Here is a 60,948-nt window from a genome sequence, read left to right on the forward strand (position 1 = left end):
CCTGATACCTCACAAAAATTCCTCAGAAAATTCTTGAGGATTCCACTATGAGTCAAATCTGCTCAACTGAAAATCACCAAATCATCTATAAAAAAAAATGTGAGAGGTTCAGCCCTGTACGAGATAATCGAATGGGACTCCACTCCCCTGAGGAAATACCCGCATGAAAACTATAACCCAACCATTCCATACAAGAGCAAAGAGAGATGGTGACAAAGGACATCCTTACCGAATACCCCTAACCGACCTAAACTTTTAAGTTGGAACACCATTCCATAAAACCTGCATAAAGGAATAGGAAATAGCATTCATAATTACTTTAACCAAGTAAGAAGGGATACCTGCTACATTGAGAGAAGCTTCCACGAAATCCTATCTAACTCTATCATAAGCCTTCTCCAAATCAATTTTGATAGCCATCCACTGAATTTTCTTCTTGGATCTCATTAAATGCAACACTTCCTGAGCGATGATGATGTTATCGATAAGGCTTCTCCCTGCAATGAAGCCTGCTTGTTCTTAGCCAATGATCTTCGGGAAGATACTATTGAATCTATAAATAGGCCAATTTGCTCGGGCCCGAAGAAGAAACCAAAATACAAAAAAAATACAATAAATAAAACAATCCATTAATTAAAAAGTCCTTTTTACAGTCCAAAACCTCAAATTAATACATGACCCTAGACCCAATAACTAAAACCCCACGGCCCAAAGGCTGACCCAATACTCGAATTGAGCCCAAACGGCCCAAATGCTAAACAAATTCGCCAAACCCTAGCCCTATCAGTAGATGCACCGCAACCATTCGACCTCCACCGCCCCGGTACGCTCCAGCATTTTAGCAGTCACTCGCACGCTTGTACGCCAACTCCCGTACCTGAACGCCAGCACGTCTCGTACCTGCAAAAGGGACGAACACAGCAGCAAATACAAACACACAGCAAAACAGACAAAAAACAACGGAAAATTTTGTATTTTTGCTTTATTTTCTACCATTTTACCCCTTCAGCTATAAAGCCAAGGGATTTCATCAGTTGTAAGGTTACGAACGAAGATACACATATTGAATACAAAGAATAGGCTACCTACATTCGAAGGTGATTTTTCGGTTTAGATTTGCGGGGCATTCCCTTTTTTTTCGATTGTTCTTTGTTTTGTATCCTTTTTTACTCGAAAGTAAATAAAGTGAAGAGGAAGAGACTTACCTTCGCGTACGAGCCATCGGAGACCTCATCCTTTTCGCTGAAATCGAAATCGGGGATGGGATTTTGGGGCCTAAATCGACAAATACCACGCTAGAGTAAATGGACGAGCAAAAATGGGTCACCGAAGGTCATCATCCATCGTCACAGTGATGAAATGATGGCCGAACGGCGCAGAACCCTTGGGTTCCCCTCTCGCCATTGTTTTGACTAAAATATCTAGGGTTTTCAGGGGCTTTGTCCTCTTTTATTCGGCGATGTGAAACGGTGCCGTTTAAGGCATGGTGTGTAGCTTGAAACGACACTGTTTAGATAGCCTGACCTGATCTGTTCCCTGGTGCCCCGATGACCCGCGCGTTTTGGCTGTGAAGGTTTATTTACAATGTCGGTCCCTCCCCTTTCGCGCTGTGTTCAAATTAGTCGATATTTGCGTTCTTTTTCTTTGAAATTAGTTCGTCAATTTATGCGCATTTGCATTTAAGTCTGCGCTTGTGTGCTGAGTTTCAGGGGCCTGGAATATTTCCAGTTTAGGTCCTTCGACATTTGTGCGCATCACGTATTGCCCTTTATTATTATTTATGCCTTCAAGTTATCCCTTTTGTTTTTGTTTGATTCTAATTTAATCCTTTTAGTTCCCAGTTTTTTTTTATTTGTTACTTATTTATATTTTTTAACTGCCTTGATGATTGCTTTTTTATTGTAATTTTTATATATATAATATCATCGTCACATTTTACGTATTTTGTACAATTTTTTACACATTGTCATATATTATGTATACATATATATACACTTTATAATGAGTTAACATTATCCCATGTACGTGCATCTATGTGTAATTATACATATATATATCTATTTATTTTCTTTTAAATTTGTTTGTTTAAAACGCTCTTTTATATAGATATACATATATATTATAATAAAGTTAACGTATTTGCATGCATATAATGATTTTAACTTTATCCATGTATTTTGGTATATATATTTTTGTTATTCTAACGTGTTTTGTATGTACGTTTTGCATAAAGTTTAAATTATTTTTATACTTACTTATATTAGTACACATATTTTATATATATTTCTAAATCTATATATTTTTATACCTATAGTTTTCTTGCATATATATAAGTATGTTCTTAAGTATATTATATAATTTATAATAAAATTAATTTAGCCCTATGCACATTATCATTTCTAGACAAATTTGCATGTACTCTCTTTTAAATTTATATGTATACATATCTATACACGTATTACTTTAATAGTTTTTTTAATTTTAAAATACTTTTTGCTTTATAATTTATTAAATATTCTCTATATATATATGTGAAATTATTTTTAGGAACTCCACCTTTGTAATTATAAAATTATTATTTTTGAGTAGATCTATATATTGCTTAGGTGTTTGTGTAGTCTATTATTTTAAACGTCTTGATATAAAGATATGTATAATTTTAGACTTTTAAAATTTATATATATCTTATTATCAATCTCATGTTTTTTTCTTACAATAAACTTACATGTACATATTTTTATAAATCTGTTTTGTGTGTTATGTCTTGTCATATATCTTCATTATTATTCTTTTATATTATATATATTGTTTAAATCATCATGTAGTTTGTCAACTTTTAAATGTACTTGTGTTTAAAATATTTCACATGCAATTTGATTCAAACTTTCATTCTGTAATGTCTATTTCAAAAAAACTATATATCTAGCCCTAGTTTTTTATATACAAATTTGTCAACCTACATTTTATGTGCCCATTCATTCGTCGTTACTTTAAAATAGTTTTATACCATACTATTTCTTCGATTTGCATTTTGTTTGTGTATCTAATAGTAATCATTTTATTATGTCATGTATGTTATCGTTGCATATTATTTATTCATTGTTTCATATTGTCATGTTAATTATTCTCCATGCATGGTTGAAATTGAGTTATATTTCCAAACTAGTTATGCTTAATCATTTAAGCTCTTGTAGTTGATTAAATAAATTGTATTATCTTCATTTTTCCATTGTCGTATTTTTATGCGTACACATATTACCCCATTCATCGCTTTCCATTTGATTTTCGAAATGTGGTTTTATAAAATCCAAATTTTATGATTAATTTCGTCTTATTTCAAATCAAATTAATGTGTTTTAAACTAGTTTCACAACTATTAAGAATCCTTTAAAACGAAGGCGATATTCGATATTTGGTAATTCGTGGAATCGTGCCCTAACGTGTTGAGTTGTAATTTCTCGTTTGCTCAAAGTAATCGAAGGTCCCTTTAAAATTTTATCCATGTCTTTTAAAAATCCCTTAAAAGAAGGTGATGTGCGATTATTGGCAATTGGCAGAAACGTGCCCTAACGTGCTGGGTTGCGACTTCTTGTTTGTTTAAAATAATCAAATTTCCCTTCAAAATTTCACTCATGTCTTCTAAAAATCCCTTAAAACGAAGGCAATACTCGGTGTTTGACAATTCGGGAATCATGCCCTATCGTGCTGGGTTATGATTTCTCATTTGCTCAAAACAATCGAATATTCCTTTAGGTTTTCACTCGTGTTTTAAGAAAACCCTTTAAAACAAAGGCGATGTTCGATGTTTGGAAATTCGAGGGCCGTGCCCTACTGTGCTGGGTTTCGGTTTTTCGTTGGACCAAATAGTTGGGCATCCTTTGTAATTTTCAAATTATAAACTTTTGGACGTCGAAACAAGAAGATTTTGGCAACCGACTCGGGTTACTCAAATGTTATTAAAATAGAACCACATTTCAAAAACATTTTTTTATTTAGACATAAGGACAGTATCTAATCGATTTGATACCAATTTTGGGCGTAGTGAGGGTGCTAATCCTTCCTCATACAATAATCACATTCGAATCCTTGAATCGAGCCGCCTTTGTGATGGAATCCTCAGGAAGAGAGTCACCATCCTCAAAACTGCTTGCTTTAGAAATCGAAGAAGGCGAGAGCATTTTTTTTTTTTTTATGACTATGACAGCCCAAATTAATTTGATATTTACATAATATATTTTAATAGATATATATATATATATATATATATATATTCAAATTCAAGAATCGCATAGATATACAAATTAATCTATTATTATTATTGTATAATTTAAAAATTAGATGTCATGTTTCAATTTAAGATATATTATCTTCATAATTTATCATGATTTGTCGGTTTTTATTCAAAGTACTAAAATTAATATTAATGTACTTTGTGTCGTAACTTTATTGTATTTATAATAAAAGACAAATATAATCACAAAATTATTTTGTATTGTAAATATTGTGTGTATAGAAAAGACAGAGATGAGACATTATTATAACGCAGAAGAGCAAGTAATTCAATTTTGGTAGATTTCCTACATTAGTGACTAAATTTCTAAAACTTACATTGTTTGGGGAATAGAATACTATTTTCCTTATTCATTGAATGGTAGATTATTTATTTATTTGGTTGAATATTTATTTAATGAAATTATCATTATTTCCTATTATTTGTCTTTCTGGAATAGCCATTCTTTAGTAAAAAAATTTTTCTAATTTAATGCTTTAAAATTTGAACTTAAAAACATAAAAATAAAATATTTGAAATATTTTAATATAATTTAATATAATTTAATATGAAATATTTAATTTCAAAATATAATTTAAAATAAAATATTTTAATATAATTATATTAAAACTATTATTAAAATATGATTAAATTATTTTTATTTTTATTAAAGTATTTTTAATAATAATCCTATTAAAAGTTTAATAACAACAACAATAATAATAATATTAGTAATCTACTTAAAAAATTCATTAAGAGTATTCGGTCATTTAAGTTTTTTCTTATGTTATTATGACATCATTTTATTCAACCAAACACAATAATACTATTATAGTTTTATTCCATTCTATTCAACTAAACAGTTGAATTATCGATTATAACTCTATTACATTATAATTTTATTTCATTATAGCAAATCAAACGTAATGTTATTGTTTTAGATGAAACTTTTACTCAAAGAAATTAAAACCTACTAGGAGTAAAAAAATACTAAGCATGTCTTGCCGCTTAGTGGGGGCAAAACTCGGTTCTTCTCAAAAAATTAATTTTTTTTTAATTTTGATTTGTTTGAGTTATTAAGCTTTTTTAAATTAATTTAAATAAGTAATTTGGTTTTTTGAATTGAATCAAGTTGAAATTTACAGTTCGAATAATATATTAGTATAAATATCCCTTTAGTCCCTATCAATTTTGAAAATGAATAATTTGATCTTTCTCAACAAAAATATAAAAGAAAAATAAAAATTCAAAATTTTAAAAATATTTAAATAAAATTTCCAAATTTTCATTTTTTAATCTATAAAATTAAAAATTCTAAAGAATATAAAAATTTTAAATTTGTTTTAAAATTCCAAAATAATCATTTTGAAGACTTAAACAAATAAATTACAAATTTCAGTTTATCATATTAAAGTATTTTTTTCTTATTTTACTTTGACTTGATATAAAAGATTTCAAATTGAGTTAGAATAATAAGTAAAACTCATCAATTTAATTAACTCAAAATTTTTAATTCCATCTAATGAAATAATCACACTTATTGCCACTTACAGTCGATAAATGGCTAATGCCCAAAGTACTGCATAGTGAATTATTAACATTACTATTTTAATACAAGAAAAATAAATAAGATCACTTTTGTTAAGTAATTGAATCAAATGACGTAAGATTTTTAGTCCAAATTTTGTAAGTCCAAACAAATCTAAGATAATATGGTGTTTTACTTTAGTATTTGATGGATGTACCGGATTAAAGATTGATCATTATAAATTTATTCTCCTTCTATTTATTAAGGTTACTCAAACACACATAAAAAAAATTATACCCTCCATTGTTTAGAGTTTATGTAATAAAGGAAAAAGGTCAAGAGGGAAATGTCATTTTACCAGGGTATTCTTCTTCATCAAACCCAATAGCCAACTCCAATTCCGTAGTAGATAATCTTTAAACTTGTGAAAATCCTATCATTCTAAAGATCTTACTATCTTTGTTTGTGCAATATTAGAGTTTGGTTTGCATAATATTAATATCATAAAGATTTTGCATGTGGTATCATGAGCTTAAGTAAAGAATATATGATTTTCCATTACAATTATTCTTTATGATAATGTTTACGTGGTTTCAAGAAACTTACGACCATGAAGTATATTAGAATATACCCCATTCCTTGCCCATACCTTGGAAAGGTCAAAGTTATGGGTACCAAATATTTATTTAGTGTTGGGCATGGGATAATAGCAATTTTTGGTCCCAAATTGTATAGGGACTTTGCAAGGTGGCCCTTGAACCTCAACTATAAATAGGCCTAACCTTTGCTCATTCTAATCATCCCACATTTGCCATTCTCTACTTAAGGCATTGTTCTCTCTCCCTATTTGTAAAGTTTCACTTGTATTTTGGAGTGAAATATATTTGGTAGTGCTCGAGGACGTAGGCAAGATTTGCCGAACCTCGTTAAATTCTGGTGTTCTTTACTATTTATTTTTCATATTTTGTGAATGTGATTGTAGTGATTTATTGTGCTATTAAATTACAATAGAGGGATATTCTGGCTAGAAAAGACTTGGTACTTAAGTGATCCTCGTGATTCACCTCTCTTTCCTGGGAATTGAACTTAGTGTGATTTTTTAGTACAATAATTTTACTCTTTCACACGCTTCCGCGCAACAATTGGTGTCAGAGTCAGATTCGTACTTGGGGAATACGACCATTTACGACACTATTCACGTATACAACACTATTCATGTATACGGTACTGTTTACGTATACAGTAGTTGGGATTGAGGAGAAAAATGGCAGCAGCATCGTCATCAGCAAGGACTACTGTGACAAATACAAAATTTGAAGTAGAGAAATTAGACGGTACCAATAATTTTGGTATGTGGCAATGTGAGATCCTGGATGTCTTATGTCAGCAAGAGCTAGATATAACCCTTGAAGAAAAACCTGACAAGATGGATGACAAGGAGTGGGCCAAGATCAATAGACAAGCGTGTGGTACAATCCGCATATATTTGGCCAAAGAGCAGAAGTACTCTGTCATGAGGGAGACATCAGTGAAGAAGTTATGGGACACATTGGAAGAAAAGTTTCTAACGAAAAGTCTTGAGAATAGGCTTTATATGAAAAAGAAACTTTATCGATTCACGTATGCACCCGGTATGTCGATGAATGACCATGTGAACTCATTCAATAAAATTTTAACAGACTTGCTAAATTTGGATGAGAAATTTGAAGATGAAGACAAGGCATTATTGTTGTTGAATTCCCTTCCTGATGAATATGATCATCTTACCACCACATTGCTTCATGGGAAGGACACGATCACATTTCATGCAGTCTGTAGTGCGTTGTATAGATCTGAGACTTGAAAGAAAGATAAAAGAGATCACAGAGATACAACTGTAGAAGTCTTAATAGTAAGAGGTCGTTCACACAGTAGCAAATCTGGTAGAAGGGGAAAGTCCAAAGGGAGACCCGCTAAAGATGAATGTGCCTTTTGTCATGAAAAAGGGCATTGGAAAAAGAATTGTCCTAAGCTACAAAAGGGCAAAGCTATTTCTAATGCATGTGTAGCGGAGCATGATGAGGAGTCAGACTTTAGCTTGGTTGGCATGGCAATGGTATGTCAAACGGATGAGTGGATTTTGGATTCAGGATGTACTTACCATATGTGTCCTAATAAGGACTGGTTTTCTAGTCTTAAAGAGCTAGAAGGTGGAATTGTTCTTATGGGCAATGATAGTGCTTGTAAGACAATGGGAGTGGGTACAGTCCAATTGAAGAATCACGATGGCTCAATCCAAGTCTTGACAGATGTTCGCTACGTACCTAGCCTGAAGAAAAATCTTATCTCATTAGGGGCCCTAGAATCTAAAGGGCTCACAATCACTTTGAGAAATGGATTACTAAAGGTAGTAGCTGGGAAAATGACGGTGATAAAAGGCACAAGAAGAAATAACTTGTACTTTTTAAATGGAAGTACAGTTATTGGATCAACATCAACAGTTTCTACAAAAGATGTAGATTCAAAGGCTACCAGATTATGGCATATGCGATTGGGACATGCTGCTGAAAAAGCTTTGCAGATATTGGCGAAGCAAGGCTTGTTGAAAGGTGCAAATTCTAGCAAAATGGAATTCTGTGAACATTGTGTTCTGGGCAAGCAGAAGAGGGTAAAATTTGGTCCAAAGAATTCACAATCGAAAGGAATTCGGACTACATTCACAAGTGATGTGGGGACCTACCAAAGTGGCTTCTTTGGGAGGTATGCACTATTTTGTTATTTTGTTGATGATTATTCAAGAAAAGTATAGGTGTATCTAATGAAAAGAAAAAGTGAAGTTTTGGATGCATTTCTGAAATGGAAGAAGATGGTGGAGACTCAGACTGGTCGAAAGGTCAAACGACTTCGATCAGATAATGGTACTGAGTACAAAAACGATTCATTTCTACAAGTATTCCAAGATGAGGGCATTGTGCGACACTTCACTGTTCGAGATACACCACAGCAGAATGGGGTGGCAGAACGCATGAATCGAACTATACTGGAGAAAGTTCGATGTATGTTGTCCAATGCTGGATTGGGCAAGGAATTTTGGGCTAAGGCAGTTATATATGCGTGCCATCTAATTAATCGTTTGCCATCAGCTGTAATAAATGGAAAAACTCCTATGGAGATGTGGACTGGTAAATCTGCTACTGATTATGATTATTTACATGTATTTGGTTCCACTACATATTATCATGTAAAAGAATCTAAGTTAGACCCAAGAGCAAAGAAAGCATTATTCTTGGGTATAACTGATGGAGTAAAAGGATATCGTCTCTGGTGTCCTGATACAAGGAAGATTGTTTTCAGTAGAGATGTGACTTTTGATGAATCAACCATGTTAAAGAATAAGGATTCACAAAAGGATGACAAAACCAGTAGTACTTTGCAGCAGGTGGAGCTTGAAAAGGTTAACGATGATCCAGCTAATATCGGAGGGACAAATGATGAAGAGGTTCCTACCCAAAACCTCTACAGCAACAAGATTCAATTGCATATAGGAGGCCAAGAAAAGAGATTCGTAAGCCTGCTCGCTTTGATGATATAGTGGCCTATGCACTTCCAATTTCAGATGATGATGTTCCTTCTACTTACACAAAAGCAATAAGTAACCCTGATGGTGTAAAGTGGAAGCAAGCAATGAATGAAGAAATGCAGTCTCTTCATAAAAATAGGACCTGGGAGTTGGTGATACTGCCCAAGGGAAAGAAGGAAATTGGATGCAAATGGGTAGATGCAAAGAAGGAAGGATTTCCTGGTAAAAATGAAATTCGATACAAGGCTAGATTGGTAGCAAAGGGTTACGCTCGAAAGAAGGAATAGACTACAATGAAGTGTTTTCTCGGTTGTGAAGCATTCGTCTATTTGGATTTTGCTAGCCTTGGTTGCTAATATGATCTTGAACTAGTTCACTTGATGTAAAGACCGCGTTTTACACGGTGATTTGGAAGAGGAAATCTATATGACTCGCGGATGGATTCAAGGTTCTTTGGAAAAGAAAATTGGGTTTGCAAACCGACAAAGTCGCTTTATGGATTGAAGCAATCTTCGAGGCAGTGGTACAAGCGATTTGATCAGTTCATGAAAGGGCAAAGGTACACAAGAAGTAAATTTGATCATTGCGTGTATTTTCAGAAGCTACAAGAAGGAACTTTCATATACTTGATCTTATATGTTGATGATATGCTAATAGCATCTAAGAGTAAAGTTGAGATTGAAATATTGAAGACTCAACTCAATCTCGAGTTTGAGATGAAAGATCTAGGAGAAGCTAAAAGGATTCTCGGCATGAAAATATGGAGAGATAGAACTCATGATAGAGTTAGCTTGACTCAGAAGCAGCATTTGAAAAAGGTACTACAGCAGTTTGGCATGAACGAGCAGACAAAACCTGTAAGTACCCCGTTGGCTTCTCATTTCAAACTTTCTGCACAACTATCTCCTTCGACGAATACGGAACGAGAATACATGTTACAAGTTCCGTATTCTAATGCAGTAGGTAGCTTGATGTATGCAATGGTGTGTACAAGACCCGACATTTCACAGGCAGTTAGTATAGTGAGCAGGTATATGCATAATCCTGAAAAAGGGCATTGGCAAGCTGTGAAATGGATTCTACGGTATATTCAGAAGACCGTGGATGTTGGATTACTGTTCAAGTAGGATAATACACTTGGTAAAGGTGTTATTGAGTACGTTGATTCTGACTATGCCGGTGATTTGGACAAGGGAAGATCAACCACCAGTTATGTGTTTACACTTGCTGGAGGACCAATAAGTTGGAAGTCTACATTACAGTCTACAGTTGCATTGTCAACCACAGAAGCCGAGTACATGGCTGTAACAGAGGCTGTAAATGAGGCTATTTGGTTACAAGGTATGGCTAAAACCTTGGGGTTGGTTTAGGAGCATATTAACGTGTATTGTGATAGTCAAAGTGCTATTCATTTAGCAAAGAATCAAGTCTATCATGTACGTACAAAGCATATCGACTTACGATTCCATTTTGTGCAGAAAATTATTGAAGAAGGGAAAATTTGTCTTCAGAAGATCAAGACTGCAGATAATCCTGCAGATATGATGACCAAGGTAGTAACAGCAACCAAGTTCGAACATTGTTTGAACTTGATCAATATCCTGCAAGTTTAACAGTTGAAGAAGGCACTATCAAGTATTGTTGTCAAAGACAGAAAGAATTTTGTGAAGATAAGATTATCCTAATCAAATCTTCAAGGTGGAGATTATTAAAATATACCCCATTCCTTGCCCATACCTTGGAAAGGTCAAAGTTATGGGCACCAAATATTTATTTTGTGTTGGGCATGGGATAATAGCAATTTTTAGTCCCAAATTGTATAGGGACTTTGCAAGGTGGCCCTTAAACCTCAACTATAAATAGGCCTAACCTTTGCTCATTCTAATCATCCCACATTTGCCATTCTCTACTTAAGGCATTGTTCTCTCTCCCTATTTGTAAAGTTTCACTTGTATTTTGGAGTGAAATATATTTGTTAGTGCTCGAGGACGTAGGCAAGATTTGCCGACCCTCGTTAAATTCTGGTGTTCTTTACTATTTATTTTTCATATTTTGTGAATGTGATTGTAGTGATTTATTGTGCTATTAAATTACGATAGAGGGATATTCTGGCTAGGAAAGACTTGGTACTTAAGTGATCCTCGTGATTCACCTCTCTTTCCTGGGAATTGAACTTAGTGTGATTTTTTAGTACAATAATTTTACTCTTTCACACGCTTCTGCGCAACAAAGTATGATAGGGTGAAGGGAATGGAAAAACATATCATCGAGATAACTAATATTGTAACAAGACTAAAGACCTTAGGGATGATGGTAGATAACTCCTCCTTAGTGCAGTTCATATTAAATTTACTACCTTCGAATTATGAATCATTTCAAATTAACTACAAAACTATTAAAAATAAATGAAATGTTAATAAATTGACTATTAAGCTCGTTGAAGAAGAAACAATATTAAAGATTCAAAGAGCTTAAGGTGAAAATCAACAAGTTCAAAGAAAAGCAAATTACGCCAATCAATATCTACAGTGAACGGAAAAAGAAAAGAACAAAGGAAATATAAGTGTCACTTCTATAAAAACGTAAGATTTTCATTGTCAAAAATGTCAACTTCACCTATAACATGAAAACATAATGACAAATATAATCGCGAAATTTTTTGTAGTGTGGATATTGTGTGTATAGAAAAAGACAGATGAGACAACATTAACGAGCAAGTAATTCAATTTTGGTAGACTACGTACATTCGCAACTAAATATCTAAAAGTTATTGTTTTAGATCATTGGAAGTTTTTATTCAAAGCAATTAAAACCTACTAGAAGCAGTAAAAAAAAAACTGAGCATGTCTTGCCGCTTAGTGTGGGCAAAATTCAGTTGAACTTAAAAAAATTAATTTTTAATTTAAGTTATTAAGTTTTTTCGTGTTAATTCGAATAAGTAATTTTATTTTTTGAATTTGAGTTAAGTTGAATTTTACAATTCGAATAACATATTAGTGTAAATATTTCTTTTGTCTTTATCAATTTTGAAAATGAGTAAATTGGTCTCTACCAACCAAAATTACAAAAGAAAAATTAAAATAATTTTCAAAATTTTAAAATATTTAAAAACAATTCCATATTTTCATTTTTTAATTATAAAATTAAAAATTCTAAAGAATATAAAAAATTTTATTTTTTTAAATTCCTAAATAATCATTTTGATGACATAAACAAGTAAATTACCAATTCAATATCATATTAAAGTATTTTTTCTCTTATTTTTCTTTTGTTGAAACCATTTTTTGAAAAAGTGTCAACTTTTTATTTTGAAAATGGAAACGGAGTCGTCACCAATTCTTTTTATTTAGATATGATCGGATCACCTAATAATTCAATTATTTTACAAATATTTAAATTTATTAAAATGATGATTTTTGGTTTTTATTTAGATATGATCGGATCACCTAATAATTCAATTATTTTACAAATATTTAAATTTATTAAAATGATGATTTTTGGTCTACAAAATCCAGTAAACGGGTTCGGGAGTCAGTTACTCACGAGGAAGGGTTAGCACCCTCGATACACACAAAATTGGTACCTAATTGATTGATTAATGTCTTAGTGTCGAAAATTGAGAACTTTGAAGAGATTTAAAATACGATCCTTTGTTAAAAAATTTATTTAACTGAAAATTTTTTGAGAAAAATGGCATATTTCACGTTAATCGAGGAAAAGAATTATGTCCCGTAAGTTAGGACACAATGTCTTAAACCCTCGAAATGAGAATAAACCTCGAAAATTTTTTTGTATTTTGAAAGAAATTTGACTATCTCGGTTTTAGAAAGAAATCATATTCCGTAAGTTAGAATACGATCTTTTCTTAATTCCCGAGAACATTAAAATTTTTAAAAACGCTTACTTAGTTTGGATTTATCGAGAAAATCAAAGCCCCATAAGTTAGAGTACGACCTCCCGAATCTTAAAACACGAATTATTAAAAAACAATATTTTTTTTAAAATGTATCGGGTAAAAATGTAATACGAATTGATAGTAAAATGTAAAAATAAATTGTTATGTCAAACTGTAAAAATAAATTGCTATGTCAATATGAGTGATGAATAACAATAGATGCATTAATATGAATGACAATAATAAAACAAAAATAGAGTAAAATAAACAAAACCAATAAGCTAGTAAAAAGAAAAATAATAAATAAAACTAAAAGAGTAAATAAATAAGCCAATAAAATTTTAATATATAAAAATAAACAAGAAATAATAATAATAATAATAATAATAATAATAATAATAATAATAATAATAATAATTATAATAATAATAATAATAGTAAATACAATAATAACAATAGTAATAATAATAATAGAAAATAATAGTAATAGTAAAATAATAATAATAGTAATAATAAATTAATTAATTTTAATAATAAAATAGTAAAATAAAAAACGCTAAATTGATTTAAAACAAAAATTTGATGCAAATCCGAAATAAATATAAAAGGGAAGGGTTAAATTGTAACGCGCGCATACAAGGAGGGATCAAATGGGCAATATTATCTGCGTTGTGAAACGTGCAAATCTGATGTGGACCAAAATGAAATAAACGTGAAAGTTATGGGGCAAAATTACAAAACCAAAAGAAATTAATAGTATTTAATTGAAAAAGGGTGGAAAAGCCAAGGGACTCGTCACATAAATAACCCAAAATTGCAAAAACACGTGGATCCCCTTGGTGCGGGTCGGGTCGGCTCGAGTAGGCCCTAAACGGCGTCGTTTTGGCGTTTGGGTCCCTAGCACAAAACGACGTCGTTTTGCTTCTATATTTAAATAAAAAAAAGTTTTAAAATTCATTTTCACTCTTCCTTCTCAAAAAAAAAAAAAAGCATAAAACTCTCTCAACTCCCTCACCTCTTTTCAGAATCTAGCCGAACTCTGGCCGCCGTCCACGGTGGCCGAAGAGAAAAAAAAAAGTATTTTTTTTTCTATTTAATCCCCAACCCCAAAAATACTATCTTTCATTGGAGATAGCGGCTTCTTTTTCCCCCATGATGGCGTAAAAGCAAAAAGGTAATATTCGGCCCCTTTTTTTTAAACTTTTTTGTGTTTATTTTTAAAAATAAAAAAATAGAATGGTCAAGATAAAAAAAGAAAAGAGAAAACGTATCAAATAACCACCTTTAAAATTTTTCTTCTGTTTTGATTACTCTCTGTATATTCGTAAAAAAAAATATACATTGTGTTCATGGTTTTTTTATAGCCAAAAAAGAAAAAATACAAAGTTTTTCTTTTTTCTTTGTTTGCTATCATGTTCTTTTTTGCTTGGTTTGTAGGTACGGAGGGGGTTGGACGTGCTACAGAGGCACGTGGGTGCGATGGAGGCATGAGCCGCGGCAACAACTGCTAGAGTATTTTTTTTGCTGAAAATTGGCTTAATTTTGGGCTGTTTGGGCTCTAGGTTTAGGTTTAGGTTTATTTTGGGCCTGTTTGGATTTAGTTGTTTTAGGCCTGGTGTAATGGACATTTAGACTGTTAATTTGGGTTTTTTTTTTTTTTTATTTTGGTTTTGGTGTGGGCCTGGGCAAATTGGGTCTGTTACAGCTAGCCTTCTTTTCTTATTGTCATGTAACAGGAATGTAACAAAGACTATAAAAGGGCCAATTTTGCCTAGACCTACTGAGTCTCGGTGCTTCTTTTCTTCTTCTTCAAGTAACCTCGTTCCAATCCACTGCATCTTCAGAGGTATAAGAATTGGTGCTTCGATACGCTCTAATGTAATTTTAGAGAAAAGAGTTTTGTAGCTTCGATCTACTCCGCTGAAACTTCAAGGAGATAAGAATTGGTAATTTCAACTTGCCCCATTGTTGAGGGAAATAAGGTTTGTGTATTTTTATCCTGCTCTACTGCAACTTCAGAGAGATAAGGATTGTGGCTTCGATCTGCTCCAATGTAATTTCAGGGAGAAGAGATATGTAGCTTCGATCTACTCCGCTGGAACTTCAAAGAGGTAAGAATTGGTAATTTCAACCTGCTCCACTGCAACTTCAAGGAGATAAGGTTTGTGTATTTTTATCCTGCTCTACTGTAACTTCAGAGAGATAAGAATTGTGGCTTCTATCTACTCCAATGTAATTTCAGGGAGAAGAGATTTGTAGCTTCGATCTACTCCGCTAGAACTTCAAGGAGGTAAGAACTGGTAATTTCAACTTGCTCCACTACAACTTCAGGGAGATAAGGTTTGCGGCTTGTAGCTTCCATATGTTCCGCTGCAACTTTAGGAAAATAAGATTCGTTGTCTTTAGTCTGCTCTGCTGCAACTTTAGGGAGATAAGGATGGTGGCTTAAATCTGCTCTATTGCAACTTCAGAAAGATAAGATTTACCATAATTTGTAGCTTTAATCTATTCCACAGCAATGTCAGGAAAGCAAGATTCACTGTCTTCAGTCTGCTCCGTTGCAACTTCAGGAAGATAAGACCGATGGCTTTGATATGCTCCACTATAAGTTCAGGAAGATAATATCTGCCATTTTCGATCTACTCCATTGCAACTTTAAGGAGATAAGATCTACGACTTCAATCTGTTCCACTGCTACTTCAGGTATATGAGATTTGTGGATTCACCGAACTTGTTACACCATCCTCTAGGGGGGAAGGTCAGTAGAATCGATTTTATAGGCCTATAGTTATGCCCAATGATTAGGATGCTATGATTAGAATGAATCAAATGCTCCTAACTAGATGTACAGAATGATATTTGCAAAATGTCATGAGAATGATCCATTTTTAATATTTGGGTTGTCATTGCTCGTTGTTCATTAAGGTTATATCACTGATGTGTTATCCTGCCTTCTTTGCTCAGCTGGTATCTTTGACAGAAAATTCAAAGAAATAATCACCATTTGCTCAGTTGGTTTGCTCCACTGCAACTTCAGAGAGATAAAATTTGTGGTTTCTTTCATCCACCCTACTGCAACTCAAGGCTATAGGATTTGTATCACCTTCAATCCATCCCACTGCAACTCAGGGATATGGGATTTGTATCATCTTCAATTCATCCCACTGCAACTCAGGGGTACAGGATTTGTATCTTCTTCAATCCATTGATCTGGGTAACATGACCAAATGTGTATACAGGAATGTAAAATGTCACTTTTTTAGAATGATCCCATTTTAATACTTGGGTTGCTTGTTATTCGTTGAGGTTGTATCACCGACACAATATCTTGTCTCTTCGTTCAACTGATATTTTTGATAGAAAATTCGAAGAGATAGTAACAATTTAGACTCCTCTTTCTCAAACATTTCCAACCCTTAGGTTTGGTGAGTTCTAAACAATAATCCTATTTCAGGTTCTTGTACTATTTAGAAGCCTCTAAAGTAATATGCATAACTTCTTTTGTGAAAGTTTTATTAGTCCATTAATCATTATTTCAATGCAAAATACTTGAAAAAGATCATAATAATGGACAAAAAGGAAATTGATTAGGAGCATAGCTCAAAATGAATAGATTAATCAAAGATAGCAAATGCAATAAGAAGGAAATTAACTCGAAATGAATAAGTTAATCAAAAATAGCAAATATAATAAGAAGGAAATTGATTGGGAGCGTAGCTCAAAACGAATACAGTAATCAAGGATAGCAAATTCAATATGGGTAAGATGAAAACTAGGTGCCCCAGATATCACAGCCTGGGCTTCTCTGTACAAACTTCTTGAGGATCATTTTGAGCTTGACATATGTTTAGGAGAAGGTTCTTGCCATCCATCTCGGTTAAAATCAATGTTTTTTCAGAGAAGGCCCTCTTTACCACATAAGGTCCTTCCTAATTCAGCATCCACTTTCCTCTGAAGTTCTTTTGTATATGAAAGATCTTTTTCAAAACTAAGTTCTTCTCATGGAATTCTCTGGGGCAAGCCTTCTAGCCATAAACTCGCATCATTCGTTTTTGATACATTTGACCATGATGGATACTTTCAAACTCTTTTCTTCAATCAGGTTCACTTGATTATATTGAAACTGGACACATTCTGCTTCATCCAATTCTTGACTCATCGAAGCTTGGAGAGAAGGAATCTCGACTTCAATGGGCAAAAACCGCTTCCATTCCATAAACTAATGAGAAAGGTATTGCCCCAGTAAAGATCTTGGCTGACGTTCGATAAGCATAGAGGGTAAATGGTGACTTCTTATGCCAATATTTACAAGTCTCGTCATTTTCCCCACAATCTTTTTTTTTGTTTTTTATATATTTTTTTTGTTTTTTTTTTTGCTACCTCTGCTGCACCATTCATTTTGGGGTGATATGGTGTCTGATCTTGAACAGACTGCAAACTTTTGATATCGTGCTGTTGTGCATTGTTAGATATGATCCTTTCTAGCGGTCCTTGTAGGCATATGATCTCCCTCTTTTTTTTTTTAGAATTTGATGACTGTTGACTTTGTAACATTGGCATATGAAGTGACTTTCACCCATTTAGTGAAGTAATCGACGACCACAAAGATAACAGTGTCTACTAAAAGCTTTTGACGAGATCGGGCCCACAACATCCATGTCCCACATAGAGAAAGTCTATGAAGAAATGAATGAGGCACATGAATCTTGTCTATATAAATTTGGCATCTACGACATAACTGATGCGATCCTTTTCCATGGTAGACCAGCAGTACCCGAACTTTATAATTTGTCTGGCTATTGTAAAACCATTAGCATGTGTTCCTCAGACACCCTTATGGACCTCTTCTAAGATTTTCTTAGCCTTAACAGCATCCATACATTTTAGTAGCCCAGGCGTATCTTGATACGATCGTGTGAAAACATCTTTGAATTCTTAAAATAACTCAATGACGTCTTATTTTGTCTTTGTAGTGATATAGGCTCCGATCTTCACCTCTTTCTCTTCTCCTAGGCTCGCAATATCCATTAACCCTTTGTAAGTTAAAATCTGTTTCTCATCTTGTTCTACCATCCTTAGCAAATCAAGAGATAGGCTACAATCTCTATCATTTTCAAAATCCTGAGATCCCTCTAAGCACATATCTTGTTCAAAAGGAGATTCTGGGTCAGTAGCAGCGTCGCTCATGTCGTTCATATCTGGAGACCTATCGTAAGTACGAAGGAATATTTCAAAGAATAAATGAATCTAAGAATAATTGTTTGTATGGTATGATCATGAATGAAGAATAAAAGAATATTTGAAAGAAAGTCCAAAGAACAAAAGTATCTAAGAATAATTGTTTGTAAAGAATAAAAGAATATTTGCTCAAAATGATAGTAAAGATGCATTTTATTAAAATAAAGATATTGGATACAAGTCTATTTCACAACAGGATTCTTATTGCTTTCGGGCTTAAAGCAACAAACGTGTTTTGAATATTACTCTAAATTGGCTCTAAGAAATATAGGGATCTCTTCCACAGTCCCATTGTTCAAAACACTCCCAAGTACGTAAAGGAAAATGCTTGGAAAATTCTATTCCCCAGTTCCTTCTTCGGGTACAGCGTTAATGTTCAGATTTTCCAACATTCCTTTAAGGTTTTTGACCTCTTCAAAGAATTCCAACTCTTTGTTATCCATTAGACTTTGCAACAAAGCTTTGAATTCGACACACTCTTAGATTTCATGACCTTCTTCCGTGTGGAACTCACAGTAGCTCCTCATCCCTTTGGGTATCTTCTTCGAGTCCTAAATGATTAATCTCATGTCTATCATTTACTTCAAAACCCATTTTAGTGAATTTTTTACTTCTGCAACATTGGTTTTGGTTCTCTTTCCTCCATTCTTAATTATCGCATTTACCCCTTGATCTGAATGAATGGGTAACGGATTTCCTGCTACATGAGGTCCCGATGGATCATCGAATTTCATGATGCTCATCTTAATGAACCTATCGATTAAGTTTTTAAACATGGTGCAGTTCTCAATTGAGTGTCTTATTATTCCCGCATGGTATTCGCATTGAACATTCGCATCATACCATTTCGGGAATGGAGGTTGCAAGGGTTCCAAGTAAAACGGAGATACCACATGTGCGTCAAACAAATTCTGATACAGTTCTCTATATGTTATAAGGATGGGTGTGAACTGGAGCCTTACTCTATTTGGCCTCGAATTGGATTCTTGCATTGGATGGCCTTGGTAGCTAGTGGTTATAGTCTTTGGCTGGCCAACAGTAACCGATTTGGAATACCCTTTATTATATATGCTCAAGTTATTCACTTTATTTTCTTTATTCTTTGGGGTTAATCTTTTGACGCTTTCTCCCGCATCTATCTTCTCACTTCTTATTGTGTTTTTAATCATCTCGCCAAACATTACTATATTTGAGAAGCTCTTCGTAGCATTTCCTAACATATGGTTAATGAATGGAGCCTTCAGAGTGTTAATGAAAAGCATCGTAGTTTCTTTCTCCAGAAGAGGTGGCTGGACTTGCGTTGCCACCTCTCTTCATCTTTGGGCATATTGTCTGAAGCTCTCATTTTACTTCTTCTTCATGTTCTACAATGTGATTCTGTCAGGTGTCATGTCTACTACATGACTATATTGCTTCATAAAAGCTTGTGCTAAGTCTTTCCCTGAATTGATTTTAACATGACTCAGTTGGTTATACCATCTGGCAGCTGACCCGATCAGACTGTCTTGGAAGCAGTAGATTAACAATTGATCATTATTGACGTATCCTATCATCCTTCGACAGAAAATAGTGATGTGAGCTTCTAGACAACTAGTCTCATTATACTTTTCAAATTCTGGAGTCTTGAATTTTGGCGAGAATACTAAATCTGAGACCAAACTCAGATCCTTGGCGTCAACCCCGCAATGGTAATCAGCATTCTCCATTGCTTTAAGTTTTTCTTCCAACCACACCTATACCTATCTTTAAGTTGTTTTGGCAGTTCCACCCTTAATTTTTCTATTTCTGCTATTTCGTCTAGATCAGGAACTATAGGATTGGTTGGATTGTCCCATGGATTGGAACTTGAGCCTGTTGAGTAGTTTATTGGTGCTGAGGTACCGGTCTGATATTGTTGGGGTCTGATAGTAACGAGTGCCCTTTTTAGATGCACGTCTGGTTGGGCTTGGGTGCTTGTCGGGATAAAGCCTGGAGGATAGGCAGGGTTTTCATTATCGTTCATCAAGTTAACTGCAGTGCTCTTCCCTTTTTCGCGTTCTCTAGCCAGCAATTGTGCCAACTGGCTTATCATACTATTTTGGGATTCTTGCATTTGTTCCTTCATGTCTTGTTGGATTCTAGCTAATTGCTCTTACATCTGTGCTTGTAATTGATCTTGTATATCTCTTTGCATTTGTTCTAATCTTTCCAATCTTTGATCCATTGCATTGGTTTTGCGGCGGTTACTGTAGCGATATTTAGTTGGTAAACTCTCGTTGGTTTCCAGATTACTGAAATGATTTTTTTTTAATTAAGGTCTTTTTGTGAAAATCTAATACATGTGATGAAATGTAATACAGACGCATATGATGAATGAAAAAAGAAAGAGAGGCGTTAATTCTGAACTCAATTCTATTAGAATAACTTTTCTAGAAAACAAATCTCTTTACATAAAGCGGAAACATATACGGCATTACCCTTATACTCTAGGCAAAAACATCGATCCCTTTCTTCATATCCAGATGTTAAGATCAAATCTCGCGAACTTTTCAATGGATGCCTCTACTAGCTCCTTTTTGCTTGATCAGGGCTACGACCCATTGCTCACTCGTCCCCAGGAGGCTTATTGGCTTCTTTAAGAAAATCGAGACGTTAACGGCTTTCGAATAGTCTTTGTCAACTTGAATCCTCAAGCAATAAAGAAAAGTCGTGTATTCCTCCGTCAGACTATCACCCTTCTCTCGTTGCGTTTTCTCGAACCATATTTGGATAGCCGTATTGTATTCCACTTTATTAAGAAATCAATTTTTCATGACAAGCTCTCTATTTAGTAACTAAACGTGAATCAACACCTCCTTTCTATGATGATGCAATACAATGCAACCATAAACAAAGCACGTCAGTACAGAATAAATAAACAACAAATAGAGCACCTATTCGGGTAACTATTAGGGTTTGATATGGCTCTACCAAGGGCGGGCTCTTATAGATCACTACATGTGGTTCAGTTCTAAAGAAAAGGTACCTGAACCAGCAGATCCCTCGATCTTCACCTATTATAGGTTTATACAGATCGAGTTCAGTTCAGGGGAATACATTTCCCTATGGCTATACGAAGATGAAAATCTCACGAAGACATAGGTACGGATGTATCTCAGAAGCGATCCACTATCCTATACGGAGGTGAAAACCTCACGAAGGACTAGCTTCTCACTCCCAGTTAAAAGGGTGATCGAACGATCATGCAATGCAATATGCAAAAACATCTAAAGACTCGAACCAATAAAGCAAATATATTAAGATCAAGATCAAAAAAAGACGGATGAAATGCGATGATAGGATTGTATTTTAAGTCAATATATCAATTTTTGACCAATAAGACAAGAATTAATCAAATCGCAGCATGACTCTCTTATTTGTCCCCAGCAGAGTCGCCAAGCTGTGAAACCATTTTTTTGAAAAAGGGTCGACTTTTTATTTTGAAAATGGAAACGGGAGTCGCCACCAATCTTTTTTATTTAGGTGTGATCGGATCACCTAGTAATTCAATCATTTTAACAAAAATTTAAATTTATTACAACAATGATTTTTGGTCTACAAAATCCATAAAACGGGTTCGGGAGCCAGTTACACACGAGGAAGGGTTAGCACCCTCGATACGCCCAAAATTGGTACCTAATTGATTAATTAATGTCTTAGTGTCGAAAATTGAGAACTTTGAAGAGATTTAAAATACGATCCCTTGTTAAAAAATTATTTAACTGAAAATTTTCTAAGCAAAAGGGCGTATTTCACGTTAATCGAGGAAAAGAATAATGTCCCGTAAATTAGGACACAATGTCTTAAACCCTCGAAATGAGAATAAACCCCGAAAATTTTGTTTATTTTGAAAGAAATTTGACTGTCTCGATTTTAGAAAGAAATCATATTCCGTAAGTTAGAATAAGGTCTTTTCTTAATTCCCGAGAACATTAAAAATTTTAAAAACGCTTACTTGATTTGGATTTATCGAGAAAACCGAAGCCCCGTAAGTTAGGGTACGACCTCTCGAATCTTAAAACACGAATTATTTAAAAAATTTAAATGTATAAGGTAAAAATGTAATACTAATTGGTAATAAAATGTAAAAATAATTTGTGATGTCAATATGCGTGATGAATAACAATAGATGCATTAATATGAATGATAATAATAAAACAAAAATAGAGTAAAATAAACAAAACCAATAAGTTGGTCAAAAGAAAATAATAAATAAAACTAAAAGAGTAAATAAATAAGCCAATAAAATTTTAATATATAAAAAATAAACAAGAAATAATAATAGTAAAAAATAATAATAATAATAATGATAGTAATAATAATAGTAATAATAGAAAATAATAGTAATAGTAAAAATAACAATAATAGTAATAATAAATTAATAAATTTAAATAATAAAATAGCAAAATAAATAAATAAAAATGGCTAAATTGAATTTAAAACATAAATTCGGGGCAAATTCGAAATAAATATAAAAGGGAAGGGTTAAATTGTAACGCGCGCATACAAGGAGGGATCAAATGGGCAATATTCCTTGCCTTGGAAAACGTGCAAATCTAATGTGGACCAAAATGAAATAAACGCGAAAGTTATAGAGCAAAATTACAAAACCAAAAGAAATGAATAGTATTTAATTGAAAAAAGGTATCAGCCAATTTCATTCTTTTAACTAACTGAGGAAGAATTTGCAAATTGATAAAACCCGGCGGGCGAATTTTCCATTTCCAAGGAAACCGGCTTTGATCCTTTATTAGAAAAATTCCTAATTCTCCCTTTGGGGCTTCCATTCTTGAATAAAGTTCTTGTCTCGGTAATTCAAATGTGGGAGAAGGTTTTTTACTAATGAATCGATATTCAAAATCATTCCATTATGGATTCCTTTCTCGATCAAAGCATCAGATTTCTAAATTCTCGTGCATAAATGACCCAAAAATTGCAAAAACACGCGGATCCCCTCGGTGCGGGTCGGGTCGGCTCTGGTAGGCCCTAAATGGCGTCGTTTTGGCGCTTGGGTCCTTAGCTCAAAACGGCGTTGTTTTGCTTCTATATTTAAATTTTAAAAAAAAGTTTTAAAATTCATTTTCACTCTTCCTTCTAAAAAAAAAAGCATAAAACTCTCTCAACTCCCTCACCCCTTTTTAGAATCCGGCTGAACTCTAGTCGCCAGACCACCATGGCGGCCATCATTCACCGGCAATGGCGCAGCCGTCCATGGTGGCTGGAGAGAAAAAAAGTTTTTTTTGGCTTTTTAATCCCCAACCCCGAAAATACTATCTTTGATCTGAGGTAGCAGCCTTCTTTTCCCCCACGACGGCGTAAACGCAAAAAGGTAATATTCGGCCCCTTTTTTTAATTTTTTTGTGTTTATTTTTAAAAAGAAAAAAAATAGAATAGTCAAGATAAAAAAAAAGAAAAGAGAAAACGTATCAAATAACCACCTTTAAAATTTTTCTTCTGTTTTGATTGCTCTCTGTATATTCGTAAAAAAAAAAATGCATTGTGTTCATGGCTTTTTTATAGCCGAAAAAGAAAAAAAATACAAAATTTTTCTTTTTTCTTTGTTTGCTGTCGTGTTTTTTTTTTTTTTGCTTGGTTTGCAGGGACGAAGGAGGTTGGACATGCTACGGAGGTACGTGGGTGCGGTGGAGGCACGAGCGGCGGTAGCAACTGCTAGGGTTTATTTTTTGCTAAAAATTGGCTTAATTTTGAGCTGTTTGGGCTCTAGGGTTAGGTTTATTTTGGGCCTGTTTGGATTTAGTTCTTTTAGGCCTGGTGTAATAGACATTTGGACTGTTAATTTGGGTTTGATTTTATTATTTTGTTTTTTATTTTGGTTTTGGTATGGCACCGGGAAAATTGGGCCTGTTACAGCTTTGAAAGAGTTTTCAAATACATATAGTTTCAAATTTATGTGCTCTAACATGAAATTAATTATATTGTAACAAGATTGTAATTTGACATGTTTAATTTTTTAAATATTTAACTTGAACAATTTCACTCAATTCAACTCGAAATTCATTTTACTCAACTTGATTCAAAAAAAAGTTCAAATTGAGTTAGGATGATAAATTAGAACCCTCAACTCAATTAACTCAATTTTTTTTCACTCGATCCGGTTGAATGCTCACCCCTATTGCCACTTATAGTCGACTAATGGCTAATGCCCAAAGTACTGCATAGTCAATTTTTAACATTATTATTTTAATACAAAAAAATGAACAAGATCACTTTTGTAATTGAATCAAATGATGTAAGGTTTTTAGTCCAAATTTTGTGAATCCAAACAAGTTTAAAATAATGTGGCTCAATTTAAAGGGATTAAGTGTTTTACTTTAGTAGAAGTTAATCTTATTTGTTTATTCAGTTACTTGATGAATGTACCGGATTAAAGATTGATCATTATAAATTGATCATCCTTCTACCTATTAAGGTTACACAAACACACATAAAAGAATTATACCCTCCATCGCTTAGGGTTTGTGTAATAAGGGAAAAAGGTCAAGAGGGAAAAATCATTTTATCAAGGTATTCTTTTTCATCAAACCCAATAGCCAACTCCAATTTCGTAGTAGGTAATCCTTAAACTTGTGAAAATCCTATCATTCTAAAGATCCTACTATCATTGTTTGTGCAATATTAGAGTTTTGGTTTGCATAATATTAATATCATAAAAATTTTACATGTGGTATCATGAGCTTGGCTAAAGAATATATGATTTTCCATTACAATTATTCTTTATGATAATGTTTATGTGGTTCTAAGAAACTTACGACCATGAAATATGATAGGTCGAGGGGAATGCAAGAACATATCATCGAGAAAACTAATATTGCATCAAGGCTAAAGACCCTAGGGATGATGGTGGATGACTCCTTCTTAGTGCAGTTCATATTGAACTCACTACCTCCGAATTATGGATCATTTCAAATTAACTATAATACTATTAAAAATAAGTGGGATGTTAATGAATTGGCAATTAAGTTCATTCAAGAGGAAATAATATTAAAGATTCAAAGAAGTGTTTCCATCAACCTTGTGGGTCAAAGAGTTGGCAAAGGACTTAAGGTGCAAACCAACAAGTTCAAGGGAAAGCAAATCACGTCAATCAATATCTACAATGGCAAGAAAAAAAAAGACCAAATGGAATAGAAGTGTCACTTCTGTAAGAATGTAAGACATTGTCAAAAAAGATTGCCAAAAATGTAAAGTTTGGTTCGAAAAAGAAAGGTAGACTTTATGCTTGTCACATCTCTGGGAAATCCAAGAATTAGGCATGTAGTGGTGAAATAATCTATTTGAGGAAATGTAATCCGCCCAATTATTTCTTTTGACGTATATCAGTGAGCGTATAGTAGCCTCCGTGTTAATACGTGAAGATTCTATTTTAGGTTATTTTGCTATTTTAATAGAAAGATTTTGTTAAGTGACAAGGTAATTATGGTACGAGTTACCACCAAATGTATAGTATTCCTTGTTTGTCTAAAGTACTGTGCTAGTTGGATTGTAAAGAGACTTGGTTAGGAACCAATTAGATTTATTGGTCTAAAACCCATTATGAAGGATTTTCATTTATGTTTCTCTCTGATATTGTAGACCAATAAGAAGGACAGATTCTGAAATTCATGACACTTGTTAATTTCCACTAAGCTGGAATAGGTTATATATATCCGAGAAGGGTTCTGGAAAGGAGGTTCATCTTTCTTACTCTCTAATTATTTTTCTTAAGTCTAATTGTATCCCTTCCTCCTTAAGCTTGAAGTTAAGGTTCTTAGTTTAACCAGTGGTCATTCCATCTCCGGGTAAGTATTATAGTTCTACGTGTTAAGTTTTGAAAGAGTAAGTCTATAAGAGGTATATGAATAACAAGTCACAAGTACAAAGCTTTGCATGGGGGTTATCTACGATTGTGATGTTAAGTCATTTATTTGTATAAGGATGGTAATAATGAATCTATGTTCTGTAAGTAGTTGTTGTTGTTGGTTCAAGAAAGATGTTTGAGTCTCAAGCTTCAAACTACAGTAAGTGAGTAACAGGTGAGTTTTTATTCTGAATCTTGCATGTGAACTGTTTAAGCAGAAATATATATATAATTTATGATATTTCTAATAATTGATAAGTGTTGGAGCATAGATTATATATGTATGCAAGTAAAGTCTGATACGAAAAGTATGAATCAATTAGGAATGCGAACAAATTTGGATAAGCAAATGTTGAGTAAATGTCCCTCTATGATGCCTCTAGTAGTGCAATTATATTGCTAACCAGACTGGTAGATCATGATATGAAAACAAGAGTAATACTATGAAGTTGAGACCCATGGCATCGTTTAATATGAAAACATTTATGGTGTAGCCTCCGGTAAAATGAAGATTGGACTGGCGGATCACGATACAAGAAAGTGTGTAAGTCTATATGGCTGAACACCAATGGCATAATATGATATGATGATGTGAATATTCATGGTGTTGCCTTCAATAATGTATAAATCGAATTGACAAATCATGATACATGAAATTTATGTATAAGTCCATAGGGAGAAAACCATGGCACCTTCTATGAAAGCCCATCGGGATAGTAAACATCTAATTTTGTACGTTGCCCTTGTGGCGTACTCTATTAAGTTTGTATGGTAGAATGTGATTATCCGCCTTTATGGTAAGTTTTGGATAAATTCTAAGTGTTTTATGATAGATATTGCTATGATAAGGTTATAATACGTCCGAAGTTAATTTGGTTGAATTAGATTTTTGATATAATCGAATAAGTTTTAAGAGAAGTTTTTGAAAAGAAGTGCGAATCTGTATATTCAAAAAATGGTATTCGCCATGGCAATCTGTCAATTTTGTATATGGGCGTGTTTGTAGTTATGAAAGATATAAGAAACTGTCAATATGAGTTCATTTGTGTTATATAGTACCGAAATATGAGTATCTGGTATCCATCACATCTAAATAGTATTATGTCTTACTCTAGAATCTTATAGAATCTGAATTGTTTGTCATCTTGGGTAGATTTGTATTTTGTAACAAAAAAATGGGTAATTATTTTGAATTATTTGGATAATTCATTATTTTGAATTAGACAAAGAAACTGCCAGCAAACAATATTTGTAAATAGTTGTTCTGAAATAAGTGTATGTGTAAAGAGATGGCCTATATGAAATGGGATCTGAAGATATATTCTTTTGAAAAATAATTTTATGGTTTTAAGAGAATGAAAGATTAATGAAATATCTGAGAGGATATTGAGTCAGTTGGTAGTTAAGAAAGAACTGGTACACTAAGAATATGGTAGTTGGCTTGTAAGTGTAAGCATGAAATTGTGAATGCATTCACCGAAAAAGAAGTAAAATGTTAAGAATGGTAGCTAGCGTACAAATATTCATTTGATATTATAAAAGTATCTATCAATGTATTTGGTATTAACTCTCACTAAGTTCTCTTAAACTTATAAGTGTTATGTCTATGTTTCAGGTTATTGCATGATTGAGTTCATTGGGAGGGATAAGCTAGGAGCGTGTCAAGGTAGCAGCAAAGTGGGTTATTATGGATATAGTGGACCACTTGTAAATGAGGCGTATTGTAGAATTACGCTCAGGGAGCCTATCTTAACACACTTTTGTGTTGATTAATGTGTTGTAATAAATTTGATGTAATATTTTATTTCTAAATAATTTATTTTCCTTCTTCGATATTGAGTCTTTGATTAAAAAGGATAAGAATAATGTTTTAAGTAAGGAGTATTCAGCAATTGTTTCGAAATTTAGCTAAGTGAATTGTGTGGTAACATCCGAAATTAGGACCTGATAATTCAAGTCGGGTTGAGGGTGTTACAATGCTTTTGTATGTTTTGAATCAAACTTAATTGAGGTTTCAAATAATACTTGGTTGTTTAATTTTGGTGCTATTACTAATGTATCTGACATGATGCAAGTGTTTCTTTTAGATCCAAAACACAAACCCAACTGAAGATTTCCTACGCATTGGGAAACATATAAAGGCTCTAATTTAAGCATAAGGACTTATTGTTTGGTCTTAGATACAAGTTATCACTTAGAGTTAGGATCTAGTTCCCTACTAGTTGTCATTTTGGTACTTCTAATTTTCAAATAGATTAGTTTAAATAAAATTTCATGACTCATTAATATCATTTGTATTTGTCCTCAAAGGTTTTACATGCAAAACAAAATGAAAGTAAATATTAGCTCATTGGTTATCTAATGTTTATCTAATATTAAGTTACATTATGTGGTCAGGTCATAATGCAAGAAGACAACTTATATTAGTATATAATCTAAATATTCCGTAGTCTAATCAAAATTGAACAAATCGATTGAAAGACTGTAATTCATCTATCAAATCCAATGGGGAGATACCTTGCCTTGAGTATCGAAGCGGATGACCCCTAGGAGATAGACATAGAGATCTAATTGTCTAGATTGACAATACATCGAACATGATTAAAGTTGAATTTATCCTAGATTCATTTATGATTTATTCACTTGTGACGTTCATAGTGTGACATACCGTAATCCTAAGTGGATGGTAGACTATGTATGCTTGACTTGTATACTTTGATGTATTAAAAGCTTGAGTTCAAATAGATAATAAACCAAAAGCTAGTACATTGACTATACAACTTCTGCATGATGTAGCATCATTCCATAACAATGGAATCATAACCCTATAAGGGTAAATGATATCTTCTCATTGACATTACATGGTGTTGAAAAAGTAATATGGTCACGAGTCATTTTTTACAAGACAAATGATTTAATTACTATGTATTAGTAATTGACTTTTTCATATCAGAAGATGTAATGAATACCAGGAGATAAAATAGGATTATATCATGAGAACGAATTTTATCCCAATGGGATTAAAGATATCCTATAAGTGTAACCACTTATGACAAGGTAATTGGACAAACACTTGTTGAGTAGCTTTCATAATGATATATAATAAGGGAGAGTTCAATCATGGTACTATAGTAGAATGACTCCAAGATAAAATAATGTTACAATTAATATGCAAAGAGATAGAACTTAATTACAAATTATTTGAGTCTCAATTATATATGTCCAATCGGTCTCTCCACTAGCTCGAGATAATCGAAAATGAATTGCATGTAGAACCAATAACTATGGTATGAATGGAAACGATGAGTAAGAGAAATGGATCGCATGTATCACTTTATCCGCAACAAATGAGTTTTTTTCGCTAAGTACAAAATATGACTTAGAAATTAAGTTAACTTCTTCAAATTATTATTTAATTGATTGAAATTAAATAATTTAAGTTTGAAGGGAGAATTAAATTAATTAGTCATCGTATATTTATTGAATGAGACAATCAAACTGATTTCCTTATAGATTCTAATAGATAAAGTTGTTGTAATAGGCCATTTTTGCCCGAGCGCAACAAAAAAAAACCAATAATAAAAATAAAATAATAATAAATGAGTCCAAAGTCCAAATTACAGTACCAACCCAAATTGCAAATTTAAAACCTAAATTACAAACCCACTACCCAGGGCCCGACTGGCCCAAAACCTTTACTTTCAGTAAAGCAAAATAGCATGTTTTCGCATCGCAACCTCACCACATCGGCAGACGTACCGTCTGACACCCCTCTGCCACCACTGTTGACTTCACTCTCTACCACTGTCGCTTGCAAAGAAGAACAAACACGCAATGAAAGTAAGAACAGTAGAAAAATAGATAAAAATAATAGTGTAATCTAGCTATAAAAAAGGCTTGAAAATCAATAGTAAAGGAGGTTCCTTTTAAAAAAAAAACAGAGAAATATATACACAAAAACAAAGCTTTTGAAATCGATTCAATATTGAAAGGTGTTGCATCTTCATCTTTTTTTTTCTTCTCAAAATAAATAAATAAATAATAAAAATATAAAAAATGGAACTTTTCCACCTGTTGTTTCATCGTTGGAGCCACCATCAGTTTGCGAGGCCGTCGGATCCCTTGGGAGTTGGCCAAAGCCCGCAACGGAGGACGCGAGAGTCGAGGGGTTTTTGTCGTTTTTTATTTTGGCTTTTATTTTTTGGTGATTTTAAGTCCAAAAAGGGGATCTACACAAAAATATACAAAAATGGGGGTTCAGGTGATTTTTCGGCCATCGTGGACGGCGGCATCATCACTAGTGACTGGTGACCGACGCGGCAGCGACTGGCTAGGCCGATGATCGGACCTGGGGCCTTTGAGAGAGAAGAGGAGAGCTTTTTTTTTTTTTGAAATGGGATAAAATGAATTTTTTAGGGAAAATTTTGGCTTTTATAAGCAAGTGAAACGACGTCGTTTTGGAGGAGTTCGGAAGGCCCCAAAACGATGTTGTTTTGAGGCCAAACCGAACCGACCTGACCCATCCGCATAGGATCTGCGTGTTTTGCTTAAGGGGGTCTAATTCCACTTTTGGTCTTTCCGCTTTTTACATATCTTGCAATAGAGTCCTATTCCCTTTTTTTTGTTTTTTTTAATTTATCCCATTTAATTTTTATTTTTTTATTTTGATCCTTTAAAACGGTGTGCATAAGGAGGGTAGAGATATTTTCCTTTTCAGCCACTATTCTTTTTTTAGCGCGTTACAGTTTAGTCCTTTATTTTACTTTTACCCGACTTCTCCCCTAAAATTTTATTTCAAATTCAATTTAGCCCCTCTTATATTCATGAACATATTTTATTATGATTTAGACTCTTAATTTCATTTTAATGTCAATTAAGTCCTTTATTTAATTTCAACCTTTTCATGGATTTTTAGATCTTATAATTAATTGTTTATTTATCTATTTATTAATATTGCCTTGCTTTTTTATTTGTTTATTTCTAAAACTCATGTTGTTTATATTTGTACATATTATTATATTGTCATCTCATTTTATTTTATTTTATTTCTTTTATGTGTTATTTTATTATTCCTTTTATTATTTTTGGTATTTTTAAGTCGTGTCTTTTCAATCATGCATTTTTATTTTGTTTTACGTTACTTTATCTATTTATTTAGATTATGATATTATTATTAAAGTATACCCTTATTTATTTATATTTTATCATTTCAATATTCTATCTATATAGTCATTTTATATTGATTCATCATCACTACATCATGCATTATGTTTAGATATAATTAGTTGTTTTTATACTATACCCCAAATAAGATAAATATCCATCATTTTAAATATTACACTTGTTATTTTTCAAAAAAGAAAAATTTTAAAAATAGGCAATGTTTCAGTATTTAGAGATTCAAGGAGTCGTGTCCTAACTTACGGAGTTTCGATTTTCTTGCTGAACCTAAAGGACCAAATATCCTTTTAAAATTAAAATATATGAGATTTAATTAAATAATAAAAAATCAAGCTTATTTTTTGAGTTTTCAACTTTCGACACTAAGACATTAATTAATCAATTAGGTACAAATTTTGGGCGTTACGAGGGTGCTAATCCTTCCTCGTACATAACAGACTCCCGAACCCCTTTCCTGAATTTTGTAGACCAATAATCATTATTTTAAGTAAGTTTAAATTTTAATTAAAATGATTAAATTATAAGGTGATCCGATCACACCTAATAAAAAGGATCGGTGGCGACTCCCATTTTTTTTTTTAAAATAAAAGTCGTTTTAAAAAATGGTTTCGATAGTTTTCATGACTTTAATAGAATTAAAATTGGGTTGAAAAAATAATTTACTTGTAGTAGAATACTATATTTTGTATTAAAATATTATTATTTAATCACCCTTATTCAAGTACACAATACACAAGTCATTGAGAGTTGTTATTCTGTCGAAAAATAATGGCAATTTATTTTTAGAATAAATTTTAGTTTTCTAAAAAAGTTTATAGTTTTTGGTTCATGGAGAGAATTAATTTTTTCAGTGAAAGTTAATAAACGTTTTTATTTTGTGTACTTGGTTCGTTTTGCGTGAACCTACGCTCAAAGTAATTCAGGATTCGAGAATAGCAAGGAAGACCATTCAGTAGAAAGCCAAGAAATGACTTAGACTGCCTCACACAAAACATAAGTAATAATTCAATTAAAGGTTTATTATTATAAAAATCATAATAGTTGGTTTTATGAAAAAAATGTAAACTTTCGCTATGCCTAAAAACATTGTTTTCTAAACTGAATTTTTCAACACTTAGACTTATTTCAAACTTTTATGCAATTTAGACATAGTTGTTTTAATTTATTTAAGAATAATATTGCTTTAGGCTCTACAAACCTTATTAATAATTTATATAAATTTAGAGTTGATAATTTTTTTTTTTTTTTTTGAAATCCCTACTTGTTGATTATAGCAATGTTGTAATAAAAGTAGTATGTTGAATAAAAAAATTGCTTACTTGTGACATAGCTGTATCTAAAGAAAGACTAGAAAGATTAGTAAAGAATAAGATTTTATCAAATCTAGATTTTACTGATCTTAGTGTATGTGTGGGTTGTACAACAGGAAAGCAAACCAAACATATTAAAAAAGGTGCCACAACAAGTACTCAGCTTGTCGAGATAATACACACTGATATAGCTGAACCTTTCGATGTTCCATCCTTTAATGGAGAAAAACATTTTATCACCTTTATTATTTATTATTCATAGTATTGTTATATCTATTTTCTTGATGAAATCTCAAACAATAAATGTCTTTAAGGTATACATTAATGAGGTTGGAAGGAAATTAGATAGAAAAGTAAAAATAATAAGATATGATGAGGGTGATGAATTTTATAAATAATTTATTGAATTAATATCACATCAAGGCTCATTTGCAAAATTCTTAGAAAGTTGTGGCATATGTGCATGGTAGTATATTACATCGGGCACACCTCAACGAAATAGCGTGACAATAAAAGCGTGATCGGACTTTGTTGGATCTAAAATGTCATAGTGGTTACTGAAGCATCCCACTTGATCAATTGTTCAATAGTTGCATATAATAAATATATCATTGAGCATGCAATTACGTTTATAAATTTTAACTATCTACCGAAACATAAATTTTAAGTGTATTAGGAAAATTAATTTTTTAAAAAATTATATTTTATAAATCATTATAATTTAATAAACCAAAAGAAAGAAATCAATAGCTTTTATTGAATATAAGCCAATGTGGCCAATAAGTTTACACAAACCAACTAAATCAAATAAATATCTAGAATTATAAATGGTCTAGTGTACAAGCTTTAATAAAATAAATTTAAAAATTAAAATTATTACCAAAATAAAGAGTGCGAAAACTTTAAACGATTTGCTGCCAATGAGTCTCTTCTTGAATTATCTTTAAATTGCGTAAGGGAAACTGTTCTAGAACGCTAAGTGAAATCGCTCAGCGGTGATTCAATGCATTCTAAAAGTTTACTAAGTGTAAATATTCAAATTATAAATTTTATAAATTATAAAATAAAATGAAAAGAATAGCATTGCAATAATACCAAGTCATTCTCAAAACATTCATTAGATAGAAATGATAATCGATAATAAGTTCATTTAATCAATTTGCTCAAGTAATATAAAATGGAAAAATATTCGGACACGTGAATTTCCAACTAAATACCACATGATTAATGGAAAGGGCACAAGCGTCAACAATGACATTACTTCATTACCCAACAAACACCACTTACAGCAATGACAATTTCTCGAAAACTGAATGCAGTCTACACACAGAGGTTGACATGAGTCCCGGTCCCTCTTAAAATGTAAAATTTTTATTTAGGCCTTTAAAATTTTTTAAAAAATTTAAATTAATAAAAGTAAAATTATACTTTGGCTCCATTAAAATTATAAAAATTCGATTTAATTATTTATAAATTATAAAGATATAAACTATAAAACATTAAAATTTCATCCGGCCCCTAAAAAATTGTTCTGGCTTCGCCCTTGTCTGCACAATAAGCTATAAGCAACGATGGACACCCTATACTCTATGGCATTTCGCTATATCCGAAGAATTTCCGATGAATTTTACCAAACATGTTTATCATTTATTAAAGTACTAATTAACAATAATTTTTTCAAAAATAGTCGGTTAATAAAATTAAGAATTTAACGAAAAAAATATCATTAAAAAATAATTTAATAATATATTGTGCGAAATAAATCCCGAATACGAGGAATCAAAAAATCGAAATTTCCTAAGTGCAGCCCCTCTTCCAGTGTTATCCCCTTGTCCTTCGCTTTGGATGACTCGGCGACTCTAATAGCTTCAACATGGAAATTACACAATGTTATTAATCAATCCCGAGTACAAGGAAATCGACTTGAGGTTAATAAGGTCTTATCTTTGAGGCGATTGACTTCCTCAATCTTTATATGGCTAATCAATTCTTCTAGAGGAATGTCCAGCTTCTTATGCTTCAGAAGATTACGATAGTGAAACCAAGATTTCACTAGTTCTTCAATCAGTACGTTTGTTTGGAGAATTTCACACATTTTCATCCCTTCAACTAGGATGTCGAAGACTAACTTTTTATAGATGTGTAATTGATCCATAATTGGCTTATCATCGGTCATTTGAAATTTGAGGTTCAAGCTTGGAGAAACCATGAATGTATTTGTTGATCGGGGCAAACATGTTTAATAGTAATAATAATTCGTTTCTAAATTGTTGGAAAAATTACAAAACAAACTTGTTAGCACAGACTAAAAAGTAAACCAAGATTAAATGAATAAAATATTACTGTGCCATGGATGAACTATTGTCTTAGAATCGAATTTACCCTAATTGATGTAATCATATAGTGTATGTTGTTCCCCAAGATTAACACAGTTTTTTCATATTTTTACACTCGAATAAGGAATGTGAAACTCAATTGGTACTGCTCTTCTGAACTAATCTAAAAATAGAATTAATCGAAAAAATCACACTAGGATCAATTCATAAGAAAGTTTAAAGGAATCACAGACAGTCCTGCTTAAAATCTAAATTCTTAAACAGAATTTTCTCTAATGCAATTTAAGAAAAATTCTGAAGTTTTAGAAAGAATGAGAGAGTAGAAGAAGCTTTGTCAAATGAAGGGAAAATGTCTTCTACTTATAGGGTTTTGATAGGGGTAAAAACATGATTTAGTAGGGAAAAATGGTAATATTTCTATCTAATGGTTAGAAAAAAAAAAGGTTTGTAATTGTTGAAAATAATATTTTGCAACTGCTTACCTAAATTTGTAATACTAACCTTTGCAATTTCAAACATCCCAACATGTAGAGCTTTCCTCCTCTTTACCTGAACCAAAGAAGAAAAAACGCATACGTATATTGTATAAGTCAAGGAAAGGAAACTAAAGAAGAATTGGATCGATTCTTCCGTAACTCGAAGCTACCATGAACAATTAACTAGCCATATCACTCATTTTGAAGGAACAAGTAATCCCACATTGTTTAAGCATTGGGAGCATTTTAGCAAGGGCAATTCCATTTGTAGTAATAGCCAATGTCTTAAGCCCTTTCAAACTCGATAAACTGAAGCAAATATCATGAATATCTTGCCTTACAGTGGGATCACCGCCGGTGGGACGGATCATGGTAATGGCAAGCCTAGTCTTAATCGTTGTTTCACATCACAACATGAATGAAAGAAAAAGAATGTACTTAGGCTTACTAGACCAATTTCAAAGGGGATATACAACCTCAGCAAGTCTAAAGAGCAAAAGCATTCCTTTTAGTTTCCGAGCAGTTAAACACCTCCATTTGTCATCGTCATCTCCAAAAATTTATAACTTTCTAGAGATTATCATTTTATAGTCAATCTCCAAAAACGATTAGATTAGTGATTATGAGACGAAATCTTAGAACATCTGTACATTATATGATATTAGGGACATTTGATATTTTCGTCTCTCCTAAAAGTCCTTAATTTTGTAGTGTTACTGGCACCATGTTATGTTTTGCTTTGATATTCTGCAAAAGTGAAGGTTGGAACTGTGTTAGTGGCTGGGATAAAATTAAAAAAATGTTTTTTTTAAGGGCTAAAATTAAAATTTTCTATTGAAATGACTCAGATTCAATTTTTAACTTTTGAGAATGACCAAAATACAGTTTTTTTTAAAAAAAAATTTAACAAAAAAAGCTAAAATGGATTAAATTAAATTATTAATATTTGAAAAGGACTAAGTTGCAATTGTACCACTTAACAAGGGGAGGCAAGGCCTAGCTTGCACCCTGGCTATACCTCAGATACTTCAGGACTTTGGTACTAGTGTTTCACTTGCACTCTTGTTTTCGATCGGTTTTGCCTCACTTTGGTCACACATTCATTCTTTATATGTTTTGCTTAATGTTCCTTTTATGTTGGTATCATTTGTTCCCCTTTCTCTGCTTAACTTTGAATTTTGATTTTAGAATTTTATTTTTGAAATTTATGATTCTTAATTTGCATTTAACTTTAAATAAAAATTGTGTTTTATTTGTAAGATTTTAAATTCAACATTCAATAATAAAAATAAATATAATATAAATAGTCAAACGCATTAAAATTTACATAAAACAAATTATAAAATAAATAGATAATTATTTTATAAAAAAATTAATTTCACAATTGAGATTGAGATTTACTACGTGTTTTTAAGTTGTATTTAAAAATTAAATAATTAAAATATATGATAAAATCTTGTGTTATATCAAATAATTATGACAAAATTATGGGAGTGATAGCCATACATTGACACTTTCGACCTAACATACAACAAAAGATAATAAATTAACGTATTTAAATATTGTACAAGTATATAACATGTAGAACTTGATTTATTAAATTGAGAAATAACTTTCATAAATTACTAAATATAGATGATAATTTTTTCTTTTATCTAAATGAGTAAAATAACTATTCAGTTTATCATCTTCAACAAGCCATTGAGGAAATAAAAGAACATCCCAGCGTGATCATACAGCTCAATTCTTCTTGCGTTTGACAAAGGCTTCCATGATGGTAAACTAATTTTGAAAAAAGGGATACAAGAGAAATTTGGTCATTCATTCATGCTCTCTACAATTTTCTGCATTTACATTGAATGTGGAAATCAATTGCTTTGCAGTGCAGCATACTTCTGCCCCACTAAGCCCATATATTTACCAATGGCAATGAAATCTGGTTTACCCTGTCATATATACATGTTTCTTTACGATCTTACTTCTACAACATCGCCATCTTTGAGCTCTGTGCTAGGCAATACCAGTTGACCATTAACTAGAACTAGCTTTCCCTCAAGCCCTGCTCTTCTTGCAGCATCTGCAGCAGTGCTGCCAGTTCTCAGTCTCATTATGTCACCATGAGGCCAACATATAATAACTACTTCCCCAAGAACAACCGAATCTGCGTGGTTTCTTGATTTTGCGCCACCATCTTGTCTTCCAAAACTTGATTCCGACCGTAGTTTCTCTTCCCATTGAAGCATGGTCCTTAACAATCGTACCTGTATAATTAAAGTCAGAACTCAGTACATTTCATTCTAATTAGAGGTGAACCGTTCAGGAAAAAAAATACTACCCCATTGCCACATGATTGCGTTTAGAGAAAAATAGTTTGTATTGTATAAGTGTAAGAAAGGGGAAGCAATACATAATAAGAGGATCTTAGAATCACTCAAGTGGTAAAAGAAATTAAAATGTATGCATGATTTGAGTAGTTAAATAGTTGAATACAGGTCCATATTGACGGTCTTAGGTTCAAGTCCCAAACAAATGGAGTTCTAGGTCCCATAGCTAACAAATCAAATTAAAATAAAAAAGCTTATTAGTACGTCTTGCTAGAACTAGGAAAATTCGATCAATTGATAGTAGAAATCACAAACACCAATTCTATATTAGCAATGCTGTAAAGGATAAGGTTAACGAGAAAAGGAAAATAAATATACGATCAGGGAAAAAGAAATTAAATAATTCTGAATGCAAATTCATGGATATAAACATTTATTCAACTGAAATTACATGCTTTGAAACTGGAAGTCATACTTCAACAACTGAAAAATGTCTTTATAAATGTTATTGCAACCTAACCTTGCGGTTGATGCTAGCTTCAATTGAATTGGAAGCAACATAATCTAGGTTGCGCCTTGATTCAATAGATTCAACTGGTTTGCCCTCAAATACAGCAGACATAACAGTCCAATATTCAGATTCTTCTTGATCAGTCAAATCAATCACTTGAATAAAGGTCGGCAAAAGACGTTCGAATTGGTCTTGCTGCATAGAAATAATTTTAATGAGGTAAGCAAATCTTCTCACAGTAGACCAATATACTGATCAGTTAAAGTTGAATTGCCAATACAGGAGAGCTGGAAGAAGCAAAAGCTCACTGATGTGCAAAGTTCTTAATGGTTTATTAAATATGTTTGCTGTTGAAATTTTTGAGGTGCTCACAAGACAAGGGACGTGCCATTGATACAAACATTCAAAAATGGAAACGAAGAGAAGCAGGTGAGAAGAAGAAAAGAGAAATAAAATCAGGTAATAAAAACTTGTTCACTTTCTTCAATAATGTCTCAAATGACTACCCAAAAATAGATTTTAAAGTTCTTGGATTCTAGATTGCGCCATTTCCTTATTCCAGAGTCTATGGAATTTTCAAATACCTCATCCAAATTGCAAAAACACACTAAGCATTATAAAAAATTGAAGACATTTATTTTCCTCAATAAGTGCTTGCAAGATGTACCTTATGGTATATTCCGTCCCTACAAAGTGTATATTTCTCAAGGCAAGTACACCAATCCCCATGTCCTGGTTCACACCACCACTCATCCGAAACCTGGTAAGCCAAAGTTGATATCAGCAAAGCAAGTTAGTAGTTTTAAAAGTTAACAAGTCATCCCACTTTCGATTATTCGACTATCAGAACATGAAAGCCTATCAAAGCTCAAGGCATTCTGAAGATTTAGATTTTAGAGGCCTAAAGTTACTGTGTTGTTCATATACTCTAAAATCTTAGTCATCATTCAATACCACATCATTTTGCACATAACACCAGCTTTTCAGCTCCACTAAGAACTAAAAAATTCTAGCAGAATACAACTTGCGAGGTTCTCCTCTCAAGTCATTTCAAAGATGGATTTTCAACAGCCTGGTTTTCTTTTAAATAAAAGCAGCAAAATCAAGCCCAACTTTGTATCAATAGATGAAGAAACCTTATTTATCTCCCAGCCATCTCTCATTGGAAACAGCAGAGTGATACATGGGACCCATTCTGTGACATATGTCTGATGATTGAGTTTACCTCTGGGAAGTGATTATAGCATTATCCATTGCAATGTACTTGACTGAAAACAAAGATAAGCAGCGAAGCAAAGCACCTTTTTGTATAACCTAGCGTAAGCTTCCCATCGCTTTATTTGGAAAGAAGACCTTCTGTCAGCTACTGCTTCAGAAGCAGCCAATCCGAAGCTCACAGCAACAAGCAACTCTCTACCCTCCTTATCTACCCTGTGGATGCAATTTCAAGCACCAATTTATTAAATGTGAAGATTAGCAGGTACAAACAATAAAACATTAGGTATAGAGTTATAACATACTTGATAATAACTGCAGCAAGTAGGTTACTTCCTTCCACTCTGAGGACTGGATGTCCCACTTTCAGGGAGCTATACCTCTGAAACGACTCATAGTCCATGGAATTTTGATCATCCAGATCTTCAGGGAGATAGGATGATTCTTCTATTTCAGATTCATCCAAGACGCTTATGGAAGGTAAATCATTTCCAGTTTCTTTATAAAGCCAGTGGGCAGCAAGTCCATGTTCAGCATATTCATGCATTCTCTGAGAAATTTTAGCACTACTATTAGATAATTGAATCTCAATCTCACTCAAGTGTGACATCAAATAAACCTGGAATAAGTTCTGAACCTGTGTACGGATCTGAACTTCCAAAGGTGAGGCATCAGGACCTTGTACTGCAGTGTGCAAAGACTGCATTTGGCAATGGAAAATTTGTCAGAAATGAGACCCAAAATATAGGCAGGAAATATATTTTGCTTTATACTCCAAGCATGTGAAGAGCTCTTCTTGCAATTTCACTTTGATTGATTTAAAAACAAAAAACTACAATCTAGTCATTGTTGTTTCATAATTACACATCAGGCATTGCATTATGTTGATTAAGTCAATTAATTATGCTTGAGTAGAAAATTTGTTTCTTGCAAGATAAAGACTTTTAAATCGAATGATTGGTAGATAAACTGTTTGCTTTATACTCCAAGCATGTGAAGAGCTCTTCTTGCAATTTCACTTTGATTGATTTAAAAACAAAAAACTACAATCTAGTCATTGTTGTTTCATAATTACACATCAGGCATTGTATTATGTTGATTAAGTCAATTAATTATGCTTGAGTAGAAAATTTGTTTCTTGCAAGATAAAGACTTTTAAATCGAATGATTGGTAGATAAACTGTTTCCATGCTCCTATTTTAACTTTGAGAAAATAAGAAGGATTTACAGCTTAATCAACTCTAAGAATCTAAGTTAAAATTTTACACTGCTTCTTGGTGCAAAATTGATGTTAACGAACCATCCAAAGCACAATTCATCTTTGAAACGTTCTTCAACTCACTTTAAGAGACTAAATAAGACTGTATTAGTTCTCACAGCAACTTTACAGCTACCACCTAGAATGGAGTATCAAAAGGCAGAAACTTGATACATACATTAATTGTCATAAGATGTGAAGCTTGTTAAATACATGTTTGGCCTTATATCTGTGGAGGACTATGTTGATATATTCATTTCTTCAAACTATGAACATTTGCAAATTATTACCTGATAGCCACTGGGTTTTGGATTAACAATGTAATCATCAAATTCACCATCAATTGGAGTCCAAAGTCTGCAGATAAAGGATAGTTCGACTCTTATTTCTTTAAGAAAACGACATCATCATTGAGAAATATGGTTTCTGAATATGTTAAAACTGAGAACTTCTACATTTGTATAAATACTGCTACAATAAGCCAAAGAAATTATCCACAAACATAAACTATATAATATGTTTTTTCTACTATATATATCTTTCGATAAAACCATGACATAAAAACTAAAAGTAGTCTATGTTTGTTAAAGATATGTGACCCAAATTCTTGTTAAATAAAAATACAAGTGGCAAGATAGGGGGATCTCCGGCCCCCACATCCCAATACGATACAGGCTGCACAAGTGAAATTCATATAGAAGTATGCTTTCTCTATTTGATGTTAATTAGAATAAGGTGTTTTAAACTTACTGCATTACTCCTATTTGACTTTGATTAGAATAAGTTTTACAAATATAAATAGACCTAGTCGAATCTGTGTGTTCTATTTTTTCCCTCTTTTCTTGCAATTATTGACATTCTTTTTTTTACAATGCTAATTATTGAAAAAATTTCTATTAAATAAAATAGAACCAAATAAACACATTGAAATACCTATGTACAATGTTGAGAAGACTGTAGCAACATTGAACTGCCGGACCATGTAGGGTTCCATTCTTGTCTCCAACAACTACCCTCAGTGCACGTGCATCATATATTTTATTGATGCCGACATCTTTCCTTTTCATCTACAGGAAGACGAAAAAACAAACTAAACATGGGCAGCTATTATAAAGGGATTTCTGAACCAGAATTCAGCTCAGACTGCTTGCTGATTTTTACTAAAAGATTTTAGAATCACATTTTAAACTAAGCTTTGACTACATATGATTCTAACAATACCCTTAAGCACTGTTATATCATTTTACAATTAAGAAACAAAGAATCCAAAAGTCAATACAAATACCTTAATTGTTACTCATACCTTGCTGTAGATACTATACAAACTTTTTAATCGGCTGGACAAAGTAACCTCCATCCCTGGGACATAACTGCAACGCAAAAGAGCAGTATGAGAAAGCATGTAGAAGAAATGACCAAACTAATAATAGTTGCTCCTAGATACACAGGAATTAAAACTAATAAATAAACCAAAATAGTTTTGTTAGAAAAAAGTAGGAACAGATTATAAGACAAGCAAAACATACGAAATTGATATGAATAACTCCCTTTCAAGTGCCTCCTCACAAACAACAAGAGATGCTAGAGCAATTCCAGCATCCTGCACAACCTTTGGTTTTGGTTCCATCTCTGAACTTTTCGCGAGATTATTAAGAAAGTTAACCCGCTTTCTACGATCCAATAAGATGTCAAAAGGAACCACTGCTTCCAAAAGATCCTGCATGCATAAAACAACTGGAACTAATTACTTATAATTAAGGTCCCAATTTTACATTACATCACTTGCTTCTCTTCCTACTGACTCAACCCCCTCCAACGGTCCAACACTTTTTCTTCAGCATTGAAGCTTCCAGACGAGCTCACATGCTGTGAGAATAATTATTACAAACATTAAAAAAAAAAAACTGAATTTGGAGCCAGCCAATGCATCTCAGTTGTAGGAAATAAAGACTGTCTGGTACTTTTTGAAAGGAAAATTCCTCAAAATTAATATATTGCAATGATATAACGAGTATGAAACATTAGAAGTTCAGATCCTCAAGTACGACCTTTTAATTTCGGGTTTCTCAAATTCATCTCCTATTTGTTTCTCAAATTTTATTTTGTATTAAACAAAAGGTTTCCAATATAGTCAAGGAAGAGTATGAATCTTGTGCAGATTATCTGGTAAAGCACAGACAAAAAATCTGACAAAAAATTAAACTATAAAATGCAACACTCACAAGAATTTGACAAGCCTAGTTTGGCCAGAAATTCTTGACAACAGCTAATAAACCACCACATGTTCTTTGCTAAAGAATCGAAGCAAACTATGATGTTCACTAATCAATATAGATGTAAACTGAGATATCTTTTGAAGATTACATGCTGAAGGTGGCCAGCGGCAGCACATATTAAATATTTTCACACTGTCAAAGGTTCACTGAGAATAACACTAGTATTTAGTATATAAAATGAAGGCTAAAATGACCATGTTTTTCTTTCTTTTTCCATTTTCTGGCAGGAAGGAAAACAACATTATACATTAAAAACCGTCTATCAATGGGTAATTATTAAGATTGGCACAATAATATATCGAAGCAAGCTTTTAGCCAACAACAGAGAGTTTAGAGAGCATGCTGACACAGCACATGGTTACCTTTATGCTAGTTATATCTTCATCATGCATAGGAGCTTCATCCTCATGCACTGAATCATTTCCCTGCATGGAGGACCAACTTCCTTTCGCAGATATTCGTCTAGGACATGTTCCTTTATTGCTGGGACTCCACATTGAAGCCAGATCAGCTCGTAGCTTTCTAAATATTTGAGGCTGCACCATATTGATTAAAAAATTTATTGAAATACATAATCCAAAAGACTTCCCATTTTTAGAAGAATTGAACTTAAATAGAGAAAAGGGTCCTAATTCTAATTGGGAAAATAGCTCCCTTATTCTAATAAACTACTAAAATATAAAAAAAATAGTTTCCTTATTCTAATAAACTACTAAAAGATAAAATAAAAATATTCTTAGAATATGAATAAAACTTATCTACCTAAATAAGATTTATCTACCTAAATAAATTTAAAATATATACATATTTCAACACCCTCCCTCAAGTTGGTGCATATATATCAATCATGCTCAACTTGCTTACAAGAAAATCAAAGTTTATCTTAGAGAGTCCTTTGGTGAGTATGTCAGCAATCTGTTGTTTTGAAGGAACAAACGGCATGCACACTTGGCCTTCTTCAATCTTCTCCTTGATAAAGTGTCTATCAATCTCAACATGTTTAGTTCTGTCATGTTGGACTGGGTTGTGAGCAATATTAATGGCAGCTTTGCTATCACAGTACAACTTCATTGGTGAAGTTATTGGTTTCCTCAGCTCTTCCATAATTCTTTTTAACCACATCATTTCACAAATTCCTTGAGCCATTGATCTAAACTCAGCCTCTGCACTACTTCTTGCTACAACACTTTGTTTTTTACTTCGCCAAGTCACAAGGTTTCCCCAAAGAAATGTACAGTATCCTGATGTAGATCTTCTATCTGTTATTGAGCCTGCCCAATTTGCATCTGTATAAGCTTCAATTCCTCTTTGTTCGGATTTCTTGAAGAATAAGCTATTTCCCGGTGAACTCTTCAAGTATCTTAGAATTCGAAACACTGCTTCTTCATGTTCCTCCATTGGGGAGTGCATAAATTGACTCACTAAGGTCACTGCAAAAGCTATGTCTGACCTTGTATGTGATAAGTAAATTAACTTACCAACTAATCTTTGGTACTGCCGTTTATCAACTAATCGACCTTCTTTATTTCCGAATTTTACATTTGGATCAATTGGTGTGTCAGCTGGGCGGCAACCACTCATCCCAGCCTCTTTTAAAAGATCAATCACATATTTTTTTTGAGAGACCACAAGACCCTTCTTTGATCGAGCAACTTCCATTCCAAGAAAGTATTTCAATGGACCCAAGTCTTTAATCTCAAACTGCAATGCTAGATGCTCCTTGAAACGCCTTATTTCATCCATATCATCTCCTGTAAGAATGATATCATCGACATAAACTATAATAACTGCTATTCTACCTTCTTGTGAATGTCGATAGAACATTGTGTGATCAACTTGCCCTTGTGAGTAACCTTGTTTTTTAAAAACTTGACTGAATCATTCAAACCAAGCTCGAGGAGACTGCTTCAGACCATACAAAGATTTCTTGAGTTTACATACTCGAGTTCCAAATTTTTCTTCAAAACCTAGAGGAGGATCCATGTAAACTTCTTCTTCAAGTTTTCCATTTAGGAAAGCATTCTTCACATCTAACTGCTGTAAAGACCAATCAAGATTAACAGCAATTGATAAAAGAACTCTAACGGAATTTAATTTGGCCACTAGAGCAAACGTTTCAAGATAATCTATCCCGTATGTTTGAGTGTACCCTTTAGCCACCAACCGGGCTTTGTATCTATCTAAAGATCCATCTGGTTTGAATTTGGTTGTGAACACCCATTTATAGCCCACTGTTTTTTTTCCTACAGGTAATTCATTGTTTCCCATGTACCTGTTTTTTCAAGAGCGCGCATCTCCTCTAAAATAGCCTCCTTCCACTCAGGAACCTGTAAAGCATTTTTCACTTTGTTGGGTATTTGTATAGTATCGAGATACGAAACAAAGGTTGAGAATGTCGAAGACAAGGCTTTATAGGATACAAAGTTAGACATGGGATATTTGACAATATTTCTAACACCTTTTCTTTTGGCAATTGGAATATATAAATCAGAAAATTCATTGACTGGATTATGAGTTTTACCTGGACTTTTGACAGGATCTTGCGGGTCAGATTCTTGGTGATGAATCTGGTGGATTTCACTTTCTTGATTTCGATTTCTTCTTGAATAAACAATTAACTCCTTTGTTTGTTTTTTATTCTCATGATTAGACTCTACACCTTCATCCTCCTTTTCATTAACATTAACATCATTAATTTCTGTGTTAATTATAAATTCGCCTTCCCCATTATCAGAATCCCTATGTTGTATATTCCTAATTTTTTCTTGATCAATTATAGAATCTTCCTTAGTATAATTCCCTCCCTGAAGATTAGAATCAAAATAAGATTGTGTTTCAACAAATGTGACATCCATGGTAATAATAATCTTCCTATCAATTGGATCATAACATTTGTAACCCTTTTTAGTACAAGCATAACCAACAAAGACACATTTTTTTGCTCTAGGATCTAGTTTACCTTGGTTGTGAAGATGAACAAAAACACTACACCCAAAAACTCGGAGGAATAAATCTGTGATCAATTTAGAGTTAGGAAAATTATCTTTAAAGAGACTAAAAGGAGTTCTATAGTTTAGAGTTTTCTTGGGCATTCTATTAATAAGATATGTAGTCATAACAAGGCTTCGCCCCAAAGATAACGTGGTACGACTAGTGAACATCAAGGCTCTAGTTACTTCCAAAAGATGTCGGTTTTTTCTTTCTGCAATCCCATTTTGTTGTGGTGTATTTGTACAAGAACTTTGGTGGACTATTCCATGTTTGGTTAAGAAAACACCTAATTGGTCGCTAAAAAATTCCCCACCATTGTCAGTCCGAAATATTTCTATTTTCACGCCAAATTGTGTTTTCACCATAGCATAAAAAGACTGAAACACATTTTTAACTTCAGACTTATCTTTTAATAAAAACACCCAACAAAGTCGAGTATGATCATCAATAAAAGTGACAAACCAACGTTTTCCTGAAAAGGTCGAGACTCTTGAAGGTCCCCAAACATCACTATGAATTAACGAAAAAGGTTTGGAGGCTTTATATTTTTGAGGTGGAAAGAATGACCAATGATGTTTAGCCAATTCACAAAATTCACAATGATATGAAGAAGGACTTTTATTTTTAAAAAGATTAGGTAACAAATATCTTAAATAGTAAAAATTAGGATGTCCAAGCCTATAATGCCAAATCATAACCTTATCGTAAATGAATTTAAACATAAAGTAGTTGTTGGTTGACTTAGATGGTCGTCTTCAAGAAAGTAAATTCCACCAAATTCTTTAGCATTGCCAATCATCCTCCCCGAGACCATGTCCTGAAACTTACACATAGAGGAGTCAAATATAACATGACAATTTGAGGACTAGGATAATTTACTGACCGATATGAGATTACAAGCTAGATTTGGCACATGTAAAACATCATGTAAAACCAAGGAAGATGAAATTCTAACAGTGCCTTTCCCGGCTATTGCCGAGAAGGACCCATCTGCTACTTTGATCTTTTTGTTTCCTGCGCAAGGTGTGTAAGTTGAAAAAAGAAAATGAGTACTAGTCATGTGATCACTAGCTCCAGAATCAACGATCCATGTGTTTGTTTTACAAGGCTTGGCACTGAAAAAAACAAAAAAATCAGTACCTGATTGGGCAAAAGAGGAAGAAGGATTATTGGATGAGTTAGGAATTGAAGAATTCATCCGAAATTGTGGTGATTGAAAAAACTTGTGTAGATGCTCTAATTGTTCCTTAGTGAATGGAGACCCTTCCAGAGAACTTTGGCCCTTATAATTTCCATTAGTTGTTTGGAAAGCTCTGCTATCCCCTAATTGTGAACCACGACCATTGCAACTCTTTTTCCTTCCATTTGTCGATTTCCCATGGAGCTTTCAACACGTTTCTCGAGTGTGCCAATATTTTTTGCAGTGATCACACCAAAGTTTTTTCTTATCTCTAGTGAAGGCTGTTTTAACCATGATGTTACTAGAGATTTTAACCTAGCTCAGATGCCATGAAAGTTTTCAAGAGAGCTTTTAATAAAACTGTTCTATATTATTAATTGAAGAATTGAACTTAAATAGAGAAAAGGGTCCTAATCCTAATTGGTAAAATAGTTCCCTTATTCTAATAAACTACTCAAATATAAAAGAAAATAGTTCCCTTATTCTAATAAACTACTAAAAGATAAAATAAAAATATTCTTAGAATATGAATAAAACTTATCTACCTAAATAAGATTTATCTACCTAAATAAGATTTATCTACCTAAATAAATTTAAAATATATACATATTTCAACATCTTTATCCTTGACAATCTTAATCACACTATATGCAATATGGTTAATGGCGCGTTCATCCTAAGTGTGTTGATAACATGGACCTAAAAGTCAATGCAAACTATTGCTGTTACTGCATGGATCTAAAAAGGCAATAAGAAGGCTATCTAACACAACTGTCGAGTACAATGTACTGCAGTTCCATATAGCAATGCCTGATCATGAAAGTAGAATCCATTAACTCATGCTATAATTGATCTTAAACTGTTTTAAGTGTTAGGACCCAAATTTTAAGTATTCAATAAATACGTTCTTTTCTATTTTTTGACTATAATCGGGAAAAGAGAAATACATTTCTCTTAGAGAAAAAAAATCAAGTGAAAGTTTCATGATTGAAATGTGCCAATTTAAAAATTCATGCATGATATATGCATCCCACTTTCACATAAATTAGTTTAGATTTACTATAGTACTTCAACAAAAACAAGAGAGAAAAAGAAAAGAGAAAGAAGGCTCTAATGTTTAGGAGATCATAAATATAATACCACAAAATTGAGAAAAAAAAAAAAGAAGAAGAAGAAGAGAGAAAGAAGGTTGTAATATCACGTTAAACATTCAACCTAAACCCAGTTGGAAATAAGTAGACAGACCAACTTGAAAGGCCAAACTAAACCCAAAACTTGAACATAATATCACTTAAAACTAACATTACAAAATACATCAAGCATGCCTGAATGAAATATAAGTGCCAGTCTAACAGAATAAATCATGCTCAACCTACATGACGAATGGAGTACAAGATTAAGGACTAAATCTGCAACGTAATATCATGAAGTGCAATGAACATTTTAATAATATTAAGACTGAGCTCCCACTTCTACCAGGAACTGAAATGGCAGCTCTATACCTGAAGAACTGCAAAACATAGATCTTCCAGCTCCGCCTTCAATGCCCACAGACCCAATCTGGAAGCTAGGGAACACCAAACAAGTAAGGTTTCTTGTGCAACAGCTTGAGCCTTAGCTAGTGGCAGGGCATAACTGTAAAGAATGATCACATCTTTGAGTGCACTTCATACAACGATACCATGAAGATTAACCTTAAAAACATTCAAGAATTATAGCACCAAAGATTTTGTTATAAATATCCCAGAAGTTCATATACTGTGGAACAATCTCCTTGTATTTGTTCATAGGATGGATAAATAGTGTCCAAGCTGCAAGATTTGTAAAGGGCTTTACAATTTTAAATCCAAAAGATTCGAAAAACAGTTCTTTTTCTTAATTTCTATGAATTAGTTTTCTTGATACATGGGACGGCAGATTTAAAACTTCCTTGACCCTCCTTGGGAGGGTTAATGACAACTAGACCAATTTTAGTTGCTTTTTCCAAATGAACTAGATAATTTTAAAAATAGAAATCTGTTCTCATCTTATGATAAATCAGATAGGTAAATTTAAGAGACATTACATTGTTCTCATATTGTGAAGACGGTCCGCCAGTTTGATAAGCACCACCCTTGGATCATCAACCATTCCCAAGAGCATGACACGTAGATTATTAGCCTTAGACCCAAAAGAAAACAATACAAAAATCAGAAAACAACAGCCTCTAATGCTTGTTAAGTACAACTTAATTTTTTCATTTTTCTATGGCCATATATTATAGTTTCCTACCCAGGTAGTTCTTTAAGCGCATACCATCCCCATCCATAAACACAGATAATTCTTGAAGATGACCACAAGAGCAAGCAGAGCGCTTTGAACCATAACAGAAATTGACACTTCCTTAGAGGACTCCACACAATTGCTCCCAAGACCCTTATGAGATATCACAGTTACGTGTAAGTATTATCACTTAGATCCTTGCAATATGCGTTTGTACATTTTCCTACTTTTGTTTCAATTTCCCTTATCTATTAATATTTACGTTTTGACCACTTCTTTTAAGTGTAAAACTATGGTTTTTAAGTTCAGCGCATGTCAGAGAAAGCACTCAAAACCATTTCAACTGACCTCCCAACAAAAACAACTAACTTATACATTGAATATACAATTTAGTCATATCAAAATACTCAGCTGATGTTTTACCTTATTGTAATGTGCAGCCATATAAATCATGAAGTTTCACCTAAGGTTTAGATTATAAATTAGTTTGTAAAACATTACATTTATCTGTTATAGTGTAGATTCTCCAACCACATACCTCTTCATGACTAAGGGTACTCTGGTTAACATTTATCCTTCGATGTCTCCGTAGAAGCTGCAAACGATATATTAATCGCATGACTGTCTATATAGTGGAAGGCATTAAATATTACAATCTGAGGATCCAAAAAACAAGAGCACGATCATGATATTGCACCACACAGGCGTCAGGCAATTGTAGCAACACGGGAAAAAAAAGCAAAGATGGCAAATGTTAACTAAGGTAGCTGGAAAAACAATAAGAAGAAAGGACAAGAATTCATATTTTCAAACTTTCTAAAACTGACAGCAAGATCGTTATGGTTTCCCATCATTGCTATCAATTGATGAGGCATATCTTTCATGTACATAACATATCAGGTATCAGAAGTAAAATCCCTTCTGCATTTTGTAGTAAGGCAAAGGAAATAAATAAGAATTACTTTGAAAGAAGAAGTTGTTTCCCGATAGTTTATCCGATTTCCAATTGAAAAAAAAAAAAAAGATCTAATGGAAGAAAAACATGCCTAAGAAATGCTTTTGTTTTATGGAGTTTATAATATAGTCAAAGGTTGATCAACACATCCTAGGAATTTCTGGTGAATACCATCTCAATTCCAGAAATCGTTATTTTCCAACAATTCATTTTTCAATTAAAAATGAGTTATAAGTGAACTGATTAGTTGCTGGATCTTATACATGTCAACATAAGCATACTTTATGATAAATATTTAACACAACCATCACTAAGGTACTTCTTTTCTTCTCGTATTCTTGTCTTTCTACTTTAATTTTTCCTTTCCAGTTTAAAACATGCTGTTAATTATAAAATTGTAAGTTAATACAATGGAAAAATTCTATTATGACCCCTCCAAAAAATTGTCTCATATTAATACTGACTCATGGATTATTGATTCTGGTGCGAATAGATACATGATAGGTTTCTCTAAAAGTTTTTTAAACTACTTCCAAAGTCAAACAAAAGAAAGTGTTAGGATAGCTGATAGGGCTTTTACTCCTGTAACTGGATCAGGTTCTGTCAACTGTACACCCAATATTAAACTATCCTCTGTACTACATGTTCCTCATTTTCCGGTTAACATTTTATTTGTTAGTGCCATCACAAATACCTTAAACTGCAAAATTTAGTTTTTTTTCTGATAATTGTGTATTCCAGGACCTTCAAACAGGGAAGAAGATTGACAATGGTAGATTGCATGATGGCTTATATATGTTGGAGAGCAGTAGTGAATCTGCTCAAGCCTTTTTGTAAGTAATAAGATTATCAACCAATAAATAATGAAGTGGCATAAGCAGTTAGGACACCCATCATTTTTTTGTTATGGAAAAGTTATATTCCAAATTATTTTCAAAGACTCGGTTTGATTCATTATTTTGTGAAGCTTGTGAGTTTGTTAAACACACTAAAAAATTCTCTTATCATTTGAGAAATAATAGAAGTAATACTCCTTTTATGACTATTAATTCTGATGTATGGGGACCAACTCGACATATGCCATTATTTGGTAATCGGTGGCTTGTTACTTTTATTGATTGTTGCACTAGGATGACTTGGGTGTATTTGCTAAAATTGAAAAATAATGTGTCTACATGCTTCCAACCTTTTCATAAAATGGTGTGTACTCAATTTGATGCGGCTAAGATACAATTTTTTAGAACTGACAATGGTACAGAGTATAATTTTGATACCTATTTGGAGTTTTATGGGATAATCCGTCAAACAACTTGTTTCGATACTAGTTCACAGAATGGGGTTGCTGAAAGGAAAAACAAGCGTTTGCTAGAAGTTGCCAGAATTCTTATGTTTTCCATGAACCTTCCAAAATCATTATTTGGGGGCACAATTCTTGTAGCCGCCTACCTTTATTAATAGAATGTCACTCAGAACCCTTAATGTCAACAGTCCCTTGGAAATTTTATAAGGTAAAAATAACTATACTATTTCTCCCAGGATATTTGGATGTGTCTATTATGTCCATGATCGAAAAACAGGAAATTAGATCCACGAGCCCTTAAATGCGTGTTCATTGGGTATTCTCTAACACAGAAAGGTTACAAGTGTTATCATCCTCCTTCACGAAGAACTTTCCTTAGTATGGATGTTACATTCAGAGAAACTGAGCCCTATTATGGTACAACTCAATCACCTCTTCAGGTGGAGAACAATGAGAGAGAATAAGTGATACTTGACTCAGTAATTATTGAAAACCTTATTCTAGAAAACACCATTGTACAAGAGGAAGCTATTGTTCAGGGGGAGACTATTGTTCCAGAAAACATCATTATTCAAGGGGAATTGATCAGGGGGAGACTACTATTCAAAAGGAGATTGCTGGACGTTTGGACATACCAGATTTAAAGAAGTATTCAAGAAGGCTTAGAACAAAAGAAGCCATCATGCAACCTACTATGTGCCACGAATCTTCCTCTTCTTGTGAGTTACCCCCTAATGATTTAGATAAATCAACTGCCCAAAGAAAAGGTGTTAGATCCTGTACTAGACACCCTATATCTAACTTTATCTCTTATGACTCATTGTCCCTTCCCTATAAAGCCTTTGTCTTGTCTTTGTCCTCTGTGTCTATTTCACAGGATTGACATGAAGCATTTGAATATCTCAAGTGGAAAGAAGTCATGGTTGAAGAAATGAAGGCACTAAAAAAGAATGAGACTTGGAAGCTAGTAACTCCTCCAGTAGACAAGAATTTGGTGGGATGCAAACGGGTATAATGTGAAACACAAGTTTGATGGTTCGATAGAAAGGTACAAAGCCAGATTGGTTGCTAAAGGCTTCACTCAAACTTATGGAGTAGACTATCAAGAGACGTTTGCCCCTGTTGCCAAAATGAACACCATCAGAATTTTGTTATCTTGTGCAACCATCCTTGATTGGAACCTACAACAATTTGATGTGAAGAATGCATTCCTACATGGAGACATAGAAGAGAAAGTATATATGGAGATTCCTCTTGGATTTGATAATGCAAAAACGCAAGGGAAAGTAAATAGATTGAAGAAAGTCTTGTATGGATTAAAACAATCTCCTAGAACATGGTTTGAAAGATTCTGCAAAGTTATGATCACTTTTGGTTAGCAACAAAGCAATTTTGATCATACCCTTTTTATGAAACATCACAAGGGTAAGATTACTCCTCTTATTGTATATGTTGATGACAAAGTGATGACATGAGACGATGATGAAGAAATTATTCGACTGAAACAATGTTTGGCTCAAGAATTTAAAATAAAAAATCTAGGGAAGTTACAATATTTCTTGGGAATTGAAGTTGACAAATCAAAGAAATGAATCTTCATATCTCAAAGAAAATACATCTTAGACCTCTTGACTGAGACAGGAATGATGGGTTGCAAACTAGCAGAATCATCTACAGAAAGCAATCATAAGTTGCAAGCTGGAATAGGAGTCAGTGGATAAAAAATGATATCAAAGATTGGTTGGTAGACTAATTTATCTCTCACACACTAGACCTGACGTAGCATATGCAGTTAGTTTGGTAAGTCAATTTATGCATGATCCTTGAGAGTCTCATATGCAGTCTGTCTTTCGCATTCTACGTTACCTAAAGTCTGTCCCAAGAAAAGGTCTCCTCTTTTCAAAACATGGTCATCTCCAGATAGAAGCTATTACAGATGCAGATTGAGATGGATCTCTGGATGATAGGAGGTCTACATCTGGATATTGCACACTTGTGGGAGGAAACTTAGTCACTTGAAGAAGCAAGAAGCAAAGTGTGGTTGCTCAGTCAAGTGCTGAGATAGAATACAGAGCCATAGCTCAAGGCGTTTGCGAGCTACTGTGGTTACTAAAAGTTATGGAGGAATTAAAGTTGTCAAATAAAGGAAAATTATCCTTATATTGTGACAACAAGGCTGCCTAGCCCAGTACAACATGATCGAACAAAGCACATAGAAATTTATCGACATTTCATCAAAGAAAAGTTAACTGCCCGCATCTTAGGCTTAAGTCATGTAGCCACTGCATCAAAGAAAAGTTAACTGCCGACATCTTGGGCTTAAGTCATGTAGCCTCTGACAAGCAAATAGTTGATGTGTTCATCAAAGGACTTAACAACAGAAGCTATCATAATTTGGTTTGCAAATTGGGCATGTGTGACACCTATGCACCAACTTCAGGGGGACTGTTGACGGCTTATCTCAGCTAATCTCATTACTGATTTTTAGGGATTAGATTAGCTTAAAATTAGGATTATTGATTTAATGTATTGATTATGTTTCCTTAGTTAGGCCTACTCTTTTAGTATAAATAGCCATGTAAATTTTTCTGTTGAAAATACAAGAGGAAATGATTCATACTATCAACATAATCCTACAGACAGAACAAACTAAAATGAACTTTACCTGATTTATATAACTTAATCTAGAAACACCCGCTACCAACCTTGCTACATCATCACCAAATTCTGCTTCTATACTGAACAAACGTTCACATGTATCATCAACCACATCATGTAATATCCCAGCCACAACTGTGTCAACAGCCTGCAGCAAACTTTCCAGCCTTAGTTAAGGAACTAACTGAAAGTGAAGCAAGTTTCTTAAGCAACCCCGAAACTCTTAAGTGTTACTTTTAGTAATCTTAAGTGCTACTTTTAGTAATAATAAGAAAGAATGCATTTTAGTAAGCATAATGGCTGAAGATAAATACTGATTAAAACATCACAATGGCTATTGCTTTTACTGTAAGATGTTTTCCTAGCCAACAACACTAAGTAATACTTGTAATGGTTCCCTAACTTCTCTGGAAGAGAGTAATGATCATATTATACTGGTCTACGGCTACAAGTATAAAGATGGATCAATGAAAGAAAACACTAGGCTGATGTGCTGAAGAATGAGATAAATGCAACATGCATGCAGGGATGGAACCCGGATAAAACATTTGGGGGTCAACAAATATAAATTGAAATCACGGTTTGTCGTAGCCTTTTTGGCTCTGAATACAAAATACTTGCAAGCCTAGAGTTTATTTTGACTTGAGAAAGTTCTTTTTTTTTTTTTTAAGTTAATTGGGAAGGGTTTGAAACTTTTTTTTTTTAACATGAAGCTTAAGCCATCTGTTCTTTTTTTTTTTTTAACAAGAATTCTTAAGTTGTTTAAATCTTGCAACTGGGCTTGGCTCTAATTGGGTCTAAGAAGTGGGTTGTGCTCGCCCCCACCATATGTGTAGTGCTATCTCTGCATACATGCAATTTTTGTGAGTGCAAATAGCAGGCATATGGTAAGCTGATGGAAGATTATCAGAAGAAAAGCATAATAAAGACACGCATAATATAATAAACTTAATAGTAGTTGCTTATACAGTTTCATACTCGTAAGCCAGTTGATGGAACCAACATAGCTAAGATTCTTCCTGTGTGAATGCAATGCGATAAGTACGGGTCTCCTGTTTTCCTAAACTGCCCATTGTGAGCTCTTTTTGCAAATGCAATAGCTTTTTGCACCTGCCTTCACAAATTCAGTGTTTTAGTGGAAGAAGAGGACTATATGCAAGTCATACTCATAAGGCAACGAGACATGGCAAACCTTTGCCTCACTGAATATAGGATAGCCAGTCACATCAATTCCTTCCACTGTAAAAGAACCTGCACCACATTGATTGGCGTTGTTAACATGAAAATTGATAGCAGAAAATATGAAGAAAATGATCCAGTAAGAAGACAGTGAATGGTTTGACATCTAACAAGAAAAAGAAAGCAGGAGATTGTGATTGTAAACTGTAAAGAGGATAAATCATAGTCATGGTCTTGCTAATAAGCTACAATCAAGAATCAATAATTGGTGTAATAAGAAGGAACACAAGGTATCTAACGAAAACTATATCCTTTTCAATATGCTCAACTATGATTTCATAATTTTGAGAGGAATCAAAGGCAGAATCCTCTAGGCTCAAAATATGTAATACAAGACCTCAGGAAGAAGCTTAGAAATATGTAAAACATTTGTGACATGTAGGTGCTAAAGAAAACAGATTTTAATGGTTTACATCCAAATAAGGTTCAATCAGACAAAAGCAATAATAGAAGGATAGAAACTTATTTGGAAAATTCAAGAAAGTACTTAGTATATGCACAATTGTAAGAACTAGAGAAGAAAAGGTATACACACAGACACACCCCAACAGGAGGCTTGAAAACACCGTTAAAATTAAGAAGACAAAAAGTAACATAGTCTGAGATAATGAGGAGGTTCTTAATAAGCCAATCGTGAAGAAAGTACACACTTAGTACTCCCTAATCTGGAACTGAAAAAAACCAACTTCTAGAGGATTGCCTAAAATTGAATGTAACAAAACTATTTCTAATATATAGAAGCACAAAATCAAGTAATATTGTAATATCCAGAACTGCATAAAATTCCAAAGCAAAAAGAAATGAAACAGAAGGGTACCTTGTTGCTCCTCCACTTTGGGCCACAAGAAGTCAACCTTAGTGGAAAGACAAGCCCCGGAGGCTATAGCAAAGGCAGTAACAGCTACTTGGGTAATCGCAGAAGAGACGGCCCCATGGATGGTGGCACCAGAGCCAGAGGCAGCGGCAGCGGCAGCAGCTATGGTGTTAAGGGAAGCAGAAACAGTGAATTTCTTGGGAATACATCTAAACTTAGTAGCAGTTTGGGGATAGAACTTGTGGAGAAAAATAGGGGAAGTTTTGTGGACAAGAAACATTGTCTTGGAATGGATTTGAGATTGGCATGAAGATGAAGATGAAGATGTAACAAAGGGCATGTTCAGGTAAAAAAAAAAAAATCATATGTCTGACATGATTCTTCTGTTTGTTGGCCTAGAGGGAGTTTGTTAGTTTTTATTTGTGTGGCTGGGATTCTTGGACTAGGCAAAAACGGTTGTTACCAAAGAAAAAAAAAATTCCTGGAAAATCGATAGCAATCCTAAAAACTTGGGGTAAACCCAATTTGCTCTCGTTGAGAGTCGAACTCAAGACCTCCCGCTTACTAAACGGGTGCTCTAACCAACTGAGCTACGAGAGCTTCTTAGTTTTTCTTTTTTAGAAATGGCTTTGGATTTAAAATTTTGAACCTTATTGTTATTACAAATTGATCTTTAAAACATATTCTAATTATATCTCTAAATTATCGAGGTATATTAATAATGTCACTCCATTATTAAAATCGTTAATTACCCGTTTATTGACATGTAAAATCTTATTTGACATGGTTTAAAATGAAAATTTTAAAGAAAAATAAATATTGTGAAAAAATATGTAAAAATCTTGAGTTTGAGGTTTTGAAGCTTTTAAAAAAATTATCATTCACTCTTTTTTTCAATTTTACTTTATTCTTCATTTTAACTTTTAAAAGTTATGTGGTAACTTTTACTATTCTTTAAATTTTAATTTTAAATTATACCCCATACGATTTAATATGTTATTTAATGGTTAAATTAACGATTTTAATAATAGAAGTACCGATTGATATAACCTTAATAGTTTAGGATGTAATTAAGACATTTTGAAATTTGAGGACCAATTTAGAATGAAGATCATAGTTTGGATATATGTAGTACAATTAACTCTAATTATTGGTAATTTCACATTTTGTAGGACAATGAAAACAAAAGGGTCAAATTATTGAAAAAGATTGATTTTGGGGGAAAAAAAAGAAAATAAGATGATTATTCGATTAATTAGAGAAATATATTATTTTTGCTTAATCGAATTCTATTGTGGCAAAAGCATGTCCCATAGGATGCACAGCAAAAATGTATTCTACGAGGCATGTTTTTGCCATGACAACATCCAACTCAATAAATATAACTACTGAATCTCCAATAATAATAAAAAATGATAAAAATATTATTATTGCCCTTGTATATACCCAACCTTTATTTTTTTACAAATCATTTATCTCATCATCAAACCAATCTTCTAAATTAATTCTCCCACTTTCATTCTTTTACAAAATATTTATCCTTCAATTATCAATTTCATTTTCTAAATAAATATCAAAGTTTGTTTTCTTCTCTCAATTAATAATATATTGTCTTGGTTTGATTTCCACCATCAAAATTTTATCAAGTAATTTAAGGTAAGTTATGTTATTTCAAGTGTTATGTATTTTAATATTAGATTAATTTAATTTTAGGTTGCTTATCTATTATTTTGTTATAATGAATTAAATGATATGTTAGAAAATTCTAAATTTTGTTATAATCTATATTGATATTTTAATAAATTATTAATTTATTACTTTGTCAAATATTTGTATAGTAATACATTTTATTTTAAAAATATAGATTTTGTATAAAAATATAAATTTAAAAATGACAACATCATTGATACAGCCGGATCACAAGCACATTTCTAGCAATCAACTACAAATGGAAAGAAAATGTTGTTAAATTTTTATTTTGTGAATATCATTATTAAATCAATGAATTTCATTAATATAATTATATAGTAATTTGAGTGTGCTATGTATTGATATTAATACGTCGAAGATTGTATTATTCAAACGGATATATTCAAACGGATATAAAGCCAGGGGATTTCATCAGGTGTAAGGTTACGCGCACAATCAATACATTTTGAAATACAAAACGCAAAAGAAATTGAAAGGTGAGATTCAGATCTGGGTCCTTTTTGATTCGTTTCCCCCTATTTTCTTGTTTCTTCGGATTTACATATTGCGTATTTCGAACAAAAAAATCAAAGAGAAAGGAAAGAGAAGCTTTACCTTTGTAAGTGCGCCTTGGAGATCTCCATCCCCTTCGTCGATATCGAAGGTGGAGAGAGGACTCCGTGGCTAGAATCATCAAACCTTGGAGTTGAGTAGAAAGGAGGCTCCACCGCAGGCTATTATCCATCAATCTTCGTAGTGGAATAAGGGTCGAATGGCGGCTGAATAAGGGCAAGCATCTAGGGTTTCGGTTTCCCCTGTCTGCTTTGCCAAAACACTCTAATTTTAGGCTGATTTTCCCTTTTAATTGAGGGCGTGAAGTGACGCCATTTCAGGCTAGGTTCAATAGCCTTTGAAACGACGCCGTGTGGACCTATCTGGCGTGACCCGTGCGCTTGTGACCCGACCCGGGGAGGATCCGCGTGCTTCCCATTAATGGGAAATTTGTGCTCTAGGTCCCTCCCCTTTTGCGCCACACTTTAATCAACCCATATATGTATTTCATGGTTTTTTAAAATTTTCCCCACAATTTACGCTCGTTTGCATTGTGGTCCGAGCTCCAACGCCGCGTTTTGGGAGCCTGGAATATTTCCAGATTGAGCCTCTGTGCATTTGCGCGCATCGTGCAGTGGTCCTTTCTTCTATTGTTTTGTTTTCAAATTTTCCCTTTTATTTTGGATTGATTCTAATTAAATCCTCTTATTCTAATTAAATCCTCTTAGTTCATAGCCCTTTGTGTTCTTAATCAATTATTTTTAATTTTTAAACAACTTTGAGTAATTGTTATTCCATTATTGTAAATTGTTTTTTAGCAATGTTAATATCACATTTTGTACATTTTAAATGTTTATTTCCTTTGTATTATTATACATATATGTATATATTGTTAATATATTTTATTCACATAATGGCTTTCGACTCTATCCTTACATTTTAATATATATTCTTTTTTGTTATTCAAATATATTTTGTACATATGTTTTACATAAGATTTAAGTTATTTTATATCCATTTATATTAGTACATGTATTTGATTCACATACATTACTAAACCTATACATATTATCATTTCTATAAATTTACATGTATTTACTTTTAGACTCATATATTTATATATTAATACGTTTATGACTCTAATAGATTTTTCTATTTTAAAACACTTTTTGCTTTATGATTTGTCAAGTATTTTCCTTTATGTATATATGAAACAATTTTAGAACTTTCATTTTGTAATTATAAAATTATTATTTTTGAATGTTTCTTTATATTCCATTGCTTTTGTGTTTTATATAGCCTATTATTTAAATGTTTTGATATAAGGATATGTATGGTTTTAGACAAACTTAAAATTATATATATTTTATTATTAATCCCATTCTTTTATAAATTTATATGTACATTTTTATAAATTTATTTTGGGCATTATGTTTTGTCATGCATTTTATTACTCTTTGGTAGAGGTGATCATGGGCGGGTCGGTCGGGCCCATACAAATTTTAGGCCCGTCTACTAGGCGGGCCCGGCCGACCAAATATGGGCTTAAAATTTTGCCCAAGCCCGACCAAATAAAATTACTAAGCTTCGAGCCCGCCCGCCCATTTATATTAAAATTTTTTATTTCATTAAATAAAAAATTTAAAAATATAATAAATCAAATATATTTAAAAACATAAAACAAATATTAAAACAAATAAAAAACAATTCTTAAAACAATACACAAATTAATAATATAATAAAAATGGTTATATTAAAATTTAAAATAATTAAAATAAAATAAAATATATATTAATATATAATTGGTAAATTGGGCAGGGCCAGCCAAAAACTCTTACTTGAGGTCTGCCCGTTTTCTAAACGGCCTCGCTTTTTTGCCCAAGCCTATTTTTCGGCCTATATTTTTACCCAAACCTCCCATTTTTCAAAGGACCTTGGTAGGCCAGCCTCCCACCCATGATCACTCTAGACTCTTTGGTATCATATATTTTTTATTATAATGTATTTTGTAAACCTTTAAATGAATTTGTTTTTAAAAATTTACATTTACATACA

At 33.0% G+C, this 60,948-nt stretch overlaps 1 protein-coding gene and 2 non-coding genes across 5 annotated transcripts; all 3 read right to left on the bottom strand.

Annotated features, from left to right (window-relative positions):
• Positions 1-36,100: 36,100 nt before the first annotated feature.
• LOC128287283 (small nucleolar RNA snoR77) lies at positions 36,101-36,252 on the bottom strand. Its single transcript, XR_008277981.1, has one exon. It is a non-coding gene; the product is annotated as a small nucleolar RNA snoR77 (small nucleolar RNA).
• A 1,097-nt stretch (positions 36,253-37,349) lies between these two features.
• LOC108463915 (uncharacterized) lies at positions 37,350-57,179 on the bottom strand. 3 transcript variants are annotated; one of them, XM_017763916.2, is made up of 18 exons: positions 56,656-57,179; positions 55,792-55,850; positions 55,578-55,709; positions 54,607-54,747; positions 50,225-50,281; positions 49,490-49,584; positions 48,927-49,059; positions 43,616-43,789; positions 42,504-42,694; positions 42,281-42,347; positions 41,911-42,044; positions 41,268-41,334; positions 40,357-40,419; positions 40,025-40,269; positions 39,806-39,935; positions 39,172-39,264; positions 38,514-38,699; positions 37,350-37,930 (listed from the first exon to the last, which is right to left on the bottom strand). In XM_017763916.2, exons 1-18 carry the CDS (start codon positions 56,990-56,992, stop codon positions 37,637-37,639), a joined length of 2,598 nt encoding a protein of 865 aa, XP_017619405.1. In that variant the 5' UTR covers positions 56,993-57,179; the 3' UTR covers positions 37,350-37,636. The 3 variants fall into 3 exon arrangements, with proteins under 3 accessions (XP_017619405.1, XP_052879916.1, XP_052879915.1); XM_053023956.1 differs by having other exon boundaries at positions 55,578-55,713; positions 56,656-56,737; XM_053023955.1 differs by lacking the exon at positions 54,607-54,747 and having other exon boundaries at positions 56,656-57,116.
• Positions 57,179-57,252, bottom strand: TRNAT-AGU (transfer RNA threonine (anticodon AGU)). Its single transcript has one exon. It is a non-coding gene; the product is annotated as a tRNA-Thr (tRNA).
• Positions 57,253-60,948: the final 3,696 nt, after the last annotated feature.

The sequence above is a fragment of the Gossypium arboreum genome, chromosome 13 (assembly GCF_025698485.1).
Source record: "Gossypium arboreum isolate Shixiya-1 chromosome 13, ASM2569848v2, whole genome shotgun sequence".
Taxonomy (NCBI): domain Eukaryota; kingdom Viridiplantae; phylum Streptophyta; class Magnoliopsida; order Malvales; family Malvaceae; genus Gossypium; species Gossypium arboreum.

Excerpts from the sequence above, each read along its gene's own strand:
- LOC108463915 (XM_017763916.2), bottom strand. The coding sequence starts at position 56,992 with ATGCCCTTTGTTACATCTTCATCTTCATCTTCATGCCAATCTCAAATC. Across the intron at positions 43,790-48,926 it reads TATGTTTTGCAGTTCTTCAG|CCTCAAATATTTAGAAAGCT; the intron begins GTATAGAGCTGC and ends AATATGGTGCAG. Across the intron at positions 40,420-41,267 it reads CAAAACCCAGTGGCTATCAG|TCTTTGCACACTGCAGTACA; the intron begins GTAATAATTTGC and ends TGCCAAATGCAG.